Source organism: Panicum hallii, chromosome 7, assembly GCF_002211085.1.
Source record: "Panicum hallii strain FIL2 chromosome 7, PHallii_v3.1, whole genome shotgun sequence".
Lineage (NCBI taxonomy): Eukaryota > Viridiplantae > Streptophyta > Magnoliopsida > Poales > Poaceae > Panicum > Panicum hallii.
The window spans coordinates 17361933-17434021 of record NC_038048.1 but is presented as its reverse complement, the minus strand read 5'-3'; the positions used below and the strand labels follow the sequence as shown (position 1 = coordinate 17434021).

The 72089-nt window shown below is 45.1% G+C and overlaps 2 protein-coding genes across 2 annotated transcripts; both read right to left on the bottom strand.

Moving 5' to 3' along the window:
- Positions 1-33480: 33480 nt before the first annotated feature.
- Positions 33481-46432, bottom strand: LOC112899337 (eukaryotic peptide chain release factor GTP-binding subunit ERF3A). The gene is made up of 17 exons (XM_025967770.1): positions 46108-46432; positions 44351-44401; positions 43822-43908; positions 42640-42751; positions 41548-41593; positions 41197-41268; positions 37329-37391; positions 37086-37240; positions 36928-36992; positions 36430-36580; positions 36114-36219; positions 35873-36008; positions 35143-35207; positions 34478-34663; positions 34322-34394; positions 33873-33959; positions 33481-33793 (listed from the first exon to the last, which is right to left on the bottom strand). Exons 1-16 carry the CDS (start codon positions 46250-46252, stop codon positions 33898-33900), a joined length of 1575 nt encoding a protein of 524 aa, XP_025823555.1. The 5' UTR covers positions 46253-46432; the 3' UTR covers positions 33481-33793; positions 33873-33897.
- A 1611-nt stretch (positions 46433-48043) lies between these two features.
- Positions 48044-48598, bottom strand: LOC112900508. The gene has a single exon (XM_025969368.1). It carries the CDS (start codon positions 48596-48598, stop codon positions 48044-48046), a length of 555 nt encoding a protein of 184 aa, XP_025825153.1.
- Positions 48599-72089: the final 23491 nt, after the last annotated feature.

Below are 72089 nucleotides of genomic sequence, written 5' to 3'. Positions count from 1 at the left end.
ATTGTTTATCAAAATCTTGTAACCCTTTAACCTATCATGCTATTCAATTTATTTTTGTACTTTGCAAAATTTAGGGTGTTACATCACACTACCTCTCAGCTATAGTATCATTCACCCTTGCTCAGACTTTAGTTACGCAACCATGATAATTCTCCTAAACTTGATAATTCTTTAAACCATCACCTTCCCTACAGAAATATAAATATGACACCCGAGGTTACTCACGAGTAAAATGCTATAACAGTATTCCATGCACTTGCAGATTTATCTATGACGTAAGAAATACCACACGGGCGTTTGTGGTCCCATTGCTAGGGAATGATGCCCCTGGTGATGATGCTATCAAACACCAACAAGCATTTTGGCACCGTTGCCTGGGAAGGCACTGGTTGAAAGATTTATTGATGTTCTGGATTTTATCTATGATTGATAGCCAATGTTCTAGTAGGACAACCTCGCTGTTTTCTCTTATTTTGAAGACAGGGTAGTGTTTAGTTGATTCCAATTTGCCAGAGAATTCATGATGAATCCGAGCCAACCTTCATAAAAAGTGTGATAGTGTGTCATCATTTTCAAAAAAGCTCAAATCTCGGCTATCAGGTTAATCCAAAATTGCATCATCAAGCTTCAACATTATGGCTTAGATTTTTCTTCAAATTTAGTTTTCACTGCTGTTGCCTGATCACCACCAGCGGAGGAAATTATATTGATCGAATGATCAAGCCACATCACTATGGTGCAATAAATTCGAGAAGCAGAGTTTGATTCACTTCACAGGGTCATGAGTATGGGATGATCAAATCAAAAATAAATTCTTGAATCTGATCGAGAAAAGCAAGAAGGTATCCCCGAAGATTTGAAGACATCGCTCCGAGGTAAATTTCATGGAGTATCACAATGAGCGGTAAGTCAGGAATTTCTCATCGAAGGTAAATTAAATTTCTCATCAAAAATTCAAATCGATGGAAATGCAGTGTCTCGTTCAAAAGACTTAAAATTTTGAACCCTTGCCAACAGGTAAATCGGTAGTTATCTCATATTTGATTTCACCCATTGCATGTTGAATTCCCAGATTTACGATTCAAATTTTGCATTTGCATTTGCATCATTTCGCATTGAACCCCTCAATATATTTGAATTCCTCAAATTTTGCATTTGCATCCCTCATAAACTTTGGATTTGGACTAGCATACAAAGGGCATTTTGGGCAGGAATTTTCAGCTTTGAACATGTGGAAGCTAGTGCATGCATGAATTTGGCTCATTTTCATGTCCAAGTTCATTTGGGGCCACTCCTAGGCCTGCACCGGCCTAGAACTGCACCCATTCAATCTCCTTTGGACCTTATGGCAAGCATTGATTCCTTGAGTGAAAGCTGGCTTGGTTTGGTGCCAAGATGGGATAGGTCGAACCACATGGTTCGGCCGAACCATGGGTGAGGCTCCTCTATTAAAGCAGGTGCACAACACCTCCTCTCCCTGCCCCAAACCTAGTTGCAACTGAGTGCCCTCAGATTCTCTTTCTCCCTATCCTAATGCTCATATCCTTGTTCTAAATTCACAAGAATATGAAAAAAAATATATTTCCCTCATTCACGGAGCTAGACCTAGGCACCTCCCTGTCGAGTGGGCTCCGGTTCTTCAGGGAATGACTCTGCAGCAAACGACCCGGTGTACAGGCACTCGACTGAAAGTCGGGTAGGGTCCCTTGGGATCAGGATCTGGGCCAACTTAGAAAGCTGTGATATCATGTATCTTAACCGACCTGATTCCTTGTAAACAACCCGAGTAGATTTTGACCTACCTTGTAACCCATGGCAACTCGGCTATATAAAGGGGCCATGGGGGTACCCACCAGAGACATCGCAAATAGCCTACACATTCCACAAACCCTAATACAATCTAGAACATAGGACATAGGGTGTTACGCTCTCGGCGGCCCGAACCTGTCTAAAACCCTTGCATCTTTGTGTTACCATCAAGTTCTTGGCGCTGTAATCTCCCTCACCTACAAATCTACTGCTTGGGCATACCCTGGGTGGACTTGTCAAAATCCTAATCTGATAGTTGACGCGCCAGGTAGGGGGATTTTTAGAGTCCTTTTTGGCAAACTTGATGACTAGCAACTCTGATGTCCTCTTCTCCACGCAAGTGACATTGCAGATCCAGGCCGCTGCGGGCCACACAATCGTCTTCAGCGACTTCCCCGAGATAATGACTCCTAGGAGTCCACTGCCCTCTGCTTCATCCTTTGAGGTAGAAATTGCCATCATATGTTACATCATATGTTACATCACAAGCTTTTATATTACAAGAATTTCCAAAAGTAGTATCAGTTCTCAAACTGATAGAGTTTGTAAGATGAAATGCCATTCAAGAGCGGATAAGGCTAAAAAGAGAAAAAGCAGTTCCAAGTTTTCAAGATTACGGCAGCGGAACTTAAAAACACGATCATTATACACGTCGCTAGTATGGACATCATGCTAAGCCCTGGCATGACATCACTCGGTAGGATCAGTGTTGGCCGGGGACGGGTCCCACTCCACGGACCAACCATCAGGCAGAGCATAAGGCCATGGCACAGGCAGAGTAGAGTCCTCAGGGGGATTACCTGGAACAAAAGTTACAATGCAAGGCTGAGTATCCTAATACTCAGCAAGGCTTACCTGTTTCATGGTATACTTAGCCATATAACTAGACTATGAAGGCTTTAAATGGTTCTGGGTTTAGTTTTCAGCTGAAAAGCAACAAAGAGTAGATCCTTACTTTCAAATTTTAGCTTTCAGGTTCTAGTTGATTGTCCATTCTAGGTAAGCAACTATAACTATTCAAGCATGGTAGAATCTTTTAAACAAGCATCATCTTTGATAACCATAAGGTTGCTCTTGTTACTCTATGTGGCAAAGGGATCAAGCAGTCTCAATCTCCTTGAGAAACGGACGATTCTGAATCAAATTTCACAACATTCAAAGCAAACCTAACTCACACGCTTGGAACATCCAACGATTGTTCCGAAGCAACCGTTTGCCTTTCATTCCAACTCGTGGATCAGATCCACCACAAGCGACTGCAGGACCATACGCACATCCAATGTGCAGGACGTACGTCTGTAGTGCGACTACATGATCGTACTCCTGGTTGCCATGCAACACACATTCCCACACATCGAAGCAAGTAACCGAAAAAACCAAATACGAGTGGTGGGAGGTATGTCCACTCCTCGGGCCGATTGGTTACTAGGCTTACCGCTTACCATATTTCGCGGCATGTGGCTACTACTTTCAAACGCTTAACCACCGCTACCACACACTGTGACCTTAGCCAAATTCATCAACACAGACGGGGTATCATCTCAACCATGATACTTCACATAAATCCTGTCCGTCATCCTTATAGTGATTACAGGAATGTAAACATAGCAATTCCTATATCACGCGAGTGATAGGAAATCACCCGACTTCTACCGGTCCTATTAGCTTAGCAGCTTTTCGGACTCAGGTTCTAGTATTCAGTACATCGGTTCCTAGGAATATGCAACTAGGGTTTTCAGACAACTTCTAAGAACTTAATGCCCAAGTATATATATATAATTATAGATTGCAGTGTAAATAAAGTAGCGGGTTAATGTCCAGGGCTTGCCTTTGTTGGCGGGGCTGGGGGCAGAAGTGTCAAAGTTCTCCGAACTTTGGTTCGGAGCTTCAGTTAGATTTCCGACGACATTCCCGGGGTCTTCAGAAATTTCTACTCCTGGTTCCGGGAGTAGTTCGTAGTCTCCGTCGGCGAGGGTAGTTGAGTCTATATGATATGCAAAGATGTAGTTTAAGAGATGCATATATTTTCATTTCACTTCATGATAAAGTTGCAATCCAATGAAAACATAGCTTACTCATCAAACATATCATTTACTCTTCTACTGGGCAGTCATTTATCGAGTATAAACTAGCCTAGTTAGCTACATTAGACAACATGTTTCTTTTTTTTACAAAATAGATTACCATAGCACGGGGCTTGAAACTTTTATTAATTATAGATAAAGCTATGTTTAAGCTACTGTAAACTTATCAAGATTATCTTCATAGAAATTATGCTACAAGAATAATTAACAACAACACTAATGTATTAAGAGTTATTTATAACTATAGATATATACAACATTTTGTCCTGGTTTTTTTTGAACATGTTGCACTACTCAAGAGAAACAGCTCAAAATATTTTCATAATTTTTCATGAATAAAAACTAGCATAAATGAATTATCTTTGAAAATAAGCATAAATCCATAACTTGGTGTATAGCCTACTATTAATCCTAATATTTTTACTATGGATTACACATATAGAAAGAAAGTTAGGGTATAAATTTCTGATACAAACACTAATAAAAGCATCCTTAAAATAAAATCTAAGCATTCCATCAACATACAACAAAGGTACTTGAATTTTTAAGCAATTGAGCAGTAAAGAACTCGAAACTTTTACACAGAGCTACACATCGAACATGCAACCTAAGTTCCAAAATTTAGCTACAACACAACTATGGATTAAAAGATCTAATTAAAGCACCTATTTCCTATTATTTAACATAGATCAAAATCCAAACATATTCAGTTCAAAACCCCTATACAAAAGTTGTCGAATTTAACTCAAGGATTCAAACCCAACTGGTTTGACATTTTTCTGAATTTTCTACAATTTTCTACACATTTTTGAAGTTCATAGCTTTGAATTCGGGGGGAGGGACTGGAATTTTACAAACAAAACCCTAGAAAGTTTGAAATCAAAGCAATTGAGTCCTTGCTCATCGGGGAAGAAAGGGCAGGGGCATCATCGGCCAAATCCCAGTGAGGGGCAGCGTCGGGGGTGGAGAGGGAGTGGCCCACGAGCATCAGGAGCTCAAGGCGCGTCCAGGGGTGGGCTTGGGAGGAAGAGGGGGTGACCAGAGGTGAGTTTCCCACGGTGGCCGAGGCAGCGGCGGAGGGGAGCTCGTCGGCGGGAGGTTTCCCAGTGAGAAGGGCGGTCAAGTCCTGGTTTAGCAGCTGCAGCAAGAGGAGAGGAAGCTATTGGGGTAGTTGGATCGGTCGGAGAAGGGGCGGAAGGACGGGCTCGACGGAAACAGGAGCTCACCGGCGAGGGGGTAGCGACGGCGAGATGGTTCCGGCGGGAGTTCGGTCACGAGAAGTGGTTGGGGAGTATCAGTGAGGTGAGAGGAAGCTTCCCAGGGGGTTATAGTGGTGCGGGGAGGCTTGGAGTGAGCTGCTCACGGCGAGCAGGGGGTCGTCGGAGTGGAGGAAGGGGGCGGCAGTGGAGCTCGGGTCTCGGGGTGTTGTGCGGAAGAGTTAAAGCGGAGAATAGAATGATCACGAGCTGGAGAAGCTCGGGAGCAGGAGATTAGAGGTTCGGAGGGGGGGGTTCTCGGCCCGTGCCACGGTGGCGGCGAGGTGTTGGCCAGGCGGCACTCGGATCGGCGTGGCACGCGCGGGAAAGGGCCAGCAGGGGAGCGGCGAGCGGCGGAAAGGTGTCGGGGCGACGCGTGGAGGTGAGGGGAAGCAGGAGGTGGTGCGGCAGTAGCTGCACAGCGGCGGCAGAGGGCTGTACTGCGCCGGCGGCAGAGCAAGCAGAGGAGCAGCGGGTGCCAGAGGAAGAAGAAGAGAGGGAGGGGGTCCGAGGGGTCTCTGTGCAATTTTCAAAAATCTCAGGGATCCTTCTGTAAAGTAAAATTTCCTGCTGATCCAGAACCCTAATGAGAAAATGATCAAAATAGAAGTTATAGAGTTTTTCAAACCCTACAACATTGCTTCAGGGTTCAAGTTCAAAAACTCAAAGTATAAAGCTTTAATTTTAAACTTTGAACCAAATTCAACTTTAATAAGGTTTTGGTCCTTATGAAGGTAAATTCCTTATAATTTTGGACCTAATTGCAAGTTTTCCTGCAATGTCATGATGACTTGCACTCTTACACTTTGGCCCTAAGTAAACTTTGAAAGTTACTTTTGTGCTTCAAATATTTTGCATAAAAGGACTCATACATTTGCAAAAATTACACATAAGTCCTTATTTTCACATAAACACCCAAATTTCATATAATTCAACATGTCTATTACAATTCCTTTCCTAGTGTGGTACAAATTTGACACCTAGGTTGTGACAACCTTCCCCCCAAAAAGAAATCTCGTCCCGAGATTACAAGAATGATAGGGCTCGGAAGATAGCTACCTAAATAGGCTTCAGAAATTCTGGGAAGTTTTTCCGAAGATAGTTTTCGGTTTCCCAGGTTGCTTCTTCTTCTGTGTGGTGATTCCATAAGATCTTATACATCTTAATTTTCTTTCTTCTGGTGACTCTTTCCTTGGTATCAAGGATCTGGATAGGTTGCTCGGTGTAAGATAGATCAGGTTCGATCTCAATGGCTTGTGATTCAACAATCTCAGTAGGCACTTTGATACATTTCTTGTGTTGAGAGATATGGAAGACATCATGAACGGCTGCCAACTGAGAAGGAAGATGAATTCTGTAAGCCACTGGGCCACAGACTTCAAGGATTTTGAATGGTCCGACATATCGGGGCGCTAACTTCCCTTTTATGCCGAAACGCTGAACACCTATTGTAGGAGATACTCGGAGATAGACAAAATCCCCTACTTGGAATTGTAAAGGTTTTCTCCTTTGATCTGCATAACTTTTCTATCTAGACTGGGCGGCTTTAAGATTGGCTTGGATCAGTTTAACCTTATCTTCAGCTTCGGTAACTAAGTCCGGTCCGAAAATCTGGCGTTCACCGGTCTCAGACCAACTCAAAGGAGTTCGACATCTTCGACCGTATAACGCTTCAAAGGGAACCATTTGAAGACTGGACTGGTAGCTATTGTTGTAAGAAAACTCGGCCAAGGCAAGACACTTGTCCCAGCTTGTACCATAGTGAATAATACAAGCTCAGAGCATGTCTTCAAGAATTTGGTTAACTCGCTTAGTCTGTCCATCAGTTTGTGGGTGATATGTAGAGCTTCGAATTAGTTTGGTTCCAAGAGCAAATTGCAATTGTTCCCAGAAGCGTGCAATGAATTGTGCCCCTCGATTAGAAATGATGGTCTTAGGGACACCATGCAATCGAACAATTTGATCAAGATAGACTTCGGCATACTTCCTGGCAGAATAAGTGGTATGCACAGGAAGAAAGTGAGCAATTTTGGTAAGTCTATCAATAATTACCTAGATGGAGTCATGTTTCTGGGATGTGTTGGAAAGACCAACGATAAAATCCATACTAATTTCTTCCCACTTCCATGACAGGATGGGTAGTGGTTGGAGTGTACCGGATACCTTCAGGTGACTGGCTTTAACTCTCTGGCATGTATCGCATTTGGATACATACCTAGCAGTTTCCCTTTTCATCCTGGTCCACCAAAAGTTTCGCCGAAGATCTTGATATATTTTAGTACTACCAGGATGAATAGAAAACTTGGATAGATGTGCTTCATCAAGGATTTGTTTGCGAAGCTGATGGTCCTTAGGTATAACAATACGATTGTTGAACCATAAACTCCATGATGATCAGTGTGGAAACATCTATATTTTGCCTCTCCCTGAGATAGTTTCTGCTTTATAATTTTGATGCCTTCATCATGTAATTGTGACATGATGATTCTATCTTGAAGAGTAGATTCGATGGATATGAAATTCAGACTATCTTGAGGAATAATTTCCAGATTGAGATTTCTCATCTGATAGCAAAGAGTTTCATTGAAGGCTTCTAAGGATAAGCAATGGCAATGTGCCTTGCGGCTAAGTGCATCCGCAACCACATTGGCCTTGCCAGGATGGTAGTGTACCTCAAGATCGTAATCTTTGATCAGTTCTAACCAACGCCTTTGCCTCATATTTAGGTTAGCTTGGGTAAAGATATATTTGAGGCTCTTATGGTCAGTGTAAATGTTACACTTGGCACCCATAAGATGATGTCTCCAAATCTTGAGAGCATGAATAACAGCTGCCAACTCAAGATTATGGGTTGGATAATTTTGTTCATGATTCCGGAGTGCTCTGGATGCATAAGCAATGACCCGGTTCTTTTGCATAAGAACACAACCAAGTCCGGTTCCAGAAGCATCACAATAGACATCGAAAGGCTGGGTACTATCGGGCTGAGCTAGCACTGGAGCAGTGGTTAGAAGTTCTCTCAGTGTGTGAAATGCTTATTCACACTTATCATCCCAATGGAATTTGACCTCTTTATTAAGTAGCTCAGTCATGGGTTTGGCTATTTTGGAGAAGTCTGGAATGAATCGGTGATAATATCCTGCCAATCCAAGGAAACTACGGATTTGATGGACTGAAGTTGGAGGCTTCCAATCCATAACTTCCTGAACTTTGGTTGGATCAACCGATATGCCTTCACTGGAGATAGTATGTCCCAAAAATTTCACACTATCCAGCCCGAATTCACATTTAGAGAATTTGGCGTAAAGGCGATGATCACGTAGTCGTTGAAGAATGACACGTATATGATTAGCATGATCTTCCTCAGTTTTGGAGTATATTAGAATATCATCGATGAAAACCACGACGAATTTGTCGAGCTCCGGCATAAAGACTGAATTCATAAGATACATGAAATATGCCGGTGCATTAGTGAGTCCGAAAGACATAACCAGATATTTATATAGTCCATATCTGGTTGAGAAAGCTATTTTTGGAATATCACTAGGCTTAATTTTGATTTGATGATAACCAGAGCGTAGATCAATTTTAGAGAAGACTTTGGCTCCGGCTAGTTGGTCGAATAAGATATCAATGCGGGGAAGGGGGTACTTATTTTTTATAGTGACCGCATTGAGTGGACGATAATTGACACATAGCCTTAAGCTATTGTCCTTTTTCTTTACGAAGAGAGCAGGACAGCCCCAAGGTGAAGCACTTGGGCGTATGAATCCTTTTTCAAGAAGATCTTGGAGTTGGATTTGTAGCTCGGCCAACTCATTAGGAGGCATACGATACGGCCTCTTTGAAATAGGAGCGGTGCCAGGTTGAAGCTCAATAATGAACTCGATGTCTCTGTTTGGTGGCGTTCTAGGCAAATCATCCGGAAAGATATCGGGATACTCACACTCTATAGGAATATCTTCTACTTTAACATCTGTGATAGCATAGGCACAAGAGTGAGGATACTCTTGCTGAGGCAGATAGAGGGTGGTGGCTCCTTGATATGGTGAGTTAATCTCAATAAATCGGGAAGAGATATCTAGCAGTACTCTATGTTCTGTCATCCAATTTGTCCCAAGTATAACATCAATACCCTCTAATTTAGCAGAACCAAATCAGTTTTGATTATTTTGCTTCCTAACTGAATTGGCACACTTTTAACCATTTGGTTGGACGTAACTTTTCCTCCAGGGGTAGCAATCATATATGACCCCTTGGTAGGACAAAGATCAAGTCCTATTCGGGTACCACAGTTGTTACTAATGAAACTATGAGTTGCTCCTGAATCGAATAATGTAACAACTGGTTTGTGATGAATAAAGAATGTACCCGACATGAAGGGGGCTCCATCCGGAAGCTCCGCAAGGGTGGTGAAGTTAACTCGCCCTTGCCGGACTTGCATCATTGGCATCTTGCCCTTGTTCTGGTTATTCCGATTAGAACCTTGCCCTTGATTAGGCTTCCGGGGCTGCGGACAATCTTTGATAAAGTGGTTCGTACTACCGCAATTGAAACAGCGATTGGTGTTGCTTCTCTGTTGAAATTGTTGAGCTTTTGGCCGTGGGCCAGACTGTTGCGGCTATTGCGGAGGCACTGGAGGTCTGCATCCTCCTGACTACTGAGGCGGCCTGAAAACCAGTCTGCCAGGTGGAGCATTCCGCTGTGGCGCTCTGGGCGGTGCATTCTGAATAAATCGATACCGCGATGGTTGAACACTCGCGGGTCCAGTGGAAATCCTTCGTTTCTTTTCGGCACGGTGTGCCATGATACAATCCTCCTGAGTCAGGGCCATATTAACCACATATCCTTACTCCCATTTTCAGAAGGCATACCACAATTAACAGATATGTAATTCACATATTCCATTCAGACAACTCATTTCAGAGGCAAAGATATTGAACAAGATGTAGAACACGAGGTTTTGATTACAATACAGGTACTGGTTGTCCTTAATATCGTACATCTGGGTGGTCCAAGCACAGGCCATTTTGTCAGACCCGGAGCCACCGGGCTGGGCACGTTACGAAGTTTAAGAGATTAAGCCCGTCTTATCTCTTATTCATTTTGTTTATCTCTTGTTTATCCCGTTTAAATAGGAGACAGAGCTAACCAACACGGAGAGGATCTACTCGAGATGTGTTCTGGTGTGATCCCTTGACGGGAGTTGGTTAGCATCTTTGCAACTCTAACCTCTTGGATATATAAGGGAGGTCAGGGACCCCCCCCCCCCTCAAAACAGAAGATCATTAGGTCAATCTGCACCAAAGAGAATACAAACCACCATACAGGACGTAGGGTGTTATGCTCCGTGCGGCCCGAACCTGTCTAAAGTCTTGTGTTCCTTGCACCTTCAAGTTCCTGATCTCGGCGTCCCCTCACCCAAAACTTACCACCTTGGGTATATCCCTCGGTGGGCAGCCGGTTAAACACCAACAGCTGGTGCGCCAGATAGGGGGACGCGTCGAAGATCCACCGGCGAGCTCGATGCTATCTTTCAATTTCATCAGGTCAGTCCCCTCTCAGGGTACGACGTTCGTTTTTGGCTCATGGGTTTGCATCGCAGATGGTGCGGGCAGCTTTCGGCGATTCCTCGTCGACATGATGCCGAAAACCGTCGCTGCGGATCCTCGCAGCGGCCTCGACAAGTTCGTCGGCGAGCTCGACAATTTGCCGCTCCATGCTTCCACGGCACAGATCGAGATGGAATCTGTTCCAAGCTCGACTTCTTATGGTGTCGCGACAACTTCCCCTGGTTTGGACTTGCTCCAATCTAGGGATTCGCGTGGTCGGACTCAACCCGGCTTGTGCGAATCGGCCACTGATCTTCAGGAGGCCAACGCATCTGGATCCCTCTCCATGTTAGACAAGGATCTGGACCTACTGCTCCGGGACGGAAATCCTGAAGCCACCGTGTGTCGGGAGGCTTCGGGTTGTTCTGGCCCCGGTGATTTGGTGATCACCTCCTCGCCGAAGGGGCACATTATGCATTGGAGGGGCATGACGCTCTCCAATCTACTCGAAGCAGAGAGCCGGCTTGTGGCTCACCTCGAGCCATTGCCCTTCCAAGAGGGCAGGCCATTGGCCACCGCGGCGGAGGGGTCGACAGAGCTAGTCGATGAAAGTTCTCATGAGCTTTCCTCCCGCCAGGTGCTAATGGCCGAAGAAGGCGAGGACGGTGGGGATCTTCCCATCGACAACTTTGACGTGATCTCCGAAGATGAGATCACAGCCAACGTCGGTAACGAGAACGACGCTAATCGTGAGGCGCGGAGGGCCAGGAACAGGGCCCGCACAATTCGGCGGAGGAGAGCTAACGAGCGAAGGCGATCTATGCATCGTGAGCTCGACCCTGAGTTTGCCGCTGCAAGCGAGCGGGCTTCAGGACTCCGGTGGCCAACATCGCCAGGGTCACGGCCATCCTCGAGCGCAGCCACGACCCGGAGGTATGTCAAGCACTCCTCTATGCGCAGAGGGCTTGGATCCAGCTGGATCAACATAATCCGGCGTCCATCGTCCAGGAAGAGCGCGTGGACGAGAGCCGAAGCCAGGCCCGCAGTAGAACGGCTGGTGGTTGTCCTCAACACCAGATCAGCAACGACAACGCACATGGGAGCCAGGCCCCTGGCGGGAGGCAGCAGCCACCGCAAGGGGGTCATCTGCGATAGGCCAGTCGACGACCTCCTCCGGAGGACCTGCGCCAGCATATCAATGAAGGTCGCAACGCGCGCACCGTGATCTCCTCCAGGCGCAAGACCCGCGAAGAAGTCGAGGCTGAAGGTACTGACTGTAGCGATCGATTCCCTGCTTTCTCTGCTCGTTTCAGCAGCTACAAATACCCAGAGGGTTTCAAGCCGATCGGCATCACCAAGTACGACGGCAAGCAGGCTCCCCAGCAGTGGCTCCGCTGCTACTCCACGGCCATTGAGGTTGCAGGGGGCTCGAACATCACCAAAGTCGTCTACTTCCCGATGGCTTTGGATCCTGCACCGCTCACTTGGCTGGAAAGTCTCGGTAGCAACTCCATCGACTCCTGGGAACGACTCAAGAAGGTCTTCATCGACAATTTCCAGGGGGCGATTACCCGTGCAGGTACTCGACACGATCTTGCCCAGTGCAAGCAAGAACGTAACGAGCTTCTGCGGTCCTACACGCGTCGCTTCTTCGATGTCCGCGCCACGATCGCGAACATCTCGGAGGAGGACATCATCGACTGCTTCTACAACGGCATCACCGACTCGGGCATCTACAGGGACTTCGGGCGGAACAGGCCGAAAACTGTTGCGGGCCTTCGTGATATGATGCACGATTGGTCCGAGCAGGAGGAGAAAATGCGGGAGTGGTTCCCGCGGCGTCAAGATAGCAATCTGCGGCGCCCAAACGACAACCGCAGTGACAAAGGCTAGCGGGACTTTTCGGGGCCACCCCGGAAATGAAAGCCAGATGATGTCATCGCGGCTATCGATCGTCCTTCGCGGGGCAAGAAGTCGATAACTCAGGAGGAGTTCGAGAAGCTCTTGCAGAAGAAGTGCCCGTGGCACCCGGGCGCCAACCACGCCACCATCGACTGCTACCACCTTCGGAGGACGTTCAGCAACTCTGGTGGCGGCAAGAAGAACAAGAAGCCTGCTGACAAAGAACCCGAGGACGATGATCAGGAGGATCACGGACGCAACCCAAAATTTCAGGATGCGTCGAAGGTGGTCAACGTCATCTTCGGGGGGGGATGAGGATTTCTGTTCCAGGTAGGATCAGAAGCTGCTCCTCCGAGAGATTTTGTCCATCGAGCTGGCGGTACCACGACCGCTTCGTTGGTCGGAGGTCCCCATCTCGTTCTCTCGTGATGAGCAGTGGACGAGCTTTTCCGAGCCCGGTAAGTTCCCCTTGGTCCTGGATCCCGTGGTGGCGGAGGTCAAGCTTAACAAGGTCCTGATCGATGGTGGGAGCGGGCTCAATCTCATCTTCGTCAGCACTTCGAAGAAGATGGGCTTGGATTTCAAGGATATGCTGGTTCCTAGCAAGTCCCCCTTCTACGGCATCGTCCCAGGTAATGCGGCACACCCACTTGGTACGGTGGTCCTCCCAGTCACCTTCGGCACGCGGGAGATTTATCGTACTGAGTTCATCAACTTTGAGGTGGCTACTTTTGATTCTTCTTACCATGCAATACTGGGTCGTCCGGCACTTGCCAAGTTCATGGCAGTGCTGCATTATATATATATCTGCTTCTTAAGATGCTAGGACTCGGCGGAGTGCTGACCCTCCGTGGTGACTTGAACAAGTCGTACGACTGCAATCAGGAGGCGATCCAGTACGCTTCGACTACTCGCATGCCAGATGCTTCGGGAGAAGTACTCGCTGCCGCGCAGCAGCTCTCCCAGACTGGGCTGGAGATTCCCTCCAAGAAGGCCAACAAGTCAACCATCCAGTCGACTGATGATGTGGTCCTCAAGACGATCCAGCTCCAGGAGGAAGATTCATCCAAGACCGCCGTCATCGGAGCGGGCTTGGGTGACAAATAGGAACTCGCGCTCGTCAGCTTTCTTCGAGCTAACCGAGACCTATTCGCATGGAAACCAGCGGATATGCCAGGGGTGCCCAGGGAGTTGATCGAGCATGCTTTGAATGTACACCCGAAGGCTACGCCTAAGAAGCAACGCCTGCGGAGGTTTGCTCACTACAAGCGTGAGGCCATTAAATGGGAGATCGCTAAACTTCTTGTGGCTAGATTCATTAAAGAAGTAATCCATCCAGAGTGGGTAGCGAATCCCGTCCTTGTAAAGAAAAAGAATAACGAATGGAGAATGTGTGTCGACTACACCGATCTCAACAAGCATTGCCCAAAAGATCATTTTGGGCTGCCGCGCATTGACCAAGTCGTTGATTCGACAGCTGGTTGTGTCCTTCTTTGTTTTCTTGACTGTTACTCAGGATATCACCAGATTGCACTCAAGGAGGAGGACCAAATCAAGACTGCATTCATCACCCCGTACGGGACTTATGCCTATAAAACAATATCCTTCGGGTTGAAGAACACAGGAGCAACATACCAGCTTGCGATCCAGATGTGTTTCGCGGATCAGCTGCACCGGAATGTTGAGGCCTATGTGGATGACGTGGTCATCAAGACCAGGGATTCCGATAACTTGATCGCGGATTTGGAGGAAACATTCAGTAGTCTGCGCAGATTTCGGTGGAAACTTAACCCCACCAAGTGCGTTTTTGGAGTACCTTCAGGGAAATTGCTCGGGTTCATCGTCAGCAACCGGGGCATTGAAGCCAACCCTGTGAAGGTCACGGCCATCACTGATATGGAGGCTCCGGCCACAATCAAGGACGTGCAAAAGTTAACAGGTTGTATGGCGGCTCTGAACAGGTTCATCTCCCGGCTCGGGGAGAGAGGACTACCCTTCTTCAAGCTCCTGAAACGCCAGGATAAATTCCAATGGACGGAGGAGGCTGAGCGGGCCTTGCAAGATCTGAAACATCATCTGCAGTCACCTCCAATCCTCACAGCACCGTTGCCAGGGGAGGATCTACTACTTTACATCGCGGCAACAGCTCATGTCGTCAGCAATGCTATTGTAGTCGAGCGAGGCGAAGAAGGCCATGCGTTTGGAGTGCAGAGGCCTGTCTACTTTGTCAGCGAGGTCCTCTCCAAATCCAAGGTACGGTATCCTGCTGTTCAAAAGCTTTTGTATGCAATCTTAATCACATCAAGAAAGCTGCGCCATTACTTTGACGAGTACAAGATCACTGTGATCACGGACTTCCCGCTGGCGGATATTCTTCATAATCAAGATGCCACGGGGCGCATATCCAAGTGGGCAGTGGAACTGGGGGCTTTGTCAATAGACTTCAAGCCACGCACTGCAATCAAGTCACATGCTCTAGTCGACTTCATGGCCGAATGGAGGGAGAATCAAGTCCCAGCTCCAGTGGACAAGCCAGAGCACTGGACCATGTATTTTGATGGGTCCCTCAAGCTCGACGGCGGCGGTGCTGGGGTTCTGCTTATTTCTCCACGAGGTGAGCAGTTGAAATATGTCCTTCAGATCTTGTGGGCGGTATCCAACAATGAAGCCGAGTATGAAGCTTTGCTTCACGGGCTTCGTTTGGCGATATCACTAGGGATCAAGCGACTACTTGTATATGGCGACTCTCTTCTTGTTGTTCAGCAGGTCAACAAGGAATGGGATTGCAACAAGGAGACAATGGATGCTTATGTGCAGGAAGTGCGCAAGTTGGAAAGCAAGTTCTCCGGCCTGGAGGTTCATCATGTATTGCGGGAGCACAACGTTGGCGCGGACACCCTATCCAAACTGGGGTCCATGCGTGCCCAGTTCCCGTCGGGAGTCTTCGTCCAGGAGCTCAAACAGCCATCCATCAAGTCTTCTCCGCAGGTAGCCATCGACGCGGGTCCCTAACAACCCGATCGAGAGGTTATGGTGCTGGAGGAAGACTGGCGAGGGGCTTTTATCGACTTCATACGCGATCAACGGTTACCAGCGGGAATCGACGCCAGGAGCGCTGATGCGGCTCGCATCTTGCAAAGAAGCAAGAGTTTCGTCCTGGTCGACGGCAAGATCTATCGGCGAGGCGCTCGGTCAGGGGTTCTCATGAAGTGCGTCACAAAGGAAGATGGCTACGACATACTGCGGGAGATCCACGATGGCGTCTGCGGCAACCATGCGGCTTCAAGAACACTGGTGGGGAAAGCCTTCAGAGCCGGTTTCTGGTGGCCCACCGCAGTGACCGACGTGGAGGATCTCGTGCGCAGGTGCCAGAATTGTCAATTCTTCGGCAAACAGACGCATGTCCCAGCTCACAGCCTCATCACCATACCGCCGTCCTGGCCTTTTGCCTGTTGGAGTCTTGACATGATTGGGCCCTTCACGATGGCACCAGGCGGTTTCACCCATGTTCTGGTGGCTATCGACAAGTTTACTAAGTGGATCGAGTACAAGACGATAGCCAAGCTCACGCCAGATCGGGTCGTCGATTTCATCTCAGATATTATGCATCGCTTCGGCTTCCCCAACTCCATCATCACGGACTTGGGGTCAAACTTCACGGCGAACTAGTTCTGGGAGTTCTGCGAGAATGCTTGCATTGAAGTTAAATATGTCTCGGTTGCACACCCCAGGGCTAACGGACAAGTCGAACGGGCGAACGGCTTGATCATTGACGGCCTCAAGAAGAGACTCTATGATGAGAACAGCAAGAAGGGAGGCAAATGGGTGCATGAGTTACCACATATCGTCTGGGGGCTTCGGACTCAGCCGTCCAAAGCCACAGGACAAACACCTTTCTTCCTCGTGTATGGATCCGAAGCTATCCTACCAGCCAATATCATGTGGAAGTCTCCAAGGGTCGAAATGTACAATGAAGGCGAGGCGGACGAGGCGCGGCAGTTAGAGCTTGATTCCGCGGAAGAAGCTCACTGTACCGCCCTTGTTCAGTCAGCCTAGTACCTGCAGGGGATCCGGCGATACCATGATCGCAACATCAGGGAGCGATCATTCAGCATCGGCGATTTGGTCTTGCATCGTATTCAGGACGAGTCTAGCCTACACAAGCTCAATTCAAGGTGGGAAGGCCCGTTCGTCGTCAAGCAGGTCACAAGGCCAGGGTCTTATCGACTACAATTCCCCGAGGGTCGCGAGGTCCCGAACTCCTGGAACGTTCAGAACCTGCGCAGGTTCTACCCTTAAGTCGAGGCCCGGTGATCGCTAATTCCCCGGGGGGTCAGAAGATCTTCTTTCCCGGAATCAATTTGGAGGCCATGAGCCACATAGCTCGGGTTGTACATGCCTTCTTACTTCCACGATGGCAAGCGTCACGTGCAAACATATATACATACAAATCGACTTCTTGTCGCACATGACGCGGGGGCCACGGCCACGGTCATCTCCCTTCGACTTCCGTTTCTGACGGAGCCCTCGGCTCCGGCTAACTCCTCGGCATATCGAGTTCCGCCGCGACCTTTGATGGTCGCACGCGACAGCAGTCGCACTTTTTCCAACACAGTCGATCCGTTCGACTGGCCTACACCTAGTACGTTGGAACGGCTCGCATAAAGAGCTACGTCGACTACATCCTGAGTGGCTGCACTCAGAACAGTCTTGTTCTTGCCAAAAAAAGAACGGCAAGCTCGCGGCGCTGCCCGCACCTGCTCCTTGCAAGCTTGATCCGTCCGTCCGGGTCTTACCTAGCTTGCGGAGCACGCTCACAGAAGGAGCGCTCTTCGACTACACTCCGAGGCATCGTACTCGGGGTAGTCCCTTCTTTTCCCTATGCACGGCAACCCCGCGACGATGCTCGCGTTCTTTCCTAACAAGTCTAGACCCGCTCGATCGAGTTGTGGCCACTCTGTTAGATGAGTTCTAGCTACCCTTCGGGTCGTTGCACCCAGGGACGCGTCTACTACTTGAGTCTCGTAAGCCTGGATCCCAATTCAGCTAAGATACACAAACAAGTAGAGATGTCGAGGGAAGCATTTACATAAGAGAATGATTAAGTGTTTCATATATCCTAATCCTGCAGTACATTGTGTACAATTTGTTCTGCTACAGGTTGGGCCTCTTGCAAGTACTCTTCGAACCGCTCGTCTGTGCAGTCCGCCGCCATCCCTTGCGCAAAGATGCTCAGCTGCACGTTCGGCACGAAGGACTTTACATAGGCGAGGGCATTGCTCATGCACGCGACTGGAGCCTCGGATAGGAATTTCAGCATCTTCTTCGGGGCTTCGCGGAGTCGCTCCAGCAGGGGCCGCGGGCCTACTTCGCCTTCTTCTGGCGGATCCACCATGTCCACCAGCTCCTGGGCGGCTCCCCGGAGGTCCTCCAGCTCCTTGCGCTGCTGCTCGTCCTTCTCGCCCAGCGCTTTGACTTGCTGAAGGCAGTCGACGAACTGACGTTCAGTGTCGCCGATCACCTTCTGCAGCCTTTCGACATCATCTGTACATCGATACAGCATATTCTTCACGTCAGTAAGTAGCCCCTCTTTGTATTTCGTTATTTTCCTAAGCTCTGTGGTAAGGGCACCTCAGCATCTAAAGGGGGTTACTAAGGAAAAGTACTCGAGGGAAGCGAGGGCCTACCTTGGTGCGCCTTCTTCTCTGCCTTGAGCTGCTCCTGGTGCTCTGCTTATTGCTCCTTGAGCCGTTGTTGAAGCTCGGAGTTGGCCTTTTCGAGGTTCTTCAGGTCATTCTTGAGCAGCCAGGTCTCTCGAGTTCTTTCTTGCTTCAGTATATCCAGCTCTCGCTGCAGATAGCAGTTCTTTGTGATTTCCTCAGAGATGTGCTTGTCCAGGGCAGCTAATTCCCGCGCGTCACTCACGACAGCGCAGAGTTTCTCCGACTTCTTCTGGGATTTGGTGATTACATGCTGCGCAAAAGGGGGAGAATGAGTCCTAAACAACTCACCAATGCGCATATCGGGAACATTACCCGAGTATTACCATGGAGAAGTCATATAGCTCCTTGAAGGTGCTCCTGAAGGTCTTCAGGTTCTCTGCCGACAGCAGGAGGTCATCCACCAGGTCGGTGGTGATGATGTTCTGGCACCCTGACCCGGCCCTCAACACCTCACGGGGACTCCCCGAGGGCCCGGCGGCATCCCCGGACGGCAGCGGCTGGACACCTGCAGGCATACGAAGTGGTCAACACATTATGCCCAGACCCCGGCAGCCAGTCGCGGGCGGGTAAGCGCATACCTGTGCCATCGGTAGGAGCGGCACCAGGGGCCACAACTTGTTCCTCGCCACCGGGTCCGGCTCCCTCTTGTCGGGGCTCGGGAGGCAGCAAGTCGGGGAGCGCCGCATCCGCTTCAGGGGCCACCTCTACGGGTATTGGCCCCTCAGGCGCCGAGGGCTCGGGGGCTGCAGCAGCCGAGGCAGGCGCCCCAGCCGTGCCTGGTTCCAGCTGGAGTTGCACTGCGCTTACAGCCCTGGTGATATCGACAACATTGTTATCCAAGTGGGCACGAGCAAGATCTTCAAGCGATTGAAAGAAAACTTACAGTGTCGACTTCTTCTTGGCGGCCTTCTTCACCCGCCAGGCCCGTCGAGGAATGCCCGTTGCCGATGGCGAGACCTGGTCGGCCGATGGAGGGGTCCCCGCCATGGCAATTGTCACCGCCGCGGTAGCGGAGGGGCCTATCTCCACCCCTTCGGGTTCAGTCCCGGGCGGCAGCGCAGGGAGACTGCAAGGGGGCGCTGTCAATATTCAGCATCATGGATACTTTGCAACTGGCCAAAACAGCAACTCCGTACCTAGAGGACTCGACTTCTTGGGCCTTGCGCTTGCGCATCTGTCGCTGGCCCTTCGGCACCGGTGGTAGAGCGCCGGCCAACTCCACGCTCTGGTCGGAGGAGTTGTCCCGGTGCGGCTCCCCTTCGGTTCCTTCACTCGCCTGCGAGTCCACGCACTCGGTGGACTCGCTGCTGCCTTGAACCGCAGCAAGGCGAGCCGTTTTGGTGGCAACGGCGGCAGCAGGGCGTGGTCCTCCTTCGGCTTCTTTCCCCGCCTGCGAGTCCACGCATTCGGCGGGCTCGTTGCGGCTTTGAGCCGCAGCAAGGCGAGCCTTCTTGGCTGCCGTGGCTGCAGAAGGGAGGAGGTGATATGCTCGGGGGAGGTCCGGCTGCGGTGGGTAGCTGCAGTACAGCTCCGAGTGTCCCTGCAGAAAGTTCTTCAGTTCAGTGCCAGTGCAGTAGCAGATTTCTTCAGTGAAAGAAGTCGAATACTTACCGGCGGGGGCGGATTTCGCGCGGAGAACAAGGTGGGCACGTACGGCACGGCGTTCACGTCCAGCAGCACCCGCTGAACTCGCTGGAGCGCGACTTCGTCTGGCACCTCCTCTGTGCACATGCGAGAAGGGTCAGTGGGGCCGGTGTACTCGAAGCCCAGGCAACAGCGCTGTTGGATGGGTTGGACGCGGTGCTTGTAAAATGAGAACATGACGGAGGCGCCGGTCACTCCCTCCTTCTTCTGTGCCTCGATGGCCTCCAGCAGCTCTCTGACCTGTATCATCTCCATGCCGGAGGGTTCAAGGTTCCATTCCCCCCTCACCACTGGCGGTCTGCTCGACTTCGTCGCCAGGGGGGAGCATGGTTTTCGATGTAAAACCATAGGTTTTTCCATCCAGGAAGGTTTGAGGGGAATTTATATGAAAGGTATTTTTCGCCGGCCTGTTGTCGCAGTTGGATGCCGGCGCCCCCCACCACGGCAAGTTTCTTTGTGGTCGGCTGGGGTTTGACGCGGAAGAGGAAGTGGAACAGATCCCAGTGGGGTTTGATTCCGAGGAATGCTTCGCAGAAGTGGATCAAAATGGAAATATGGCAAATGGAATTCGGGTTGAGGTGATGGAGCTCAAGCCCGTAGTAGTAAAGATGGCCGCGAAAGAAAGAACAAGTGGGGAGGGCCAATCCCCGTTTGGCAAAATGGAAGAATGTGATGATTTCGTCGACATTCTCCATGGGGAAGGGCTCACGGAACGAGGGGCGCCAGTTGACAAGGTTCTTCTCTTGCAGCAACCCCTCGGAAACCAGCTTTTTCAGATTGTTGAGGGAGCACTTACTGTGTGTCCACTCCACGGTCGATGGCTCCGCATCCTTCTTCATTTCCTCGATCTCCGACTTCTTGGACGCCATCTCCGATGCGCCGGCCACGAGATACTCGGGGGCTGCGGGGAGAGGGGCGGGGAGGTCAGAGTGGGAGTCTTTCTTGGGGGCAGGCGGCGGTGTTTGGGCTCGGATTGGGGAATTCGGTGGCTTTTGATGGAATGCAGATTGAAAGCGTGGTTTTTTCCTACAGTTATCGCGGGGTTAAATAACCAGCGGGGTGGGGAAAAGTTACTGTTCTGAAGTTCAAGAGTCGCTTCCGAGAATATTCCGAATCTGAGGGGTCGTTTGATGGGTTATTTGGAATGGATATTCGATTAATCATTTTTTCAGGGTTTGTTCGCCCGAAAAAAGTGTTTTTTCGAATTAACAATCTAATACCCATCATCTGTACCATCATTTTGGTAATTTGGCAAGTTGTTATTTATAGCCTGCATGCCACGGTTGTTGGATCCTTATTTCCAAATTTTGTGGATTTGGACTCAAGGCTCGGGGGCTGCAGGGTATGTGGCATCGACTACTTATTTTTCAAATTTCTTTGAAGGATGAAGAGGATTACAGACGAGTGGGACCCTCAGCCTGATTCTCCGATTCAACCTAAGGCTCAGGGGCTACTCCATATGGAGTGCGATTTTTAAATCGCACGCCATAACAAAAATTCAAGGTATGAGCACCTCATAGCTTCAATGCAGCCAAACAAGTACTCGAAGAAGGACTTCAAGACGAAGCTTCAGAAGAAGTCGAAGACTGCTTTGAAAGTACTCAATAAGCCTGCGGAACTCAGCTACGAAGAGCTCGGGGGCTTGTCAGACCCGGGGCCACCGGGCTGGGCACGTTACGAAGTTTAAGAGATTAAGCCCGTCTTATCTCTTATTCATTTTGTTTATCTCTTGTTTATCCCGTTTAAATAGGAGATAGAGCTAACCAACACGGAGAGGATCTACTCGAGATGTGTTCTGGTGTGATCCCTTGATGGGAGTTGGTTAGCATCTTTGCAACTCTGACCTCTCGGATATATAAGGGAGGTCAGGGACCCCCCCCCCCCCTCAAAACAGAAGATCATTAGGTCAATCTGCACCAAAGAGAATACAAACCACCATACAGGACGTAGGGTGTTACACTCCATGCGGCCCGAACCTGTCTAAAGTCTTGTGTTCCTTGCACCTTCGAGTTCCTGATCTCGGCGTCCCCTCACCCAAAACTTACCACCTTGGGTATATCCCTCGGTGGGCAGCCGGTTAAACACCGACACATTTATATTACAACAAATGGCATGGGGTCTAGGTAGACTACTTACTACCTATGTCACTACACTTAACACTAGTTACATCTAAAGAGTCGACGATCTGAAGAACTAGAAATCGTCGAGATTGCCTACAGAAGACTGACTGCCGAAAGAAGAGTAATCTGGCTGAAGGTTGGGTTCTGGATCTCCATGCTCGGAGTCGAGATCAGAAACTCCCTCGATTTCCTCCGGGTCTTATTCTCCAACTTCAGGTACCATAGGTACAGCAGGAGGTATTGGCTGCTGCTGAAGTTCTTCGATGTGAGCATGGGCGTCGTCAGCCTCAAGAAACAGGTCGTGGATTTGCTCCTGGAGGAACTCAATGATTGTGTTGTGCAGAGTGATTATTTCATCACTTTCATTGATCTGATCCTCCCTATGAAGAATGGTCTCATCTCGCGCTGCGATAATTTCCTCTTTTTCGGTGACCAGGGCTTGAAGCTCCACTATCTGAGTGACTTGCCGATCAGCATTTCGGTAGTGACCTTGAGCTGTACCAATTAACTGACCCATACCGCGGCGTAGCAGGATCTGATAGTGATGCTGGACATTCATGAACCTGATAGTGCCACGGAGTGTTTCTTCAGCTAAATCTCCCAACATATGGCCATAATGGGCTATCCTTAACTTCCACTCAGGATTACTGGAATCTATTGCAGAAGATATGGATGGCCTCAAGAGCGGCAGTCTTGATGGTGTCGACAAGACGATAGCCAACCACATCGACCTCGATGGGGTACCACTAAGAACGGAAAGGATGCTGAGGAATAGTCATCTTGACTCTGCATCGCGGAACACCTTCCTCCCTATACTCCACTCCATCATACAGGGGAGGCTCGGTGTAGAAGAATAGACTAAGTGATTCCCATAGAAGACGGGGAAAACCCTCCCAGTGCAAGGCATTAGTATGGAGATGCCCTGCATGATCCTAGAAAATGTTTGAAGGAGCCGCCATCTGAAACAAGAATTCAGATGATGAGATTCATTTACCCTGCTGAGAACTCGCAAGGTAAATGGAACAAGACAGTCGATTCTGGTAACAGCAAAGGCTGGAAATCAGATGGATGTTTAAAATTTTCAACTAAGGCTACCACAAGGATTCTATTAAAACCACACTAAAGATAGACAATACCTTGTACAACCTTAAAAGAACCACACATTCAATGCATTCACTATGTTTTGAGGATGGATTATGCATGCACGTACTATTCGACCTCGCAATCCAAACAATTGCCGAATATCTTCGGACTTACATGGTTAGTTTCGGTGGCATAATGCATATGTCTCTCACTAATATCAAGTTGATAAGTCCTATCCGTCTTAACCTCTTAATCATGGTTAGTGTATCTGCAAAAGACCACAATATATAACCAATGAACCTTTCATGCCAGCATGTCATGAAAGCATTCCCAATCATTACTGTTCATTATATAAACAACATCTGTACAATTACCGCCGTACAGACAACGTTAGCATACGTTATCGAAATAACGTATTCACGGGGGTATCGCAAAATACGGGGTATGAACAGCGATCGCCATACCCTGCGCCTAACCATATACTCCCAATATAACCAACCTAAGTTGATATATTGGCAGCATCTCAAGTAGGCCACTGCTTGAGAAACAGCGTTCGGTTCGCGTCACCGATGGGAAGGCTAACTCCCCAGTTAGCTGAGGATCCTTACCTTCTTACCTCATCGTCAAAGGTGTTGTTACAAAATGTAAAGTTGAATTGTGCATAAGTTTAAATTTTGACGGAAGAGTAATGCTGGTACTTAGAGTTATATACTATAGCCACCTCTAATTCCCTTGATAAACATTACCCTAGAGATTTACGTGCTAAGCATAATCCTTAACGAAACCAACGTAGTTTTACAAAATACTTTGTTGGTTCAATTTTATACTAAAAGACATTTTAAGGCTAATTATATTTCCAGGGTACACTTGTTAGCTTTGATACCAGCTGTGGCAGAACCAACCTGAATTACAACGGCTCAAGTACGCAAGTCCACTCTTAAGGGCTCCAACATACTTCAAACGGTGTAACCCCTTGGCCTGTCGGGTAACGTCCCGATAAACCACCGAATGCAGGATCAAACAAGGTACCTCGCACAAAGGCGAGTCCAGAGATACAATTGTCATCATATTTTACATCATAGGCATTTATATTACAAGAGTTTTCAAAAGTAATATCAGTTCCAAGGTGATAGGATTTATTACAAACCGGTTCAAGGTTTCAAGTTTACGGCAGCGGAATTTAAAATACGATAACTATCCACGTCGCCAGTATGGACATCATGCTAAGCCCTGGCATGACATCACTCGGTAGGATCAGTGTTGGCCGGGGACGGGTCCCATTCCACGGACCAACCATCGGGCAGAGCATAAGGCCATGGCACAGGCAGAGTAGAGTCCTCAGGGGGATTACCTGGAACAAAAGTTACAATGCAAGGTTGAGTATCCTAATACTCAGCAAGGCTTACCCGTTTCATAGTATACTTAGCCATGTAACTAGACTATGAAGGCTTTAAATGGTTCTGGATTTAGTTTTCAGCTGAAAAGCAACAAAGAATAGATCCTTACTTTCAAATTTTAGCTTTCAGGTTCTAGTTGATTACCCATTCTAGATAAGCAACTATAACTATTCAAGCGTGGTAGAATCTTTTAAACAAGCATCATCTTTGATAACCATAAGGTTGCTCTTGTTACTCTATGTGGCAAAGGGATCAAGCAGTCTCAATCTCCCCGAGAAACGGACGATTCTAAATCGAATTTCACAACCTTGCAAGGCAAACCTAACTCACACGCTTGGAACATCCAACGATTGTTCCGAAGCAACCATTTGCCTTTCATTCCGACTCGTGGATCAGATCCACCACAAGCGACTGCAGGACCATACGCACATCCAATGTGCAGGACGTACGTCTATAGTGCGCATGACCGTACTCCTGGTTGCCCTGCAACACGCATTCCCACACGTCGAAGCGAGTAACCGGAAAAACCAAATACGAGTGGTGGGAGTTATGTCCACTCCTCGGGCCGATTGGTTACTAGGCTTACCACTTACCATATTTCACGGCATGTGGCTAGTACTTTCAAATGCTTAATCACTGCTACCACACACTGCGACCTTAGCCAAATTCATCAACACAGACGGGGTATCATCTCAACCATAATACTTCACATAAATCCCGTCTGTCATCCTTATAGTGATTACAGGAATGTAAACATAGCAATTCCTATATCGCGCGAGTGACAGGAAATCACCCGACTTCTACCGGTCCTATTAGCATAGCAGCTATTCGGACTCAGGTTCTAGTATTCAGTACATCGGTTCCTAGGAATATGCAACTAGGGTTTTCAGACAACTTTTAAGAACTTAATGCACAAGTATATATATATAATTATAGATTGCAGTGTAAATAAAGTAGCGGGTTAATGTCCGGGGCTTGCCTTCGTTGGCGGGGCTAGGGGCAGAAGTGTCAAAGTTCTCCGAACTTTGGTTTGGAGCTTCAGTTAGATTTCCGACGACGTTCCCGGGGTCTTCAGAAATTTCTACTCCTGGTTCCGGGAGTAGTTCGTAGTCTCCGTCGGCGAGGGTAGTTGAGTCTATATGATATGCAAAGATGTAGTTTAAGAGATGCATATATTTTCATTTCACTTCATGATAAAGTTGCAATCCAATGAAAACAGAGCTTACTCATCAAATATATCATTTACTCTTCTACTGGGCAGTCATTTATCGAGTATAAACTAGCCTAGTTAGCTACATTAGACAACATGTTTCTTTTTTTACAAAACAGATTACCATAGCACGGGGGTTGAAACTTTTATTAACTACAGATAAAGCTATGTTTAAGCTACTGTAAACTTATCAAGATTTTATCTTCATAGAAATTATGCTACAAGAATAATTAACAACAGCACTAATGTATTAAGAGTTATTTATAACTATAGATATATACAAGATTTTGTCCTGGGTTTTTGTGAACACGTTGCACTACTCAAGAGCAACACCTAAAAATATTTTCATAATTTTTCATGAATAAAAACTAGCATAAATGAATTATCTTTGAAAACAAGCATAAATCCATAACATGGTGTATAGCCTACTATTAATCCTAATATTTTTACTATGGATTACACATGCAAAAAGGAAGTTAGGGTATAAATTTCAGATACAAACACTAATAGAAGCATCCTTAAAATAAAATCTAAGCATTCCATCAACATACAACAAAGGTACTCGAATTTTTAAGCAATTTAGCAGTAAAGAACTCGAAATGTTTACACAGAGCTACACATAGAACATACAACCTAAGTTCCAAAATTTAGCTACAGCACAACTATGGATTAAAAGATCTAATTAAAGCACCTATTTCCTATTATTTAACCTAGATCAAAATCCAGACATATTCAGTTTAAAACCCCTATATAAAAGTTGTCGAATTTAACTCAAGGATTCAAACCCAACTGGTTTGACATTTTTCTAAATTTTCTACATATTTTTGAAGTTCACAGCTTTGAATTGGGGGGGAGGGACTGGAATTTTACAAAAAGAACCCTAGAAAGTTTGAAATCAAAGCAATTGAGTCCTTGCTCATCGGGGAAGAAAGGGCAGGGGCATCGCCGGCCAAATCCCGACGAGGGGCGGCATCGGGGGTGGAGAGGGAGTGGCCCACGAGCATCAGGAGCTCAAGGCGCGTCCAGGGGTGGGCTTGGGAGGAAGATGGGGTGACCGGAGGTGAGTTTCCCACGGTGGCCGAGGCGGTGGCGGAGGGGAGCTCGTCGGCGGGAGGTTTCCCGGCGAGGAGGGCGGTCAAATCCTGGTTCAGCAGCTGCAACAAGAGGAGAGGAAGCTATTGGGGTAGTTGGATCAGTCGGAGAAGGGGCGGAAGGACGGGCTCGACGGAAACAGGAGCTCACCAGCGAGGGGGTAGCGACGGCGAAATGGTTCCGGCGGGAGTTCGGTCGCGAGAAGTGGTCGAGGAGTATCAATGAGGTGAGGGGAAGCTTTCCAGGGGGTTGTAGTGGTGCGGGGAGGCTTGGAGTGAGCTGCCCGCGGCGAGCAGGGGGTCGCCGGAGTGGAGGAAGGGGGAGGCAGTGGAGCTCGGGTCTCGGGGTGTTGTGCGGAAGAGTTAAAGCGGAGAATAGAGTGGTCACGAGCTGGAGAAGCTCGAGAGCAGGAGATTAGAGGTCCGGAGGGGGGGTGCTCGGCCCGTGCCACGGCGGCGGCGAGGTGTCGGCCGGGCGGCGTTCGGATCGGCGTGGCGCGCGCGGGAAAGGGCCAGCAGGGGAGCGGCAAGCGGCGGAAAGGTGTCGTGGCGACGCGTGGAGGTGAGGGGAAGCAGGAGGTGGTGCCGCAGCAGTTGCACAGCGGCGGCAGGGGGGTGTACTGCACCAGCGGCAGAGGAGGAAGAGGAGCAGCGGGTGCCAGAGGAAGAAGAAGAGAGGGAGGGGGTCCGAGGGGTCTCTGTGCAATTTTCCGCTGATCCAAAACCCTAACGAGAAAATGATCAAAATAGAAGTTATAGAGTTTTTCAAATCCTACAACATTGCTTTAGGGTTCAAGTTCAAAAACTCAAAGTATAAAGCTTTAATTTTAAACTTTGAACCAAATTCAACTTTAATAAGGTTTTGGTCCTTATCAAGGTAAATTCCTTATAATTTTGGACCTAATTGCAAGTTTTCCTGCAATGTCATGATGACTTGCATTCTTACACTTTGACCCTAAGTAAACTTTGAAAGTTACTTTTGTACTTCAAATATTTTGCATAAAAGGACTCATACTTTTGCAAAATTACACATAAGTCCTTATTTTCACATAAACACCCAAATTTCATATTTGAAATTTGACAATTCCTTTCCTAGTGTGGTACAAATTTGACACCTAGGGTGTCACACCCTTCCTATGTTTTTTATTTTACCTCCCATTCTTACCCATTTAACACTAAAGGGCCTAAATTTTTCATAATTACATAAATACCCTTTTTCCTTTGTACTTAAACTTGAACACACATACACAATATCAAACATATACACTTTATACTAAAATCCAGTGTGTTTATAATCCTAAATACCTGAATGTCACAAAAACCTAGGGATTTTATATTTTTATGCATAAAGGAAAATCACACAAACCTAATAGAATTGGTCTCACTATTTTTGAACATTTCTACAATTTTCTAGAATTAAAATAATTTTAAAAGCATTTAAACTAAATCTAAATTATTTTCCTACTCGAAAACACTTTCTCACTCACTCTCACCATAACCCCCTTTCTCCCTCGTTGACTGACTCGTGGGCCTGGTCCGCGGCACAATATACCCGTTGTTGACCGCGGGTACACGGCCGGGTTGCACGTGGCGAGGTCCCCGACGACCGGACCTGGCCGGCAAGCACCCCTAGGGGCTCGAGAACCTCCTGACATCCTCTGCTCCCCTTTCCCCTCACCGACAGCGATGAACGGTGGTGGCCCAAACTCCAGCGTGGAGTGGCCCACTGCGTTGCGCCGAACTATGGCGAGACCCACGCCAACAACTACACCCCAGGCTCCCCCATGACTCCTACAACCTACTTGAGCAGAAACCTAGGGTTGGAAATGGTGGGAGCTACACTCTCCGTTGTGGCAGCCATGGCGCGGCGGCGCTCAGTGGCGAGGACCACGTTCTAGCTTACCTAGAACCACTCCAGGCCAACAAACTGCAGCACAAGCACCACTGTCACACCCGATTTATAAAGAACATAAATCGAGCAATCATATATGCGCCAGGATCAAGTCACGCATATATACAACAGATCATCAAGATATCACAACACATGTCACGAATAAAAACGTATAAATTATAAAATGAATATATTTATTACAACTGAATCAAGAATCAGTTCAAGGAATGCGGAAGCGTAAAATGAATACATGACGAGCTGGGCGCCACAGGGACGTCGACTGGGAGACAAACGCCTAGAAGTCGTCGAAGCCGCTGACGTAGTCCTCCACGTTGCCGGGCACTGAGCAGCAGTCGAAGATATCCGAAATAGAACAGAAGAGTAGAGAGACAAGTGTGAGTACAAACTCGTACTCAACAAGTATAACACGAGCATGAGGCTCTAAGGTTAGCTGACTCAACTGCATTAGCTTTTAGTCTTGGCAAATTTTATTAAAGCTAATTACTACAAGTGGATGAATTACCATAAACCCAATTGCATAATAAATTAAGCAATATTAATTAAGAACTACTGAGAACCATCCAACCAAAACCACCCGGGGAAATCGCCCTCGTCAAAGGTTGATAACCCCACTAATCAGACGGAGGATCTGGGCCGCTCATGACTGTGAGCACAGCTGATATATCAGTTTTACACTCTCGAGAGGTTGCACAACTTTACCCACAAGTCGTGAGCTACGCTAGTGGTTCATCACACTTCCTTAGGTGAGATGGCTAGCAAGCACACTACGAGACCGTTACAAAGAATCACGTTGGTAAGGTATAACCGCTAAGGATTCTGGATCAGCGACGATGGGGCCCACCTCCGGGGGTACAAGACACACAGCACAGACCAAGCCGGAGGAGCAGGGACCATTGAAGCTTACCACCCCTCTTGCCCACGCAGGTAAGTTACTCCCGAACCAAAATGACCTAATTAGTAAGTCAAGACCGTCCCATACCAGTCTTGTGGTTGCGCGGTTGTCCCAGGTTGTCGCTCTATGAACCGGTCCTTATGGAGAGTGGCCAACCAAGCACTAAGCACCGTGCTGGCCCCCTAAACCATGTTTCTAACAAAAACACCTTTTAAGGACGCACAAACCACTCAAGCACACAGCACAGAGGGTCGGCTCCAGAATTAAGTTGCATAAGACCATTAATCAAATTAATTAAAAAGGACCAAGATTTGTTATAGCGCAGCAACCTAGCACAACTAACCAAAAATGCAACCCATAGGATATATATAAGGATATAAAAGTGGCTAGGAAGTCCTTATAGGTATACAGAATTAAATGCAGTATGAAATTGTATTTAAAAGTGATAGGAGGTTCATGTTATACTTGCCTTCCTCGTACTCTCCCGGCTGCTGCTCAAACTGCTCGGAAGACGGCTGCTCCTGGTACTGCTCCAAAGGCTCCGCGTCTACTCACGTTCGTCAAACATAGTCCACACATACACACATGCACAAACGATAGCAAAACATAAGAAAACAGTACAACATTACATGGAAACAGCACATGAAACTAGCCTAGAACTAATCTACGCGTTACAACGATCGCGTGGATATAAAGAACACCTAAAACGGAGCTAAAACGTGAAAACTACGCTTAAAACAGGATCCAGGGACCTATTTGTAAGAAAAACAGAGAAACCAGGGGCTTCTGGACAAAACTCGGGGACTAAAACGTAATTAAAGCCTAGACTCCGGGGCTAACTCACTAAAAACCCTTGACTGGACTGCGGGTTAGATTTCCAGAGAAGCCAGGGGCCTAAACGCATAAAACAGGACCTATCCGTAATTATTTTTGACTCACGGGTGGACGGCGGGTTGATTCCCCAAAAATGCAGGGACTCTTTAGCAAAAGGGGCGGCTGAAGCGGTAAGATCTGTTCTGGGCCCTCGGATCTTGATCGCGCGGCTGAGATTAGATTTACTAAACGAAGGGGTACGCGCGGATCTGGACGCTTGGATCTCGATCGGACGGCTCAAGGGAGATCTAGGGTTTACCTTCACGCGGTCCACAGGATCTAGATCGGGCGGCTGGGGTTTAATGCGGATCTGGATCTAATCCAGGTCGTTGCCTTGAGATCTAACGGCTCGGGGGAGGTACCGGTCTGGATCTAATCCAGACCGTAGGCCCAGATCGAACGGCTGAGAGGGGCTCCGGTCGGCGCCGGCGGCGGGGAGGCGCGGGGCGCGGCGGAGGCGGCGGAGGCTCGCCGGAGTTCCTGCAATCGAGCGCTTCCGGCCCTAATCCGGAACACAGCTAGCACGGAAAGGAAGAGGGAACGACGACGAACCCATCTAGGCGGTCAGCTTGGCGGATTGGAGCTCGAGGCGGTGCTCCCCGCGGCGGAGGCGGCTCGGGGCTACGGTGGTAAGGGGAAAACGCACGGGCAGAGGGGGAGAAGGGACAAGGACGGGCGTGGCGTGCTCCTTACCCCACCGGGATGGGCTCCCGAGGCTTGGACGACGGCGGCGGCCAACGAGGAGGCGGGACGGCGGCGACCCGGGGCGCGCGGCGGCGGCGAGCGCGACTGGCGGCTAGGGTTAGGCGTGCGGGGTGTGGCGGCGACGTGGGGAAACCCTAGGTGCAGGCGGCGGCTTTGTAAGGCGGCTGCGGTGCCCTGGCGAGCGGGCCCAGAGGAAGAAGCTCGCCGGAATCCTCGGAGGCCGTTGAGCGCCGGACGAAGCAGGGGAAAGAGAGAAGGAAGGGGAGGTGGAAGCTGACGGGTAGGGCCCCACGGTCAGAGAGAGAGAGGAGGTGGGGAGGGGAGCCAGCGCGCGGCTCGGGCTGAGAGGGAAGGGTGGGCCGGGGCGCGGCCCACGCGAGAGAAGGGGGGAAAGAAGTGGTGGAGTTCGGGCTGGGCCCATGCGGGAAGGAAGAGAGGGCCCGGGATGGAAAAGGGGGAAGAGGGGGAAAGGAGAGACTGGGCCGGGCTGGGAAGAGGATTGGGCTGCTTCTCTTTTATCCTTTCTTCTTTCCTTTTCTTTTTCTATACCCCACTAATTCAAACAATTCTACTTGAATTCAAATACAATTTGAATTCAAACCTATACACTCAACACAAACAAAAATAATGCACCAGCATGAATGCACAATCAAGTCGATCTTATAATTAATTTTATTTTCTCGCGTTATAAATTGCTTTAAATGCCACGAAAATTAAAGAAAAGTATGGAAAATTTATTTAAGCCCAAATAAATTCATTAAAATTAGGGAAAATTTACCTTAGGGTGTTACAACCACACACGCGCACAACACTGGACGCTACCCAAATTGCAAGAAAAACGGCTCTAGAACCTAGCTCAACGGCGACATGAGCGACCGCGCTCAGGTTGAAGATGGCTAGGTTCCAGTGGAAACAAGGGCTGAGGTGGCTTGGGAAGTTGAGGGATGGGTGGCTGCTCTTGTGCAACTCTGAGTGGAAGGAAACGGCTCGGGAGGACTTGACGATGATGAGAGCTCGTCGGAGATGAAGGGGAGGCCAGCGGGAAAGAAATGGTGGGAGAGGGTTGAATGGATGAGCTCGGGCGGTATTTGTTCAATCTTTTACCCCCCCCCCCCCCCCCCCGCCCCCCCTCATCCTCCACGTCCTGCTGGTAACTTGGCTATGGCTGCAGCGCTCACTGGCGCTTGGCACATTCACCTCTTATTTTCTTTGAACCCGAGACTTTGGCTTCAAATATCTCCAAATTCCACATGGTAACTTTGAAATAGTCCAATAGCAAAGTTGTAGAGGGGACATTCCTCCAAACTTTTATCTATGAACTTTCTCTCATTCTGCCTCAATTTGAAAGAAAATCACTTTGAACCTTGGGGTTTTTGTTGTTTATCAGAGTTTCTTTAGACTTTAGCTTTTCTATTCAAACCAGCCGACTTTGAATTCATATTCAAACACCTTGCCAAATGTTCCAGGTAAACAAATGACACATTTTGCATATCCTGAACACATAAAATCTTATTTTGTATTGGCTCCAAAGTCTTGAACCAAACAGCATTCCTTTCAACTTTTGAGCACTTAAAATATGTCCAGGACATTCTGCAACATTTTCAGACTTGGTTCCATTGCAAAGTACTCATCTTATATTGCCCTTTTCATATTGACCAAAAGTTAACTTATTTATCAAAATTTCAAATTGAAGGTTGTCCAACATGGCTAGGCAACCATCTTTATCATTTCATATCATTGATCAAATTCAAACTCTTTCTCTTTTAATTTGAATTTCAAACTTCAAATTTGATCTGTTTTTCTTTACTTTTGCTGTTTGACACTCTTCCTTCAATTTGCCGCTTCAACTTTTCAAATTTGGACAAACTTTACCAAGTTTGACCTCTCTTTTTTTCTCCTTTTCATATCTTTAACCCTAATTTCTTAGTGTTAATCCCTGCTCATTAAAAAGATAGGTTGTCACAATATTTAAAAAAAAGTTTGCGAGTAATTAATTATTCGCAGTATCTAGTTTGCCATCTCCACCATTCCGATTACAGCTCCAAGTAAATTTCATCTTCATTTGCAAGCCACTCATCGCTGAATTCTCCAGCTAAAATATATCCAGGCACCCCAACTTTGACTTCGCATATCCAACTTATTGTTGATCTTATCCAACTTATAAGTTGATCTTTACAAATACAAGGCGCGCATGCACATGGCATATTCGACTTATGGGTGTGTTCGGTTCATTGGACGGATACCACCACAATTTGATTTAACTTCACACGAAAACATGGTAGTCACAACATTTTAAGCACAGATACCATCACAATTTGACACTACAAAACAGAAGTTAGATATACCCATCCATACTGATTTTACAACCTTACATGTAACCAGAGATGTAAAATTATGCAACCCATCTAAATGTAGACTCTGCTAGGCCTAAATCATAGACGATTTTCAAGCCCGGCTGGGGGGAAAAAATCTATGCTCAACAACCAATTCCGCTTCTCCCAAAAAGGTATCTTAAGAGATCGCACTGCTTCATGGTTATCCTGTCAAGAAAGGTGATTTTATCCATTGTAAACCTCTTGAAAAGATAATCAAATGTAATTAACTTTTGTCATTGCTTACCATCCTGTTCAAAATTGGCTTAAGCTCAGAATGTTGGGCTGCCAGCAGGAGGAACTTCGACAACTTTGCCTACAGCTACTGTCTTTCCTGTAACCGTCAAGGTAAATGGGATTGTAAGTAATTTATTTAATAAACAGTTCTAATATATTGCATGGAAATCTGAGATGGGTGCAACAAAAGAAATTCATTACTCCCTCCGTTCATTAATATGACGTTTAGGACAAGCTAGCTTTTGAACTAGCTAGCTTGTGCTAAACGTCACATATTTGAGAATGGAGGTAGTACAAACTAATATTATTAAAGACAGGCAATGTTTATAATGAATCAAGTAAAATAAATATGGGTTCAAAAGAAAAGTAAAAGAACTGAATTTGCAGATGCTATCAAGAAGTGCAAACAATATGATAACATAGGGAACCAAAATACGCTTCCAAGCATGCATAGTTTACCTTCAGTTCGAAGTGTAAACCTTCCAAGCTGAGGAAAATCAGAGAATTTCTCTATGCATATCAAGTTATTCACCTAATTATGAAACGCATTAGAATCAGCAGAATCTGGGACAATCAGTTAAAATAAGAATGATATGCAGATGTCTACGAGGATACCTGAATGCAGCAAACAACAACAGCACCATTCTTCACGAAAAGAGGCTTCCTCTTTGGTTTCTTCCTCTTTGGATCTGCTTCTTTCTTTTTCTTCATGTCGATTTCCTCTATGAGCTCAACAATCTCACACTCCTCAACAACAGAATGGATATGCAATACAGCTTTGTAGCCCGCAGTGAAAATAGCCTAACACATTCACAAAACATCAGGGGACATAGAGCTTGGGCGATAAGAAACAATCTACATTTGGTAAAGAAAACATATCTTAGGTCATGTTTTGCATCATATCATCTATGGTGAATAGTTTCCAATACCGATATTTCAACAATAAAATTCAGACCTTGGGGGAGGCAGTAGGTCCAATCTTAGTAAAATTTTAGTTCTTACATTTTGCTTTGATATTTAACAATTTTTAACTTGCTGCAAGATCAGAAGAACAAAACTAGCTCAAATAGCAGCACGATACCAATCAGAATTTCCAGCTCATCCGGTAACTACCTAATGTAAAGTTAATGACATATTAAATGTAGTCATGCAAAGTCACAACAGGCAATGATATTTCATTTTGCATATCAGCAGATACATATACAAAATTATAGCACAACTGTAATTTATACAGTATCAGCTTGAAAGTTTAATAAAAAATTACATGAATCCATACTCACATTGTCAAGCAACTCTAGAATCTGCAACTGAGCGTTGAATTCAGTAACAGCACCAACCGGATTAGCTGCATGAACAGATATTAAATGAACATACGGCAAGAAAAGTTACAACATGATCCGAAGCTGAACACAAATCTTTGAACCGTCGCAGGTTGCGCATCATGCGAAACTCAATTATGAAGCAAAACAAATAACGTGACAACAAATAAGAAAAAGCCCTTAAACTCAAAAGCTAAAGTTTGGTCTGCCACAGGTGATTGGCTTACTGGATCACAGAATTATCCAGTATTGCCATTAGTGATATAAAAATAATAGTACAAGTTCATGCCCAGCCAACCCATTTGAGCCCTTCCATGAGAGCCATATGGAACTGAACTGATACTTAATCCTACATAATGTCTATAGCTGAACTGATACTTAATCCTACATAATGTCTATTCCCTCCATCCCAAAAAATAAGTCATCCTAGGAATTTTAGGACAAATTAATAAGAAGGTAAAATGACCATGTTTCCCCCTATTTATTACCCATATTTGGCACTAATTGATTCTTGCATGCACATGCACTTTCTAAATAAGGTAAGATGACTTGTTTTTTGGGACAAATTTTGAATCCTAGAATGACTTGTTTTTTGGGACGGAGGGAGTAGAGCTGAACTAATACTTAATCCTACATAATGTCTAGAGGTGCCCAGTTACTACACTATTTTTTATCCTGAACATATACTTACCAACACTTGAAAGTACAAAACCAGCCATTATATCCTCTTCTTCAATTCCTGACAACTTGACACGAACATTCTCAGCTGGTCCAGCACGACGCACTTTGCTCTCATCAAGGCTTATACCAATTACTTTCACATGGGACTAATACAGAAAAAATATCAAAAAACTTATTAGACATGAAGAGAATAAGAGAAAAGTATGCAGAGTGTGTTACAGCAGGAAATAAAAATATTGAGGAAAAGGTACCTTGTTTGGCATAACCAACAAACTGTCACCCTCTCTGATCGTGCCCGACTCCATTTTTCCCATTACAACAGTGCCCATATCTTTATATTTATCAATTATTGGCATCCTGCATTGAGCATACAATCAAGACAATAATTCAACTAGTTGTTATATCAACATATTTGCCATGAAAGGTGATTGGAACTAAAGGTGGATTGGAAGTAAATGGTTTTAGTAACATAATAATGTTAGAAATTAACCATCAGAGCTACAAACAGGTGACCCTGTCCAAGGCTTATGCACTTCTTGGAGTATAAAATAAGCATAACTATCTAACCTTACTGGACCTTTGGGGTCACGTAAAGGAACTTCGATGCGATCCAGAACTTCAAAAAGACATGGGCCATCCCACCAATTACAAATGCTTTTATCCATCCTGGTCTTCATATTGCTTCCCAAAAGACCAGATATTGGCAAGAATTGGACATCTGAAAACAAATCCAATGACAGTTAGAAACAACGTAGGCATATATTGCTGTACCTATAATTAGCTGTTATAATGGAGCAAAGCAATTAACAAGATAATAAAGTTGATACAGGCTATGAGTCTATGATCAGTGTGATCACAGTGCAATTAGCCTTAGTTGTTTGAACATGAATCTGAAGAGATATCAATTGAGGAAAAATAAATATTGAAGGGACAATTTTCAAGGATGAACACCACAAAATTTCACTTGGTATAAATAACTAGGAATATTATAAATTTCAAGCTTAAAGATGAGCGCCTCTCAATAATTTAGGATTGAAGACAAATAATAAGTGGGATAATACGTACCTTTCTTAACATTGTACCCTGAAGATTTGAGGAAAGGAACCATTTTTGCTTCAATCTCATCATATCTGAAACAGGTATCAATCAATTTTGACCATTTACCTCGCGTTGTACAAGGTACAACATTAAAGGAAAAGGATAACATGTTTTATCAAGCTTACCTTTCCTTGGACCATTTAACAGTAGGGTCATCCATCTTATTTATTACAACTACCAGCTTAGCAACACCTAAAGTTTTTGCAAGTAGTACATGCTCACGGGTCTGTCCTCCTTTTTCATAACCAGTTTCAAATTCACCTTTTCGAGCAGAAATAACCTAAATAGGGAATGACAGGTTCACAATAAAATAAATTCAGAAGATAAAAGAAAGTTCAACAAACAATGTCAGGGAGTCCAATGGTTACCAGAACACCAATGTCAGCTTGAGAAGCACCACTTATCATATTTGGAACATAACTTTTGTGACCCTGCAAACCCAAATTATACGATTAAACAAGGATAAAGGAAACAAGCATTCAGCTCAATCAACAAATTAAATAAATGGCACATGGAGAAACATCAGCAGCTACGGCCATCAATCAAGAATTCAATACATGTGCAAAGATATTTGATGAACAAAGTAAAAGGCAAACAACAACAAAAAAACATATCGAATGAGTATAGATTAAAGCAAAATAAGGAATGAATCTATTAAAAAATATAAGGTATTACTCAGAGTGATGATGATCCCTGGACTGATCAACGGCACTAATTTAGAAAAGTTGGGAAAAAAAGAAAAGATATTATAACACATTTCCAAAAGTATACCAAAAGTCCAAAATTACTTAGGCTGATTGTTAGACATGTGAAATCAATTGTTTCTCAGAATTATCTTATGTCAAAGTACGCCCAAAATGATGACACAGGCTTCTTGTATGAATTCAAGCCCACTAAACTGAGAAATCAATCCTAATTTAACAAGGTAATGACTCTGTTACAGCCGGCCGTATTTTTATCCACTCGCGCGGCCACCTCCCATCACTGTTCCTGCATCAAACAGCGCACACACTTTTTATTCCTCTCCTCCTATGTACCTACTAGCCCCACATTTTCAGAAAGGGGGCAGACTGCGTGCCTGTTCATTCCTCTCCTCCCTCTCTCTAGGGTTTCTCTCTCTTATCTCGCATCCACCGGCGATTCTCGCATCCACCGCGTGCATCCAGAGTAGGGCCCGCAGGGGAGGTTCTGGAGCGGGGCGCGGCGGCGAGTAACGGCGGGCTGCTGTACCACGAGGTGCAGGAGGGTAAGCTCTGCGCCATGCACTGCATCAACACCGCCCTGCAGGGGCCCTTCTTCTCCGAGTTCGACCTCGCCGCGCTCGCCTGCGACCTCGAACAGCAGGAGTGCCTCGTCATGCTTGAGGGCTACCAGAGCCCCAGCATGTGCAACGCTCCCTCGGAGGCGATTTCAGCATCCAAGTCAGTCCAGGCCTTCCAAGCTCCTTGTAGATTTAATCCGTTTATGTTTTGTGGGCTGGGTTGGTTCGACTGATTCGTAGATTGCAGCTTGTTCAGTGGGCTTAGTTGCAACTTGTTTCTCTGTTAAGATCACTTAGAATTTAGGGGAGTTTTGCTTGAGCATTTGCTGTTTGGATCCTTTCAATTGATTTTTAGTAGGTGATTCTAGGTTAAAAGTGCCGGTGTATACGTTAATAAGATGGAGACTGGAAGGGTCTAGTTTAGGATGAAAAGAAAATTGTCAAGATAGTGCATTATCCCAGTCATTCGAAGGAATGCTTATTGTTGAAATCAGGTGATTGCCAATGTTGGTGCCATGTGAGGTCTGCACGTGCTAGTTATAGGCTTAGTCCTTGAATATATGATGATTAATCATGCTTTGTTGGATGCGAAATGGGACCAAGGTACTATCAGTACTTCATGTCTTCAACTATCAAAGAACTGAATTGAAATTTGCATGATTCTCCGCAGGCGATTTGATATGGGATTTTACTTGTTTGCATAACTAGAAAAGTATAGATGTAATTGTTTCTTGCGAAGTTACAGATCACACTTTTTGCATTTGATGATTTGAATAATCAACTAGGAACAAAGAAGTAGTGAGACCTTGTGTCAACTTTTAAAATCTAGGGGCATTTGTTTCCTGGGCTGACGACAAGAGTATATTTTCAATTTTATGCATCATTTATCAATACAATCACATCTCTTTTCAGGTTTGGTTTCCTCTTTCTACCTTTTTTGATGATAGATGATTCCTTTTATTTCTTCTACATTTTGGGATCAATGCAATACTGAAATACTCACAGCCCTGTTTGTAGGGAGTTTGTATCATGTATAAGAGCAATAGAAATGTGTCTCAGCCAACCTATGCACAAGGAAGAACAGCTTGGTAGTCAGTGTCATTTACCCCTCTCGGATTTATTTGTAGGCAAGTTTTGCTAAATCATCAAGCAATTTATGCATTTTAGTTTAGCATATTTGCATTTTGATTCAACCATTTTCCTATATTCCTACATATCATTTTTTGGATTTCATATATCCAACTTATGCTCAACCAACAAGCAAATTAATCATATTAGCTAAGCATTTTTGTGCCCTGGATTTTAGTATTTATCGCATATTGTGACAATTTGCACCATTTGTTTCTACTGATCACTTCGAGCAATTCATGTGTAGACCACCTATGCTAAATGAACAGGCAAATTATTCATTTCAGTTTGGCATTTGTTTTTGTTCTGGTTGGATACTGCCTAGTGAAAAACATGTCATGTATATATGTTTTCTTGTCACAGGGCTTGCACCAATGCATATTAAAATGGTAGCATCCTTGTGTTTGCAGGTGAATCAAAAGAAATGCAGATTATCTAAGCTAGACAAATCCATTCCAAGATACAAAGGATAGAGGTCCCAAGTGAATTATATTTCATGATTATACCTTAAAGATTGTTTTATGGTGATTATACCTTAAAGATTAGTGCATGGAGTTACTGTAATGGCTAACTTTAAGATTAGCCGACAGGAGCGACAACATGTCATGAACAGAAAGGTTGAAAGAGCATACAGAAAACTCAAGGTAGTTGAGATTGCCTTTTCCTAAATCACAGCTGCTCGCGCACTGAATTTTTGCGGCGCGGGGGGGGGGGGGGGGGGGGTGTTGCCTATAGATGTTCCTCTGTTTTCATCCCAACCTTTTTTTTCTGCGTGTGTAGATGGCTTCATCTGGTTGCTTAATTTTGGTGTAACTAGCCCAATATTCCAAAACAATATAGTTTAGTAGGCAATAATATGGTTCTGATTATACAATTTTATAGTTATGGCTAGGCAAAACAATGTACTTTGTTAGGCAAAATTATGGTTCCCAGCTAGGCGATAATATGGGAGGGAATTATTATGGTTCTGGATTATACAAATCAATATACTTCATTAGGCAACAAACTACTTGGAATGGACATCTGTAATGCTTAATTGGTATCATTAAAATGCATACTAAATATTAATCTAAATGCTTATGGCATGCACCAAGACCTTTTTCTTGCATGCTATATGCTAACTTATTTGCTTCTCTTTTTTCTCATTGTTGGCAGGTCATGAAAGAAGATCATCAGTTATGCAAGTATGAAGATAACATACATTTGTGATTATATGCGGGTAGATCTTTTTTTACTGAGATGCAAACACAGTACCATGAGTCATGAATGTTCAGTTTTTGCTTGTGATGTAGTTTTAGATTCAAGGAGGGGGAGGCAAATGTGTTTGTGTAAATAGTCGATTATAAACCAAATTGCTAGATTTACAACCATTTGCAGTTCTAAATCATGTGTTGTATACCTAAACATATGTACACTCTGAATAAAATTGCATGTTATGTCCATGCTGTTTTTTCTGATTCTAGATCCTCCCATGACGGTGCTTTTTGGGCTGTAGTGTTATTTTTTTAAAAAAAAGAAAGCGGATAAAAAAGGATGATCCCAGTTGCCAAAAAGGGACAGGCCGTACCGCTGGCCTAACTTACGACCGGCCGTACGTTAGCCAGGTTGACTCCCGAACTAAAAAAAGATGGCTTTAAAAGCAAGCTATCAGATTTTCTGGTTGCTTCAGCCATTAAACATAATTACCCAAATATGAAACATAAACAATAAACAGTTCAAATAAGAGGTTCAGGCATCAGGATTAACTTTGTGGGCTGAAACAGATAAGAATAATGAGCGCTACCATCCCAGTACACGGAGTATGGACTCTATAAACAGTAAATGTAATGTAGTAAGAAAACAAATACCGGTGCATCTAAAATAGTGAATCTTGTGTGTTCCGTCTCGAAGTGGGCTCTGCCGACTTCAACAGTCTTTCCCTGAACACACGAAAAAAATATACAACTCATAAGTGTAAAAAGACGCTTAAAAGAGAACCACCTTGTCATGAGATTTTATCTGCACTCAGAATACAATACTATGTTGCTATTTACTAAAATTTGGAGAGCTGATCAGGTTACTTCAAACAACTTAGATAATAAGATAAATCATAAATAACAAAGAGCTCAAATTTCAACATCACAGAAAAATAGAGATCAACACCAAACACAGAAATTATCAGCCTGTTACAATCAGATATGACATATGAGAGATCGTACCTTAACCCGTTCTTCCTCATTTGTGTCCATAATGTAAGCCATGTACCTGTAAGTATATTTAGATTAAAAATAAAAAAAGAAACAGCATGTGCGGGATGCAACACTAAATATTTTTGCGACAGACAAATAAAGAAGACATAAGTTAGACAGGATTCTTTGCAATAAGGCTTTCCAAATAAAAGTAGAAGACAAAAGTGGATTAGTTCATTTAGTCGTAAAGCAAAATTCAGGTTTCTCAGTATATCAGCAAATGGAAATATGCAATACTTCAAATTTCAGAAAAGAGAAAAAGAACCGTACGAATTTTAAACAAACCCACAATCCTGAATTAAGTTTACCAATAACTGGGTTCCCTAACATCATTCTATTATCAGTTATTTGCTTATGGTTGGAGAAGAATATGGTAGCCTACATGGGGCCTACAAACAGTTAGCAGCTATTGCTGCATTCGAGGTTTCATGTAACAGAAATTATATAGCATCACAAAGCATGTTCCTGTATCTTTTCCCAAGCGAAAGGAAAATACGATAATCATAAACCACAATCCTTACTCTACTATAAACTTACCAGAACTACACAATACTATTTACTCTCCCTGTTTGAAATTATTACAAGGCTTATGACAATCCTTACATCGTTTTTATCCCCAGTAAAAAAGTTCTAATATATAAATGTTTTCTCCTTGATGGGTCAAATAAGAATGTTTTACATGTTTCAAAAAGTAAATAGTCACGTTTCTATCTTAAGCAAGAATCAAATGACAGGGTTATTGACAAATTTGAGGCTGCGATATACTAAACCTATTTTCTTACTGTCGATATGACGAATTAAAATAAAACACTCCTTGAAAGATATTAGCAACATATGAAGCACTCATTACACGAAAGTACTTGCAATACAACAGATACAGTCATTACATGAAAGTGCTTGCAAAACAACAAAAGCAGATACCAAACAGGCATCAATTTTGTCAGTAATATAAGCAGTTATATCTCCCTAGTTCAAAATGTCGCATGATTAAACTCAAATACTCAATTTGTAAATAAGGACATGCACATCAAAACCTATTTGCAACACAAATGAACTACTCACCAGCTTTCTCGACTTTTATCCTTTGCTTCCTTCTCATATTTCTGGATGGTCCTATCATCAACTTGACCACTCAAAAACAATATCTGTCCTCCAGCAGTTGATTTCCCCGCATCTGGATCCAAGAAACAATAAAATTGAGACTACAAAAATTCTTTATGACAATTAAAACACAGAAGCCGTTATGAAATAAATAGCTCACAACTAGTACTATTCACTAAATATGCCAGCCAAGAACCATAAGCAGATGACATGAAAATTTAATTGAAGATAGAAGATATATGCTTTGGAACTAAAGGCTAGATATTGCTAAGCAGATATATTAACCACTGACAAGCAAGTCTAAAAAAATCCTGAGTCAACTTGCTGGTACATATCTGGCAGACTCCCACAAGAAAAATTTTCTGATGGTCGAGAAAGAGATGCAAAAGCTTTTGTCTTGAAGCATCTAAGACTGAGGGAAGAAGGGAAGGGAATATGAGCTAGCATAGAGGAAGCCCCAGCAGGAATGAGAAATACGAGCCATGGGGCAATTGGTATGTTGCCACTGATGGCTACAGTGTAGTTGCTGTAAATACAACATTTTACTTACAACCCTTACCACTGTATAGCTCAAAACGTTTAGGCCATAGGAGAGATTAGATAAGATCAGGGTTCTTCGGCTGTGTTGTAGTGGAGCCTGCCTCAACTTATTCAGTTTATAAAGCAATCTATTAAGATCCCCTAATCTTATGAGCTTGCCAAATCAGATGCCCGAAACTTGTCAAGCTGAGATCAACTACTATAACAGAATTAACATCTAAATGCCAAAACAAGTATATATGATGCATTCATTGTCTAAAACAATGTAAAGTACTGCAATAGCTCGCAATGTGAATCGGTTAATTAATCAATCCTTCCTTGCATGGTGTGCCAGTGGAGGGCAAACATCTGCTAAGCATCATCTACAGAAAGAACCTGACACCTGGTTCCATGACTCTTAACCATTACTGTATTTACATCCAACCAAGAACTTTTAAAGGATAGCAAAATTCTAATCGAGATCTGTTAGCCCCAACACACAATCCTATATCAGCAGTCAAAATCAAACTCAGCACACATCAATCAAGAAATTATTCTTCACACAATCCGGATAACACTGAAACAATGTTGAAAGAAAGCATGCAGTAAGAAAACTGAACTTACCAACATGACCAATGAAAACCACATTCAAGTGCCGTTTCGTTTCCTCTACCTCATCTTCAACCTCATGAGCATCTTCTTGTGCAGTAACTGCAGTGATAGAAAAGTCAGGTTGCATAAGAGTTTGCACTCACAATTAACTACAGTCCAATTATTTTGAAACCGTCACAGCAACATGAAGAAATAGTTGGTAACACTTTTAGTAAGACTATATACGATACAGGAAACCTTGGATCAAGTCAACAGCCTCCCAGGAAAGTGGCCTTAGGTTGAATGAATGAAGGCATAATAAATCATTTCACAATGATAAGAATCAGTTGTTATTGGAAGTACGTTAAATGATCAGAATTAAGAATCAGCTATTTGCCAGTTAAAAGTCCTATTATTTATGGAGAAAATCAGGTTGCAAATTTACCAAAATTTGCATGAATCCAAGGGCAAGGCACAAAATTTGCAAAGAAACTAAGAAAGTTTTCATTTGAGGTTTCAACAACAGTGCAGGGCTCAAAAGAGAAACAAGCTCAATACATACCATTAGCCTTAAGCTCCAAAGACTGAAGTGATGACTCAATTTCCTTGACACCTGAAAGTACATGGACATGTTAGCACATAGCAAATTATTTCCACCATGCATATAAGAATATCATCTTCCAACGCAAGGAGAACTATAAAGATGGAAAGATTCTAAGAGATTTCCAGAAAGTCATCATCCATTAATTAAGACAAAAGATATTTCTGCCATTTCTCGATAACAATAATCCACGACCACAGGGATGAAATATTACCTAGTTAGACTTGACATAATAAATAGAACTGAACTTTTGGAATTAGCTAGTGCGATTGACAGCTCATAAAATAAGCTTGATAGTCCAAGCCATAACAAGAAGGCGCTCAGTGTGACATAGGCTACATTGTTGGACTCATGGAAACTAGTGCCATCGCTTATAACTTTAGGCTAAAGAATTACTGTCAGCCAGTGGGTACGTCATATTGGACATTGAGCTGGACTAACGGGGTCAGACTTCTTTCCATATTAATCAGAGCATAGATAAAGGCCCTACTGTTAATAGAAGATGAAAGAGTTCAGAAAAAGTGGTTACCACACATGATTTGTGGGCCCAGTGTATAAGAGAGCGGCTTAGGTTGCTTGACTAGGTGCTAAACAGAACCCGACAACCACACCTTTTGACATAATTGGCAGGTCAGGAGCCAGCAATTTCTGGGCAGGTTAGACAGGCACTGGGCACTATTTGATGGGCTGGGACAGTTAAGTGGGTGGTCAGCAATGCGCCACGGGAAGGGGGGCACGACATGCCATTAGAGAAATACCACATGAGCTCTGGCTGAGCGGCAATAGGAGGGTAACATTGGCAATGTGGGGGGAGGAACCTGTGAGCAGTGGCGGGGAAGAAGCATATCCAGACATGGAACACGTGCATGGCACTGCCGTCTCAATCGCTGGACTCTAGGTGTGGCTTCACGAGGGTGAGAGATACTAGGGTTTGAGAGGTGAATGTGGCACAGCTTACATGAACCACAAGGACCACAAAACGATGAAGGGATATTATGTATCAAATGGAAAAAATCGGAACTTGCTATAGTGAAAAACATCACTCCCAAGGAATTTTTCCTATGCACGCAAATCATCTTTGTTCTAAAAGGTTACCACCTAGCATGCCTAGGAGCTAGGCGCCACTGCCACCCTCCCATTGCTTAATTGCCATGTAACATGCCATCCCTCCACCTACCCCCATTTGGAAACTGGACATGCATGGCTTAATGATCAAGCACGCGGCAATAACAAAAGATCAGCCAAAGTAGACTTTTTCAGGAGCGGTTCACAGAATCACAAAAATGACAAAGCAAACAGAAGAACAATCAGCTATGCAGCACTGCACACAAGGCCTTAACATCATTGGATGGCCATCATCTAGAGGGACACAGAACCACAAAACCGATGGATACTGTAAGAATCAAGATGGGCACCCAACCATAGGAGCTCCCGTGAACTAGGTAAGATCCAGAAGCTGAATTTCGCCTTAAACAAATTATAAACCCAATCGAACTAGCAGAGATCGCCGCCACAACCTAATCGTCATCGTCCTCACCCGTTTCCCGCGGCAGCAACCTACATAAACAAGTCCCTAATCCTAAGAAACAATACCACTGCTTAATCTAGCGCGTCAGCACCACAGATCGGCGCCTGCGCTGCTTAGATCTAAGCGAACAAGCCGTGTAATAGCACGAGCGAAAGAGAGATTCAGAGATGGATAGGGTAGAGAGGGCAACCTTCAGCCGCGGGCTCGGGCGGGGCATTAGCGGCGGAGTCCACGGGCATGGGCTCCGCATCTTCGCGCGCCCAATCGTCGACGGTGGCGTCCTCGGGCGGAAGAACGGCGTGCGGCGGGGCCTCGGCATGCGCGTCGTGCTCCATCCCGCGAGGCGAGGGTCGACGGGAGCACGCGGTGGCGGCGGTGGAGGGATGCTGCGGCGCTGGGCGCCGGCGTCTAGGGTTTTATGTGTGCGGTGGATTTGGATTTTTCGGCAAGCGAGAGTGGGCGATGGGCGATGGCTGATGGGGTGCCGCAGCTGCCGTCTGCGCCGCGTGCTGTGCGGCCTGCGTGCTTTAGCCGCAAGTTTCCTCGGCGCCGCACTGGGTTCCGGACAGGACTTGGCGTCCACTACTGGGCGCTTGTGAGTCGTGATCCGTTTGATATATCACACGGGTTAAAATAAGATCCTATTTGATTTGATTATTTAGGGATTAAAAATAAATTCCAACAAGCACTAAAAATAATTTCCACCCTATTTAGTTTTAGGAACTTAAGTCATTAAATATAATGGTGCAACAATTTTACCTCTTGTTCCCTGCCACCGCCCATTCCCGCCATCTCCCTCCCGCCGATGCACTCTCTCCCTCCCTTGCCTTGCCCCGCCGCTGCCGTCTCTTTCTACCTTGCCTTCTACCTTACTGTGCCGCGCTGCTCGCGGGCTAAAAGAAGGAAAAAAAATTATTCATTTATTTCAAGGACAAAATAGTGTTCATCGAATACACAAATCTTGTTATTACAAATAGGAAACCTACTATCTATTGAACAAACCATCGGCTATCCAATCCCGAAACGCGTTTATATTTTGATCTTCGTCCCGTGTCTTGTAATAGCTGGATTTGCTTGAGACGGTGATGGTTCGGACATTGGTACATAGTTTTCATCACGGTCGCACATATCAAAGTCCTAATCGGCCATAGCACTCTGCCTAATAAAATTATGAAGTACCATGCATGCCATAATTATTTGGCTTTGCTTTGCCATCGGATAACTTGGTAAGTGCATCAGAATCCGCCATTTCATCTTCAAAACTCTGAATGACCTTTCGATGACATTTCGAAGCGACGAATGTACATAATTGAACAGCTCCTTTTTTACCTCTTGGCAGTGGTCCTTGTCGAAACTCCGGGAGATGATACTTTGTGCCCTTGTAAGGTGCAAGATAACCTAGTCGATTAGGGTACCCCGAGTCCACGAGATAAAACTTTCCTGCAGACATTAGGCTTTCTTAGATATATACAAAGGATTGAAAAATTATGAAACAAGGGTCAGGCCATTACCTTGTGGAGGATATGGGAACTTGTCTCCATACTTTGTAATTGCATTCTTGAAAAACCTCATATCATGAACGGATCCAGGCCATCCCGCAACGATAAAAGTGAAGCTCATATCAAAGTCATGTACCGCCATCACGTTCTGAGAGGTGTACCCCTTCCTTCCCGTATGCTGTATAACTTTGTTTGTTGGTACTACAATCTTTATATGTGTTCCATCTATTGCTCCAATACAATTGTCAAAGTATGGAGAGAACCACGGGAACTGTAACCTCTGATAGCAGTACTAAATTCAGGGTCTAATGGCCTAATGATTTCAGTTGTTAGCTTGCTAACACTATGAATAACCTTTTCAAACTTCCTACTGCATGTCTCGGTTGACCCAACAAAATGATCTTCAGCTTGTCTCATACTCTGAGGAGCACCAACAATCCATAAAAATAGACCTAAGGCCTCTAATGATGACATCCTACTTGTGGACTTCAATCCATATGACTCGACAAGCACATTGTGAAGTTTATCAAATACATCCCTATTCATCCTAAACATGTTGTAGCAAGAGGTACTATTCCCCAATGTCCTAATGATCCAATCATAACCAGATTATGTTGGTGTTGTCGGTCAAAACCCAGTTGGTACCCTATAAGGGGCTTTGTCCATGTAGGTGTCAAAGTAGTGCATACCAAGCATTCTCCAAGTGCATTTGCCGTCGTCCGGGGAGACGGCCGCCATGGCCTCGTAGAGCCTCTCGGCACAATGCACCGACCCCTTGATGTCCGCCTTAACGGAGATGACCCCGGAAGGCCCCGGGATCTTCAGGGTGCTGTATGCATAATGCACAGCTGCCATAAACTTGGCGAGCGCCGGGCGCCTGAGGATGGCGTTGTAGAGGAGGTCGAAGTGCGCCATGTCGAAGACAATGTTCTCGGTGCGAAAGTTGTCCCATTCCCCGAACGTGACGGGTAACTCGACCTGCCCTAGGGAAATCGTCTTCCCATCAGTAACACCATAGAAAGGCATTGATGGGAGCAGCTTGCGTTCCCCGATCTGCATCTTGTGGAACATCTCCGGGGAGAGGAGGTTCAGACCCGCTCCCCCGTTAACGAGGACTCTTCCCACCCCGAGGTTGCAGATCGTGGGAGTCACAACCACGGGGAGGGTGCCGACCCCTGCCATGTTGTTCGGGTGGTCATTCCGGTCAAAGTTAATCGGTGTACCCGACCATTTTAGAAGTTGGGAGCTCACTAGCGCACGGGAGGCAGCGCAGACCTCCCTCCAGAGGAGCTTAGCTCTCCTCCGGGATGGAGGAGCGCTTGCTCCGCTGAAGACAGTGGCCATGGCATGTTGTGGCTCCTGAAAGCCTAGGCCCGCGCCGCCAGGGGCGTCTCCGTCGCCGTCACCATGGTGGAAATGCTCCTTCTGGTGGTTCTCCGCGAGGCTCTTAACCAGTTGGCACTCGGTGAGGTCGTGCTGGTCGGTCCTGTGGATCTCACACCAATTGCCGGCTCCCTGCTTCGCTGAGGCTTGCTTTTGGGAGCCCCCCCCCTGTGGGTTTTCTCCCCTAGGTGGCTTGTTGCGGCCTTCTGTCGCTAGGGCGGGACAGCCTTCTGCTTGTTCTTCTTATTGCTGGGCCTGTTGCACTTCGGGGAGGCGGGCTCCTCGTGTGTGGTGCGCCGTTCGGTGCAGCTCTGAGCCTCCGCTTCCTGGTGCACTTTTCCACCAGGGCGAACAGCTCGCAATGTTCGCCTAAACGGCCGAGGCCGTTTAAACGGCTGAAAAAACGGAAACGAGGCCTCCCCATTTTGTTTTGGGAATAAACGGTGCTCACACTTGCTGATATCGTGTGCGCTACTGGTTACTTGCTGATATCGTGTCGTTGCTGATCTTCATTGTTTCTTTCTTGCTCCACTTGTTGACACTATTGTTATAAGGATACGAGTAGACCAGCAACTAAGGACAAGCAATTCGGATATTTATTCAGCATTGCTATCTGTTATTAAATTGTGTTCCACTCGCATACTTGGCCTTTCTATAGCTCCACATACTACTTCTGGATAACACAGGTTTTTGACCCTTGCAATTGTGGCCTACATCTCCCAGGTATCCTTTGTTTTGTTGGTAAGAACGTTGTAAGAGCTTGGTAAGGTGTTTACTTTTTGCTGTGTTGATTGAGAGGCACCACTACCCCTTCATAGTAGTGAAAGGACCAACACTAGGCCTAGAAGGGGGGGTGAATAGGCCTTGTTCAAATTTTTCCTGAAAATCTTGGCAGAAAAACATTAGCGGCCGGATGATCTGGCTCAAGGTCGGATCTTCCGGGTTCCGGATGATTCGGCCCAGGGTCGGATCATCCGGGCAGCGGATGATCCGCCCTAAGGTCGAATCTTCCAGCCGGGAGAAAATAATCAACAACTAAATTTAAAATATACTTAACTTTTGACGATTCCCTTTCAATACAAAGTTGGTAAAAGGTATTGCAAAACCTATGCAGGAATCCAATATACGAGATCTACACCTATCTAGTAGATCGGGTCGAAACAAGCTCAAGAACGATATGAACAACAATAAGTAAATGGAGACACAAGATTTAATCCGAAGTTCACTCCACAAATGAGCTACGTATCCATTGAGATGCTCACAAAGAGCCGGGCTATCACTAGCCCCAAGTCTCTCACAATCAACCACAAAGGAGGATTCTTACTATTGATCTCACAAAGAGAGGGGTAATACAAACTTCCGGGAGCTCAAACCACAAAGGAATGGGTGCGTACCGGCACCTCTAACCGTCTAGGAGCTGGGCTCCAAGAGTAACAAACGCAAATCGACGAATCAAAGGATGCTTCAAGTACTTCTTGAGATGAACAAGTGAAAGCCCACGAAGTGCTCTCTTCCCACACCCCAAATCTCACTCCCTCTCAATCCCTCGGTGAATCCTTGCAAGAATCAAGCTCTTGGATGGAGGGGAGGGTTGAAATGAATGTTGTGGAGGTGTGTTAGGTCGTGGGAAGCAGCAGCAGTGAATGAGGGAGGTGAAAGGGTATAAATACCCCACCCACCTCAAGTGACCGTTATGTGTATTTCTGAGGGGTACCGGATCATCCGGTGTTAGTCCGGATCATCTGAGCAAGCAACAGAATAGGTCAAAATACACTACGCAACTCCCATGGCCGGATCATCCGGCCTAGGGTCGGATCATCCGACCCAGCACTCATTTAAGCATAAAAAGCTCTCCAAAATTCCTAGGGCCGGATCATCCGGCCATGGGGTCGGATCATCCGACAGGCGACAGAAGGTTTCAGGCTTAAAGGCCGGATCATCCGACCCAGATGAATTTAGAAGGTAGATTTTCTCAAGAAAGAATTTCATCTCAAACTGAAGCACTTTAACAACCTAGATCAATCGACAGCACCCCCCTTTATAGTATGGTGGTCCTATACTCAAATTCAAAACGAAATCTGAATTAAATCACCAGTGAACTCCACCACCATACATATTTGAATTGGGAACCTTCTTTTCATCTTCTTCTCAATTCTTTCATTTTATTCCTGCACACAACTTCATCAAAGCATCATATCCCAGATTGTGATTGTCAAGAATCACCAAAATTAATTAGGGGCCTAGATGCACTTTCAATCTCCCCCTTTTTGGTGATTGATGATAATACCAATTTGGGCTCGCAAGGGAGGAATAAAATTCATGAATTGTAAACGACAAAATGGAAGAGCTCCCCCTAAATATGTGCATGAACAACTCAAAGTGGTCTCAAATACTAATGCACATATTTAGGTGAACTCCCCCTAAGACTTTGCATAGAAGTGCTCAAGTGTGATGAAAATAACCGTGATGCATATGACAAGATATCCAAATCAAAAAAGTGACAAATAACATTACATCATCCACACGCATCAAGCTAATAAAAAATCAAGTTCATCATCACACTAGCAAATAAGTCTTACAAATTATCAAATAAGTTAACAAAGTTCACGATCACCAAACATGACACCAATACATAGTTCTTACATGTCCAAAGATAAAGTTCGATAAGACATAAATTAAGATAGAATGACGAAGATGGCACCCAAATATCACTCCCCCTTTGGCAGCAAGCACCAAAAAGGAAGCTGTTCATCAGCTCACTCGGACTTGGTCTCGTCATCGCCGCCTTCTTGCTCTTCCTCTTCATCACTATTGGCTTGACTCTTGTCTTATGTCAATATGCTTGGTTCTTGAGTGTTGGACCGGGTTGTTGGCTAGTTTAATGACACTCTCATTGTCACACAAGAGAGGAATCTTTTTGTACTCATAACTGAAATCACTCAAGGTCTGCCTCATCCAAAGCAGTTGAGCACAACAAGCACCGGCTGCAACATATTAGGCCTCGGCGGTGGATAGCGCAACGGAATTTTATTTCTTAGAACTCCAAGACACCAAGGACCGACCAAGAAATTGGCAAGTCCCAGTTGTACTCTTTCGATCTACCTTGCAACCGGCATAATCCGAATCGAAGTAGCCAAGTAGGTCCAAAGTGGAGCCCTTGGGATACCATAAGCCAAGGTTTGGAGTATGCACTAAATATCTAAAGATTATTTTAACAGCCACTAAATGACATTCCTTAGGATTGGCTTGAAATCTTGCACACATGCACACACTAAGCATAATATCCGGTCTAGATGCAGAAAGGTAAAGAAAAGATCCAATCATGGAGCGATATAGCTTTTGATCGACCAGTTTTCCATCTTCATTGGGATGAAGATGTCCATTTACAGCCATAGGAGTCTTGATGGGCTTAGCATTTGCCATGTCAAACTTGAGCATATCACTTGTATACTTGGTTTGACATAAGAAAGTTCCGTTCTTCAATTGCTTGATTTGAAAACCAAGAAAGAACTTCAATTCACCCATCATGGACATCTCAAACCTCTTTGTCATGATCCTACTAAATTCTTCACAAAACTTCTTATTAGTAGAATCAAAGATAATATCATCAACATAAATTTAGCAAACAAATAAGTTCTTGTCTACTTTTTGAATGAAGAGAGTAGAATCAGCTTTGCCCATTTCAAAGCCATTCTTAAGAAGAAATTCCTTAAAGCACTCATACCATGCTCTTGGAGCTTGCTTGAGCCCATAGAGCGCCTTATGGAGCTTGTACACATAATCGGAAAATTGAGGATCTTCAAAGCTCGGAGGTTGCTCTACATATACCAACTCGGAGAGAGGTCCATTTAAGAATGCACTCTTCACATCCATTTGATATAACTTGAAGTCATGATGGGCGGCATAGGCTAGAAGAATACGAATGGACTCAAGCCTAGCCACCGGAGCATAAGTCTCACCAAAGTCTAGACCTTCAATTTGAGTAAAATCTTTAGCAACCAATGTAGCCTTATTTCTTGTGATAATGCCATGCTCATCTTGCTTGTTCCGAAAAACCCACTTTGTACCAATTACATTTTGCTTGGGCCTTAGAAGCAACTCCCAAACTTCATTTCTTGTAAAGTTATTCAGCTCTTCTTGCATTGCAATGACCCAATCCGCATCACCAAGAACATCATCTACCTTAAGAGGTTCCAAAGAGGAAACAAACGAGTAACATGCACAAAAATTTACTAAACGTGAACGAGTAGTTACCCCTCTTCGAATACTCCTAAGGATATTATCAACGGGATGATCCCGTTGAATACTTTGATGAACTCTTGGGTGAGGGAATATTGATTGGCGTTGAATAGGCTCATCATCATCGCCCTCATCATGAGAACCATCAACTTGAGCATCTTCACCACTAGCTCCCCCTTGATCATTGCCACGATCATGATCGTCACCATGAGCTTGATCTTGATCTTGAGAAGAACCTGGTGGTTCGACTCTTGTTGATGATGATGAATTAAGATTAGAACAAATATTCGTAGCTTGGGTTTCCGCTTGCTCTTCTTCTTAATCTTCATGAGGTCTTACTTCTCCTAAACCCATCTTCAAGATGGATTGGTTTGGAGGCTCTTCATTATCTACAAGGTCATTTTCAACTTGCTCTACTTGAGAGCCGTTTGATTCATCAAATTTCACATCTACTGTGACCTAAACACACCTGGAGGTTTTGTTGAAGACACGTTAGGCATGTTTGTTAGTACCATAAACCAGTAGAAAACCTTCATCAGCCTTAGGTGCAAACTTAGAACTTTCGGTTTTCTTGTTAAGAATATAACATTTGCAACCAAAGACTCTAAAGTAATGCACCTTTGGCTTGTTACCAATGAGGATCTCATATGGAGTCTTGCCCAAGTACTTTTGAAGATAGAGACGATTCACGGCATAGCAAGCCGTATTAATTGCTTCAGCCCAAAATGAATCCGGAGTCTTGTATTCATCAAGCATAGTTCTAGCCATCTCAATAAGAGTTCTATTCTTCCTTTCAACAATGCCATTTTGTTGAGGAGTATAAGGAGCTGAGAGCTCATGCTTGATCCCTTCTTCATCAAGATATTCCTCCACATTGAGATTCCGAAACTCCGAACCATTATCACTTCTAATATTCTTAATCTTCAATTCAAACTCATTTTGTGCTCTTCTAATGAACTTTTTGATAACCCTTTGAGCTTCACTTTTATCTTGCAAGAAGTATACCCAAGTGTATCTAGAGAAGTCATCCACAATCACAAGACCATATTTATTCCCAGCAATTCTAACATAAGCAATTGGACCAAATAAATCCATATGAAGTAGTTTCAAAGGTCTTGAACTAGTCAATATGTTCTTGGGTGGATGAGGAGCGCCAACTTGTTTCCCGGCTTGGCAAGCACTACATAACCTGTCTTTCTCAAAAGTAACATTTGTTAGTCCTAGGATGTGCTCACCCTTTTGAAGTTTGGCCAAGTTCCTCATGCCAACATGGGCAAGCCGGCGATGCCAAAGCCAACCCAAATTAGATTTTGCCACTAAACATGTCTTAGGTTCCACTTTAGTAGTTGTGAAATCAACTAAATAAAGTTTTCCCTTTAAACGACCTGTAAAAGCAATAGAGGAATCCTACCTTCTCAAGATGGTCACACCCTCATTAGTAAAGAGACAATTGTAGCTTTTCTCACAAAGTTGTGAAACGGACAACAAATTGTACCCCAAAGTATCAACTAAATAAACATTAGTAAGTGATGAATCTTTTGAGATAGGATATCACCTTGACCAACAACATCACCATAATTATTATCACCAAACATGATTCTCTCAATAGGCGAGTCATATTCTTCAAGATTAGTAAATATTTTCTTCTCTCCGGTCATATGATTTGAACAGCCGCTATCTAACAACCATGTAGGACCACTAGAGGAATATGCCTACAAAACAAATCAAATCTTGATTTTAGGTACCCAAATGAGGTTGGGTCCTTGAGGGTTAGACCGAGATATCTTGGGCACCCAAACACTTCTCATCATTTTCTTGGCATGAGCACCAACATACTTGACCACCATCTTCCCATTTTGATTCCACATGACCGTGTAATCAATTGTGTAGTTGGAAGATGGTTTGCGCTCAATGATCTTCTCTTTTTCCTTGAGATTGGTTGAGTCCTTAGCAACCTTGCTAAGAATCTTAACCAAGGGCTTTGCTTCAATGTTGTTCACCCTTGACGCACCATGAGCAATGTTCATCAACTCTCCAAAATTAGTGCATCTCTTGAACAAGGGCACCTCATATCCATTTATTTTTCTTGTGCCATTTGACCTTCCACCTCGTGTGAATCTGAGTCCATCCTTAATACTAGGATATCTCTCGGCCTTATATGCCGGATGTGACTCGAATACACTCTTACCTTTGGCTTTACTCATGTCAACCAACTTGTTCAAATCCCTAATTTGAGCATCTTTCGCTTTGACTTTTTCTTCTAGCTTAACAAGGTTAGTTACACAAGATTTGATATCAATTGAATAACATCTTGAGCAACCTACACTAGTGGAGACATTTGGATCATGAGTTGTTTTGGAGTTGGTTTTGACATTTTTCAAAAGAGTATCAAAGTTAGCTTCAAGATCTTTATATTTGATCTCTAGGCTTGAATGCCTTTCTTGAAGCTCACTATGTGCATTCTTTAGATTAACAAAAGAGTCATTAATCAAAGATGATTCCTTAGACATCCTCTTAAGTGAGTCATTGGCAAGTCAAGTGTCAATTTATCAACCTTCACCTTTTCCTCAACTAGAGTTTTCTTAAGGGCAAGGTTTCTTTCCTTTTCAAGGATAAGCAAGTCTTCTTGCCTCTCGAGAGTCTCTTTTCTCTTTTCCAATTTCTCCATTAGTTTTTTAATTTGTTTATAGCCCTTTTTGCCAAACTCATTTATCATGTTTCCTCCTCTTCATCTAGGTTATTTTCTATGTCACTAGATGTTGAGGGAGTAGATGATGGAGGAGCGGAAGCATTTAATACCTTGGTCCCTTGAGCCATTGAAAGGACCTCAAGATGCCTAGAGGGGGGTGAATAGGCTAAACTGCAACTTAAAACACTTTGAACACGGTTAGTAATACAGATGTCCGGATACTCCGGATATATGTCCGGATACTCCGGATATTGAGTCCGGAGTTTTCGGAGATAATGTCCGGACTATCCGGGTATGAAACAAACTACACAAAAATAAAAATAATGATGCTGTAAATTAGATCCAGTAAATTTAGAGGAACTAGTGGTACCTTTGGAGTGTTTCTCACCAGTTATCTTACTCCTGAGACTTGTGTAATAGTAGATCATCCTCAAACCCTAAAAGGTTAGTCTCATAAGCAAACAACCACAAAGACAAGCTAGAATTGCAAGAGTGAGACAGAATTTGTTTCCCGAAGTTCACTCCCAAAGTAGCTACGTCGCCGTTGAGAAAGAATTTAAGAGACGGTGGTCAAGAACCCCTATGCTCCTCTCCCAAGGGTGAGACCAACGCTCAAACCCAAGGTCACTTACTATGAATTCCTCAGAGAGGAATGAAGATTACAAACTTGCTGTGATGCTCACAACTCAATCACGCAATCACAAACGACGCCTAGCCGTCTAGGAGCTTGAAGCTCCAAGAGTAACAAACTAGAATCCACGGGCTAGACTTGGATGATGTGCTCAAGAGATGGAATCAAGGCTTACTTGCACAAATCTTAGCTCTTGCAACAATCTCACTTCAATCCCCTAAGAAAATCACTCAAGAATGGAGCAAATGGGAAGTGAGAGGGCTCTCTTTTGCTTATGGGCAGTTCTAGTCGGAAATGAGCATGAGAGAGGGAAAAGAGGGGGTATGGGAGGTATTTATACCCCCTCACCCAGAAACTAGCCGTTGGGAGAGGGATATCCGGAAACTCCGGGTATATGTCCGGATACTCCGGACATAGCTGTCCGGAGACTCCGGACCAGTGAGTTTTGCGGACCGGTAACAGTAACCCGGAGACTCCGGGTATACGTCCGGATACTCCGGACACTCTGTCCGGACATTCCGGACTGGGACCCGGACACTCCGGGTTAGATAGTGAATTTCCCAGTAAGTCCCTTTTTAAGTGGTAGGATTGCTTCACATGGTTTTTGTAGGTTCTCTTAAACTGGGACCCGGACACTCCGGGTTAGACAGTGAATTTCCCAGTAAGTCCCTTTTTAAGTGGTAGGATTGCTTCACATGGTTTTTGTAGGTTCTCTTGAGTACAACTACCATATCCACGCTTGTGGATCAAAGTTCCTCTTTATAGTACGGCGTTCCTATACTCAATTTCAAAAATAAAATCTAGTCTTTTAGAACACTTAAGAACACCGCTTTTCATATCCTTTTTGAGGGTTCACGCTTCGTTATATGCTTTGCTCAGTCACCCTTAGCACCTGCACACATGCTTAATAACACGATTAAATATATATGTGCTTTGTCATTTATCACCAAAACCCACTTAGGGGCCTAGATGTCTTTCAATCTCCCCCTTTTTGGTGATTGATGACAACCCACATGTATCTCATTTGATAACCATAAAGATGTAATCTTAAGCATGTAAAGAGCTCCCTCTTAATGTATGCCATGAATTTGAATTTCAAATTGACTTCTCTAAAGTCAAGGTTGGCATATTAGAAAACGATATGAAAGCTCTTTATACACTCTACAGTGGGGTGAGCAAGTATGTGCTGAGATAGTGTGTAATGCAAATGTCATGTCATTCAATCAAGAAAAACTTGTGTTGATAATCATAACCCGGAGACTCCGGGTATATGTCCGGGGACTCCGGACCACATGTCCGGAGTATCCGGAAGAATTTCTGGAGTATCCGGACCATCAGCACAGAACCCAGAAAAATAACATTGCATCACAATCTAAATAGGAGTCACACTATCACTTCAGCCTAAACAACAAACTGCAAAGTGACAATCAACACAGAGTAGCACACATTACAAGTTTTCTCACACCACATAGTCCTTATATGAAGATTGTTCAAGCGGAACGATAAGATAACATTAAGTTTGATACAAAGCCCAAATGAGTACATAAATGATCATTTTCACTCCCCCTTTGTCAACAAGTGCCAAAAAGGAAATGAAAAAGAGCAAGGAGGTCATCTACTCATCATCATCTTGGGCATCCTCATCGGAGGTATCCTCATCCTCATCCGAGTCGGGGATCTCGCGGTAGTTGGGTGGTGCTTCTTTCTCGGTCTCTTCCTCTTTATCAAAAATCTCTTGGCCACGAGGAGGAGAGAGACAAGATCGAGTAGGGGCACTGGTGCGTTGACGTGGGCGAGGAAGTGGAGCATGAGCAGCAGCAATGGCGGCCTCATCCGCAGCATCCCATTCGGCAAATAGGTCATCAAACTCGGGCAACTCATGGTAGGGATCCGCCGGAAGCCCCAAGTGACTCTTGATCTCAATAATGTCACGGCGGTTTTCATTGATTTCTTGAGCTGCAGTTTTGCACATGCAGAAAATGCTCTTTAGTGCCCTCTTGATGAATGAGTCATGGTGACCATGGCGAGAAGATGATGGACTTGAATAAGATGGAGCTAGGTCAAACCTCAGGTTTCTTGTAGCACCGGCATGAAGAGGAGGGGCGTGCGGTGCATCACCGGACCGAGGACGAAGATGAAGTGCTGCATGCTTATAGTCCTTAGGAAAAGTAACCTTGGTAACCCTCTCGATCATATACATGATATAAGGAGCAGATGGTAGAAATTTCTGGGGATCATTCATCATCCTCCTTAATTCATTCCAAATAAAGTCCATAATGGAGAAGGGTCTCCCACCGGGCATGACACGGGCAAGAAGATTGCAAGCAAAGTATCTAAGTGCAGTAGCATCACCATCCTTAGCATCAATGGTGGCACGAAAGAATTGATTCATTGTGTAGTAGAAGGGTTGGAGGGTGCTTGCATTGCCGGCTTCCGCTAGAATCGGATTGTAGAAAAGAGCCGGTAATTGACTTGGCTTCAACTGATGTTCCACATGAATTGGATCTCTCTTCTCATCCTCTGAGACTAGTCCAAGAAGCCTAGAGAATGTCATGTAATCTACCCCATACTTCACTCCCTCGGTGGTCCAAAAGAAGGCAATTTGCCTTGCATCATAAAATAGAGAGGAGTGAAATTGAGCAAGTATCTCCTCATTCCAATCATACCGAAACCCCATGATGTCATAGAGACCGAACTCCTTGCACTTTGCAATGGCTTGATTGAAGAATGGGTCATTCAACTTCTCAAAATATGCCCAGTCAACATACTTGCAAGAGACAATAGGGGCCTTGCCCTTGCGCATAACAACAGAGGAGTAGAAATCTTGATGTAACTGACACCAAAATCTCCTTTCCAAGTTTTCCGCCTTCTCATACTTGTACACGTCCTCCTTGCGTGCATTGGTGAGTGCCACTGTTTGCTTGATGTAGTTTCTACCCATGGAAACAGTAAACTCAGGTAGAATTTGAGGACGGGCAAGCTTCGGGCACCTAGGATATTGACGTTGATCTTCTTGATATTCGATTTGAAGACGTGGAGGTGTGCGAGGGCAGATTTCCCAAGCAATTCCCCGTCTTGATGGATTTGCCCGAGAAGGAGGAGGCACAGCCATGCTTGGCATCATGTATGGGGCTTGACGAGGTGGATGAGCTTGTGAGCTGCTCCCTGCGGGCTCTTTGCCAGGACGGTGACGTGGACGCAGTTCCCTTGGAGGAGGACTAGGAGGTGAAACTTCCACCTCTTGAATTTGTGGATCATGTCGACGTTTTTGCCGTCTCTGTCCAGTAGAAGCATGAGCACGGTCTCGTCCCATAGCCTAGACATAGGATTGAGTGATTAGGAGCAATCTAGAAGTAATAGAAAAGAGATGTGCTGGCTGGAATTCTGAGAATCCGGAGAGTCCGGATATATGTGTAACATTCAAGTAATTAGAAACATACACACTAGGTTTTAGCGTAAAGTATGTATGCTTGCTATGGTATATGTGAGTAGTACAAAAGACTAGGGGTATAATTGCAATTTCTATAAAATATAGGTCCTTGAGTGTTAATTGGGGTAAAATAGGAGGTAGCATCAAAACCTAGGAAAAATGTAACACTAGATGTCAAATTTGTAACCCCATAGGAAAGAAATTGCAAAAGATAGGTTAAATTCTATGGAAAATGGGCCTTTGTGTGAAAACAGGGACCTAAATGTGATTAAAACAAAAATCATAGGTCCTTTTATGTAAAATAGTTGAAGTGTAAAAGTAACTCTATGTTTATTTAAGGGCTAACATGTAAGAATACAAGTCATCATGACATCCCAAGAAAACTTGTAAACATATCCAAAATGTTATCAAATCCACTTGGGTAAGGACAAAAGAATTCAAATTTTACCTTTACTCAAAATTTTAACATGTAAAGCTGCAAACTTTGGGTTTTTAAACTTGAGCCCGAAAATAATATTTTAGAGTTTGAAAAACTCTACAACTTTCATTTTGGGCATTTTCTCATTAGACCTCTACATCAGTGGGAAAAATTAGTTTACCAAGAGGCCCCTGGGATCCTTTAATTTTACACATAGGTCCTTCGGACCTTTTCCCTCCTTCCTCCCCTGAGCCCCCTCTGTTCCCCTGCCTCCCCTGCTCTGCCGCCGGTGCAGCTCCCCCGACCGCCGCTGTGCAGGCTGCCGCCGTCCACCTCCTGCTCCCCTTCCTTCCACGCGTTGTCCTCCCCAATCCCGGCTCAGTTCCCTTCCTTGCTGCCCTTCCCCGCGCGCGCCACGGCGTCCCGAGCCGCCCGCCGGCCGCCACATCATCGCCGCCCCGTTCTGAGCCCATGCCTAGCTCCTCTTCTCTCCTCTTCTGCTCAACTTGACCGGAGAACACAGAGACGTCGTTTGCATTTCTTTCCCCTTGCCGTGCACACCCCGAGCTCCATTTGCTTCCGCCGCTCGCATCTCCCCTCCGGTGAAGTACTGGTCGCCGTGGGCAGTAGCTATCGGTTCCCCCATTGCCTCTACCGACCCTCTAGCAGCCTTTCCCAATCCCCACTCGTGCTCCCTAGCCAGTAGCCGCAATCCAATTTCAGCCAGAGCATCTTTGCCGGCGAGCTCCACCCGCTGCCGCTCGGCCTCGCCGTGGGCAGCCGCCACCAAGCGCCCCTCGCCCCCATCAACCCCCTTGTGAGCTTCCCCGACCTCTGCTCATGCTCACCGACCCCCAATCATCCTCCAATTCCGGTCGGAGCCCCATTACCGACGAGCGCCGCCGCCGCTGCCTCCGGCTCGCCGTGGGACACCTCTCTCCGGCCCTCCTTGACCCCAATTGCCTCCACCCCGAGCTTCCCCACATCACTCTGCAGCTCCTCGACTACCTCCCCGCCACCCCTGACCACCAGAGCACCGTTCCCGCTGATCAACTCCACCACCGGCCGCACTGTCCTCGCCGCACCACCGTTGCCGGCCACCCCGACCCGATTCCGGCCATCCTCAGGTGCCCAAGGACCTCGTGGTGCTTCCTTACCCCTCCATCCTCGCCGCCGGCGATCGCCGTCGCCGGAACTGGCATGTCAAACCTCACGCCCCCTCTCTGACTGAGGCTAAGGACCATGGTTTAGAAGGTGCAAAAGCCCAGGGGGCTGTTTGCAAAGCACATGACTCAGAGAAATAGTGCCAGTTAGGACCTTTTTGTTATTTATGCTGTCAATTTGAAAATTCTATATCAATTCAAGGAAAATTCATAAAAATGCAAACTAAAATTTGTTGGAATCCTCTTTTTAAGATCTACAACTTTCCTTAAAGGATGAATTTCAGTTTCTGAATATTTTGTGCTCTAAGTTAAATGTTAAGTTTAATTAGTTGTAGGCTTAGGAAATGCATAGTAATTGGTAGAAAAATGATAAAAATGTGAAACTAATTGTATTAGTTTTGTTTTGACATATAGTTTTTAGAAAAAATAATTGACCTACTTTTTATATCATATTTTCTTAATAGGGGTTTAATTATGAATAATGCATGGTTAACCTTGTATAATTAATATCTGTGGATTTAAATGCTCAAAAATCATGAAAATATTTTTGAGGCACTATTCTTAAGTGGTGTAATCTGTCACTAAATTTTCACCCTAAGATTAAGTATAAAATCACCAAAACAAATAAAGCATGCTATGATAAATGTTATGCCCTTATCTAGATATAATAAGTCTATAGTTAAGTAATAACCTAGGGTTAGTATAAATAATTAGTTAAACAAATAAATGAAGTTAGTAAATATAATTAGTTTAAATGTTTAAAGCTAACCCAACCTGCTACCGAATGCCATTAGTTAAAAGTTTAAGGTAATCGAACCTGTTACTTAATGTAACTAAATAGAATAATAAATACTCGATAAATGACTGCCCAGTAGCAAAATAAAAGATATATTCAATGAACAAGTTATGTTTTCTTGAATTGCAACTTTATCATGAAATAAAATAAAAAAGTATGCATCCCTTAAATTACATCTTTGCATATCATGTAGACTCAACGACTCTCGCCGACGGTGACTACAAACTAATCCCGGAACATGGAGTGGAATCAGCTGAAGACCCCGGGAACGCCGTCGAAGGTCTAACTGAAGCTCCGAACCAAAGTTCGGAAAACCTTAACACTACTGCCCCCAACCCTACGCAAGAAGGCAAGCCCCGGACATAACCCCTACTTTGTTTACACTGCAGTCTATACTGTTTATATATATATATATATATATATATCTCTATGCATTAAGTTCTTAGGAATTGTATGAAAAACCCTAGTTGCATTTCCCTAGGAACCAATGTATTGAATATTAGCACTTAAGTTCAAATAGCCGCTATGCTAATAAGACCAGTAGAAGTCCGGTGATTTCCTGTCACTCGCGCGATTTAGGAGTTGTAGTGTTTACATGCCTGCAATCACTATAAGGATGACGGACGGGATTCGTGAGAGGTATCATGGCTGAGATGATACCCCGTCTGTGTTGTGGAATTTGATAAGGTCGCAGTGTGTGGTAGCGGTGGTTAAGCGTTTGAAAGTACTAGCCACATGCCGCGAAATATGGTAAGCGGTAAGCCTAGTAACCAATCGGCCCGAGAAGTGGACATACCTCCCACCACTAGTATTTTGTTCTTCTGGTTACTTGATTCAACATGTGGGAATATGTGTTGCAGGGCAACCAGGAGTATGGTCATGTAGTCGCGCTACAGACATACGTCCTGCACATATTGGATGTGCGTATGGTCCTGTAGTCGTTTGTGGTGGATCTGATCCACGAGTCGGAATGAAAGGCAAACGGTTACTTCGGTACCATCGTTGGATGTTCCAAGCGTGTGAGTTAGGTTTACCCTTGCAAGGTTGAAATTCGATTCAGGAATTATCCGTTTCTCGCGGAGATTGAGACTGCTTGATCCCTTTACCACATAGAGTAACAAGAGCAACTTTGTGATTATCAAAGATGATGTTTGGCTAAAGATTCTACCATGCTTGATTAGCTCTAGGTGCTTATCTAGAATAATTAATTACGTAGAACTGGAAAGCTAAAATTTGAAATTAAGGATCCACTCTTTGTTGCTTTTCAGCTGAAAACTATACCCATAACCAGTAAAGCCATCATAAGTCTAGTTACATGGCTAAGTATACCATGAATGGGTAAGCCTTGTGGAGTATTAGCATACTCAGTCTTGCATTGTGACTTTTTGTTCAGGTAAACTCCGCTCAGCCTAAGCCATGGCCTTACTCTCTGCCTGATGGTTGGTCCGTGGAATGGGACCCGCCCCAGCCAACAAAGAGCCCTCCGAGTGATATCATGCTAGGGCTAGCATGATATCTGAACTGACGACGTGTACAGTGCCCGTGTTTTGAACTCCGCTGCATGACTTGAAATTTTGACTGTTTTGTAATAATTCCCATCAATTGGGAACTGATGTTACTTTTGAACACTAGTGTAGTATACCTGCCTGTGTTGTAAAAGGTGATGGCATTTGTATCTCTGGACTTGCCTTCGTGCGAGGTACCTTGTTTGATCCTGCATTCGGTGGTTTATCGGGACGTTACCTGACAGGCCAAGGGATTATACCGTTTGAAGCACGTTGGAGCCCTTAAGAGTGGACTCGTGTGCTTGAGCCGGTGTAATTCAGGTTGGTTCTGCCACAGCTGGTATCAGAGCTAACAAGTGTACACTGGAGATAGAAATAGCCTTAGAAATGCTTTTAGTATAAAAGTTTGACCAACCTAAGTATTTGGCAAAAACTACGCTGGTTTCGTTAAGGATTGTGCTTAGTACGTAAAGCCCTAGGGTGATATTTAAGGGAACTAAAGGTGGCTATAGTATATCTATATATAACTCTAACTCCCAGCATTACTTCTCTGTCAAAACTTAAATTTATGCACAATCCAACTTTATATTCAGTAACAACATCTTCGATGATGAGGTAAGAAGGTAAGGATCCTCAGCCAACTGAGGGAGCTTGGCCTTCCCGTCGGTGATGCGAACCAAATGCTGTTTCTCAAGCAGTGGCCTAGTTGAGATGCTGCCAATATGCCAACTTAGGTTGAATATACTGGGAGTAGATGGTTCGGCGCAGGGTATGGCGATCGCTGTTCATACCCCCGCATTTAGTGGTATCCCCGTGAATACGTTATTTTGGTGACGTATGTTAACGTTGTCTGTACGGCGGTAATGGTACAGATGTTGTTTCTATAGTGAACAGTAATGATTGGGGACGCTTTGATGACATGCTGGCATGAAAGGTTCATTGGATATTATATTGTGGTTTTCTGCAGGTACACTAACCACGATTATGAAATTAGGACGGATAGGGCTTATCAACTAGTTAATAGTGAGAGACGTATGTGTTATGCCACCGAAAGTAATCACGTAAGTCCAAAGATATTCGGCAGTTGTTTTTGGTTGTGAGGTCGAATAGTACGTGTATGCATAATACATTAATCAACAAAATGGGTGCTTAATTTTGTTGCTTTCCTAAGGATAGGTGACATGTTGGTTATTCTTAGCATGGTTTCAGTAGAATCTTTTAGTTGGGTATCTTATGTATCTTTCTGATTTCCAGCCTTTGCTGTTATCAAAATCAGTTGTCTCGTTCCATTTACCTTGTAAGTTTTCAGCAGGGTAAATAAATTTCATCATCTGAATTCCTGTTTCAGATGGTTGGAGCCACACGTGGAACCCCGGAAGGTTTCCGGGCAGAACAGGCCAGCAGTTCCCAACAACCGCCACCACCACCTCCAAATCTAGCCGAGGTTATGGCTCGGCAAACCGAACTTCTCAATCTATTAGTACAAGCACAGCAGAATCAACAGTGCCAGCAATCACGAGGAGGTCATGATGAACCTCAGGTAGCAACCTATCAAGATTTCCTCAGTACCCAGCCCCCGCTATTCAGCGAAGTGGAGGAGCCCTTGGATGCCGACGCTTGGCTCCGCACCATTGAATCTAAGTTTGCTCTTCTTATAATTCCGTGTGCCGACTCTAACCAAGCTCACTTTGCTGCCCAACAATTACGTGGAGTTGCTCATATCTGGTGGGATAACTATTGTGCCATGCAAGCTGATGGCCATGTTATCTCCTGGGAAGAATTCCGGAATGCTTTCAGAACACATCATATACCCGAAGGATTGATGGAGCAGAAACTGAATGAATTTTTGGCGCTTACCCAAGGCACCCGCACCGTACTGCAGTATGCACAGGCTATTAATCACCTGTGTCAGTACGCGGGTTATCACGCGGATAATGACACCAAGAAACAAGACCATTTCCGTCGAGGCTTGAACACTAAGATCAAAGAACGTCTGAGCCTTATCAAGGCAAATACCTTTAGCGAGTTGGTTAATATGGCTCTGACTCAGGAGGATTGCATCACAGCACATCATGCCGAAAAGAAGTGAAGGATTTCCACTGGACCCGCGGGCGTTCAATCCTCGCGGTATCGGTTTCTTCAGAATGTACCGCCTAAAACACCCCAGCGAAATGCCCCGATCGGCAGAGTGATTTTCAGGCCGCCACAACAACAAGGAGAGTATAAACCTCTCGTATCTCTGCAACAACCACGACAATTTGGCCCACGGCCAAATGTTCAACAAGTCCAACAGAGAAGCAGCACTTATCGCTATTTAAATTGCAGGAGTGCGGATCACTTCATCAGAGATTGTTCGCAGCCCAAGAAACCTAATCAAGGGCAGAGTTCCAATCAGGGTAATCAGAGCAAGGGCAAGAGGCCAATGATGCAAGTTCGACAAGGGCGAGTTAACTTCACCACCCTTGCAGAACTTCTGGACAGAGCCCCCGTCATGTCGGGCACATTCTCTATTCACCATAAACCAGTTGTTACATTATTTGATTCAGGAGCAACTCATAGCTTCATTAGTAACAACTGTGGTACCCGAATAGGACTTGATCTTTGCCCTACTAAGAGTCATATATGATTTCTACCCCCGGAGGAAAGATTACCTCTAACCAAATGGTTAAAAGTGTGCCAATTCAGTTAGGAAGTAAACTAATCAAAACTGATTTGGTACTGCTAAATTTAAAGGATATTGATGTTATACTTGGGACAAATTGGATGACTGAACATAGAGTGCGGCTAGACATCTCTTCCCGAGTTATTGAGATTAATTCACCACATCAAGGAGCAACTATCCTCTATCTGCCTCAGCAGGAGTATCTACACTCTTGTACTTATGCCATCACAGACATCAAAGTAAAAGATATTCCTGTAATCTGTGAGTATCCCGATGTCTTTCCAGATGACTTGCCTGGAATGCCACCAGACAGAGACATCGAGTTCATCATTGAACTTCAACCTGGCACCGCTCCTATTTCAAAGAGGCCGTATCGGATGCCTCCAAATGAATTGGCAGAACTGAAAATTCAACTCCAAGATCTTTTTGACAAAGGTTTCATACGCCCAAGTACTTCACCTTGGGGTTGTCCTGCTCTCTTCGTAAAGAAGAAAGACAATAGCCTAAGGCTATGTGTCGATTATCGTCCACTCAATGCGGTCACTATCAAAAATAAGTACCCTCTTCCCCGCATTGACATCTTGTTCGACCAACTAGCTGGAGCTAAGGTCTTCTCCAAGATTGACTTACGCTCTGGTTATCATCAAATTAAAATCAGGCCTTGTGATATTCCAAAAATGGCTTTCTTGACCAGATATGGACTATATGAATATCTGGTTATGTCATTTGGGCTTACTAACGCACCGGCATATTTCATGTATCTCATGAATTCAGTCTTTATGCCGGAACTCGACAAATTTGTCGTGGTTTTCATTGATGATATTCTGATATATTCCAAGACTAAAGAAGACCATGCCAATCATATACGTGTCGTTCTTCAACAACTACGTGATCATCGCCTTTATGCCAAATTCTCGAAATGTGAATTCTGGCTGGATAGTGTGAAATTTCTGGGACATACTATCTCTAGTGAAGGCATATCGGTTGATCCAACCAAAGTCCAGGAGGTTATGGATTGGAAGCCTCCAACTTCAGTCCATCAAATCCGAAGTTTCCTTGGATTGGCGGGATAGTATCGCTGATTCATTCCAGATTTCTCTAAGATAGCTAAACACATGACTGAGCTACTTAAGAAAGAAGTTAAGTTCTGCTGGGATGATAAGTGTGATGAAGCATTCCATGCCTTGAGAAAACTTCTAACAACTGCCCCAGTGCTAGCTCAGCCAGATAATACTCAGCCTTTTGATGTCTATTGCGATGCTTCTGGAACGGGCCTTGGTTGTGTTCTTATGCAAAACAATCGGGTCATTGCCTTTGCATCCCGAGCACTCCAAAATCATGAGCAAAATTATCCAACTCATGATCTTGAATTGGCAGCAGTTATTCATGCTCTCAAGATCTGGAGACATCATCTTATGGGTGCTAGGTGTAACATCTACACTGACCATAAGAGCCTCAAATATATCTTTACTCAAGCTGACCTGAATATGAGGTAAAGACGTTGGTAAGAACTGATCAAAGACTACGACCTTGAGGTACACTACCATCCTGGCAAAGCCAATATGGTTGCGGATGCACTTAGCTGCAAGGCACATTGTCATTGCTTATCCATAGCAACTTTCAGTGATACTCACTGCAATCAGATGAGGAAACTCAATCTAGAGATTATTCCTCAAGTAGTCTGAATCTATTGTCTATTGAATCTACTCTTCAAGATAGAATCATCATGTCGCAATTACATGATGAGGGTATCAAAATTATCAAGCTCAAATTATCTCAAGGAGAGGCCAAATATAAGTGTTTTCACACTGATCATCAAGGAATTCTATGGTTCAACAATCGAATCGTTGTACCTAAGGATCATCAACTTCGGAAACAAATCCTTGATGAAGCACATCTATCCACATTCTCTATTCATCCTGGTAGTACCAAAATGTATCAAGATCTTCGACAAAATTTTTGGTGGGCCAGAATGAAGAGGGAAATTGCCAAGTATGTATCCGAGTGTGATACGTGTCAGAGAGTCAAAGCCAGTCATCTAAAAGCATCTGGTACACTTCAACCACTACCCATCCCGTTATGGAAATGGAAAGACATTAGTATGGATTTCATTGTCGGTCTTCCCAACACATCCCAAAAACATGATTCCATATGGGTGATCATTGATAGACTTACCAAAACTGCTCATTTTCTTCCGGTGCATACCACTTATTCTGCTAAAAAGTATGCCAAAGTCTATCTTGATCAAATTGTTCGGTTGCATGGTGTCCCTAAGACCATCATTTCTGATCGAGGGGCCCAATTCATTGCCCGCTTCTGGGAACAATTACAGACTGCTCTTGGAACCAAACTCATTCGAAGCTCTGCATATCACCCCCGACTGATGGACAGACTGAGCGAATCAACCAAATTCTTGAAGACATGCTCCGAGCTTGTATTATTCACTATGGTGCAAGCTGGGACAAATGTCTTGCCTTGGCCGAGTTCTCTTACAACAATAGCTATCAATCTAGTCTTCAGATGGCTCCATTTGAAGCGTTATACGGTCAAAGATGTCGAACTCCTTTGAGTTGGTCTGAGACCGGCGAACGCAAAATCTTTGGATCAGACCTAGTTGTACAAGCCGAAAATAAGGTCAAGGTTATTCAGGCCAACCTTAAAACAGCTCAGTCCAGACAGAAAAGCTATGCAGATAGAAGAAGGAAACCTCTACAGTTCCAAGTAGGAGATTTTGTCTATCTTCGAATATCTCCTACCAAAGGTGTTCAATGATTCGGCATAAAAGGTGTCACACCCGGTTTAGAAAAGGTAACCGAATGCATCCCATATGTGCGCCAGGATCAAGTTCCGCACATACAGTAGACGTCACAAGCGAATATCCGAACAATGCATTAACGAATAAGAGTATAGTAGTACTTTATTACATGACCGACAGTCTTAACCTTAAGCGAATAAATAAGTGTCGATAAATAGCAGCGGACTTCAACTTCACAGGCAGTTGACTGGGAGACACTCGCCTAGAAATCTCCAATATCCTCGGGGAACTCCGGAAAGTTGTCTTGTTCTGAGCAGCATTGGTTTTAATAAAGCAAGCGTGAGTACACTTATGGTTGGTACTCAGCAAGTGGAGTAAATTATATGACATGCAAGGCCAAATCAAGGATAAGCTGACATGGTTTGACTGCGATAAGCATTTTAGTTGGTCAAGTTTTATTTAGCAAGCATTAACTAAGTTTAAGTTTATACCAACCCTTATATAAAAACTGAGTAAATAAACATCAACCACAAAGAACAACAGCTTAAGTCATCTTCAAGTTCAATTATCATGTGAGGGTCCAAGCCGCTCTTAACCGTGAGCACGGCTGATATATCAGTTTTCACTCTGCAGAGGTTGTACACTTTACCCACAGCTCGTGTTTCCCTTTATGCCCGGGTTTGCAAGGCCCTTAAACACTTCCAAGGTGAGTGGCAGGGATTCACTACGAGGCCTTTACAAAGATTCCCTAATTTGTGACAATCCGCTAAGGTTTCAAGCCAAAGCGGTCATAACCCTCCCTATTGAGGAAAATACCTTAGCCAAGGTTCACATAGCTATGTGCCTCAAAGGACCGAGCTATACCCCGTCAATGCAACCCCTCTTGCCCTTTCGGTAAGATCATCACAAGCTAGGGTTTCTAATTAATTAGCCAAGACCAGAGCCATATAGTACTGTGGTTGTACTGTTTTCCTGGGTGGTTCTCCATGTTCCAATTCATTCGATAAGCTTGTTTGATTGCCATAACAAAATTCCAAAGGACATGAAAGATATAGGAGATAACATGCTTTCCAAACATCCCAAAAACTATTATTAAGCAACTAGCGTAACTATAACATAAATAAAACAACCCAGGTTTAAACAAGGGAGTTAAATAAAATCTAGTCATATCCTTAATTGGGTGCCATCATATTCTAGACACATGCATGCATAAAAGTAAAGGTATAATTGTGATATTAATAGGACCGAAAATATGTTCAAGGACCACTTGCCTTCGTTAGCAAACTGCTGCTGCTCAGGAAATTCTTCAAAGTCTTGACTCTGCGGATCCTCGAACTGCGCACCGTCTAACGTCGCACACAAGCACATACAAACAAGCAAACAAAATAAAATAAGAACAGTACACCAATCATTGAAAACAGAACAAAATAATATGTTGAAAACATTGTACAAGTCGTAAGGATCGCGTGAGCGCAAGAATCGACGAAATCGGAGTTAAAACGAAGAAGTTAGGGCTAAAACGGGGTTCCAGGGGCTTATCTGCGAAGATTTAGATCAAAAAGGACCTAAAACAGAGAAACCAGGGGCTAGATCGTGATTAAACCCTAGACAGAGGGGCTAGCTTGCAAAACCTCAGGCTAAGGACGGCGGGTTAAAATTTTGAGAAACCTCAGGGGCCTAAACAGAGGAAAAAGGATGAATCTGCAATTATTTTTGAACGGGAGAGGACGGCGGGTTGATTTTGGGGAAACTTAAGGGCTCTTTTGCAAAACTGCCTCGGTTGACCGGTATGGATTTATTTGACTCGCGGCTGGATCTGTTCTGGGCCATCGGATTCCGATCGGACGGCGGAGAAACGCGCTGGCGGGGGGGGGGGGGGACGGCTCGGGAGCGGCGGCGGGACGCCGGCGGCGAGGCGAGGACGGCGGCGCATCGCCGGAAACACGCGAAAACGCGAATCCCGGCACGGTTCGGGTCCGGATCTGGACGGGGAGCGAGAGCGCGACGCGGGGAACTCGATTAGGGTGAAGAGAGGGGGAGGCGGCGGCCGTAGACGGCTACCGGCGGCGAGAGGCGGCGCGGATCGGGCGGCGGAGCCGGGCGGACGCGGGGAAGCCGGGGAGGGGGAGAGGAAAAGCGGCCGGTGAACCTCACCACCACGCGGTGCTTCGGGGGCGGTCAAAAGACGGCGGGCGGCAGCGGACCGACGGGGCGGCGGCGACCCGAGGCGAGGCGGCGGCGGCGGATGCGGCGGCTAGGGTTAGGGCGTAGGGCGGCGGTGCGGCTAGGGTTTAGGGCGTAGGGCGGCGGTGCGGCTAGGGTTTAGGGGGGCCCGGGGTGCGGCGGCTTTTAAAGGACGGCCGAGGGGCGCCTGGGCGTGCGGGCCCGAGGCGGAGACGGCGCGGGTGCGGCGGACCGAGCTCGGACTCGAGCTCGGGTCCGGCTCGGGCGCGGGGAAGGAGGAGGGCCTGACATGTGGGTCCCCCTGTCAGCGCCAGAGAGAGGAGGGGGAGCGGTACGCGCGCGCGGAGGCTGGGCCGGCGGGCGAGCTGCGGCCCAGAGAAGAGAGGGACGCGGGGGAGGAGGGGAGAAGAGAGGCCGCGGCTGGGCCGGCCAGGAGGAAAACGGGCCGCGCTGCAAGGGAGAGGAGGGAGAGGAAAGAGGGACTGCGGGCCGGGCTGCAGAGGGAAAAGAGGAGAGGGAGAAGAGAGGGGTGGCCAGCCGGGCTGGGCTGGGCCCAAGGGGAGAAAAGGAGAGGGAAAAGAGAAGATCAAACAAAAACAAAAGGGCTTTTGAATTTTGAACTGAAATTTGAACTCAAATTTAATCCAAATAAACCACAACCAATAAAGCAATGCAAAGAGCATGAATGCACATGACATATATATTTTTCCTATATTTATTTTTATACCTTAAGAAAATTTGTTCATCAAAAACCCCAATGACTCCTTAACCCATCCTTTTTATTAAATTTTGCACTTTGTAAAATTTAGGGTGTTACA

Coding starts and splice junctions, on each gene's coding strand:
- LOC112899337 (XM_025967770.1), bottom strand. CDS start 46,252: ATGGAGCACGACGCGCATGCCGAGGCCCCGCCGCACGCCGTTCTTCCG. Junction 44,402..46,107: donor GCCCGAGCCCGCGGCTGAAG/GTTGCCCTCTCT, acceptor ATGTACTTTCAG/GTGTCAAGGAAATTGAGTCA. Junction 37,241..37,328: donor AAGCTGACATTGGTGTTCTG/GTAACCATTGGA, acceptor TTCCCTATTTAG/GTTATTTCTGCTCGAAAAGG.
- LOC112900508 (XM_025969368.1), bottom strand. CDS start 48,598: ATGGCAGGGGTCGGCACCCTCCCCGTGGTTGTGACTCCCACGATCTGC.